At 41.2% G+C, this 72089-nt stretch overlaps 1 long non-coding RNA gene and 6 other non-coding genes across 9 annotated transcripts; 1 reads left to right on the top strand and 6 right to left on the bottom strand.

Moving 5' to 3' along the window:
• Positions 1 to 33967: 33967 nt before the first annotated feature.
• LOC133795797 (uncharacterized) lies at positions 33968 to 42571 on the top strand. 3 transcript variants are annotated; one of them, XR_009875395.1, is made up of 3 exons: positions 33968 to 34463; positions 35499 to 36831; positions 38063 to 42571. It is a non-coding gene; the product is annotated as an uncharacterized LOC133795797 (long non-coding RNA). The 3 variants fall into 3 exon arrangements; XR_009875393.1 differs by having other exon boundaries at positions 33987 to 34463; positions 35499 to 35636; positions 36769 to 42571; XR_009875392.1 differs by having other exon boundaries at positions 35499 to 42571.
• TRNAP-UGG (transfer RNA proline (anticodon UGG)) lies at positions 38062 to 38133 on the bottom strand. Its single transcript has one exon. It is a non-coding gene; the product is annotated as a tRNA-Pro (tRNA).
• Positions 39537 to 39608, bottom strand: TRNAP-UGG (transfer RNA proline (anticodon UGG)). Its single transcript has one exon. It is a non-coding gene; the product is annotated as a tRNA-Pro (tRNA).
• Positions 40244 to 40315, bottom strand: TRNAP-UGG (transfer RNA proline (anticodon UGG)). The gene has a single exon. It is a non-coding gene; the product is annotated as a tRNA-Pro (tRNA).
• TRNAP-UGG (transfer RNA proline (anticodon UGG)) lies at positions 40888 to 40959 on the bottom strand. The gene has a single exon. It is a non-coding gene; the product is annotated as a tRNA-Pro (tRNA).
• TRNAP-UGG (transfer RNA proline (anticodon UGG)) lies at positions 41503 to 41574 on the bottom strand. The gene has a single exon. It is a non-coding gene; the product is annotated as a tRNA-Pro (tRNA).
• A 1086-nt stretch (positions 42572 to 43657) lies between the features above and the next one.
• Positions 43658 to 43729, bottom strand: TRNAP-UGG (transfer RNA proline (anticodon UGG)). Its single transcript has one exon. It is a non-coding gene; the product is annotated as a tRNA-Pro (tRNA).
• Positions 43730 to 72089: the final 28360 nt, after the last annotated feature.

Genomic DNA, 72089 nt, shown 5'->3' with positions numbered 1-72089 from the left:
AGGAGGCCCATCATACCACTGTTTCAAACGAGCATGGCCCTGAAGTTCAGCAACGTCTGGGAAAGCAACCGGCAGGTCACGGTGATACTGGGAGTTTGACGTCATTGCCACCGAATCCAAACCCAAACTACTTAACTGCAGTTGAGTTGGAAAATATGCAGTTAAGAAGCCATCTTGCCAAGGAAAACAGGCAAATTGAGGAGGTTTTGGCTCGGTTACCCCCTCTTGCAACCGACGTTAATGTCGGAAAGAGGCAAAGTGGGTCTCATAAGTCCCACAGGAATAACCGATCCAAACAAATTCGGTCGGTCATAACTGCCACCCCAAGTTATGTGCCTACAGCGCGAGATCGCCAAAATGCTCAACCTAGTAGCCCTCATAGGGGTCATCAGCACGCCAGTCGATCGGTTAGAATAGCGACCCCAAGTTCGGTGCCTCCTTCACAAGCACCTGGGAATACCCATCCCAACCCATGAGGAGGGGCTGGGATAGGCTCACGGAGAATGTTCCAGCTAACCCTCCTGCATCACGATCGGATCGTCAGGCGCAGAGAGCTAGAAATAATGGGATAGAACAGAGGCGGGCTAATTTAGCTCGCCCTAATGGGACAAGGATTGAATCGCCAATAAGGTATCCCCCGTCACCTATTAGACACCCAACATCACCTCGACCTATGTGAGACATTCCTGCTTATGGGGACAATAGGAGAAACCCTCCTCCATCCGCCCATACCTATGTCCCACGGACACGTATTGAAAATCCAAATCCTCGGCCTCAACCGCGAGTTGTAAGTGTTGTAATAAATATAATATTTGATTTTAAATATGCAAGTGCACGTAATCACACAAGTAATATAATGATAAGTAGATCATCTCCACAAAGATTGCAAATTAGAAAAATAAGCAAAGCAATTACTAAACAACTTAAAAGTACTAAAAATCAAATGGGTTGTTTTTAGGCTAAACAAAATATTAAAAGAGATGGAAATACTGAATTAAAACTGAACTAAACAAGAAAATTGAAAGAAATATATGGATTGCAAAATGGGCTTGAATTATTGATTTCCCCTATATTAATCATCTTGAACAAATTGCGAATAGATTGCGGCAGCAATATTCTAGCAAAACTTCCAGGTTAACAAGAATTCATTAAACACTTATAAAATTTTCCCAAATTTTATGACATTAATTCTTTTACCTAATTAAACATATTCCTATGCAAAACCAGATTTAAGAATGCAAATTCAAAGTTTAATTCTCAAAAGTTACACAAGGCAAATAACACATCCCTATGTTACTTACTAACATAATCTAACCTAGATTATGACTTGTGTCATCCAATTTCTTCCCATTACATTTAATCTTTCCAACATTAAACATAACTGAATATCTTGCCATTGATGGCCAAACAACAAAAAGCAATTAATATAAGCACACTTGAATGAACAAGAGAGATTTTACTAAAATAAAGTGCAAGAAATTAATAGACTATAACATAGGGTTCATCAACAATTCAACCCACCTAAAAATTAGTTCATGGCTGGGTTAATAAAAATTAATCCTCAATCAAAATAGTCCATAATATTCATATTCATATTTCACTTAGAAAATATAAAAATGGAGTTTAGGAATAGAAGAAGGAACAAATCCAAAATGATGCTTGAGCTCTCTTTTTCGTCCTCCTTCTTCCTTACTGATTTATGGGTTTCTTTCTTTCTTCTTGTTGGTTTTCTTTTCCGAAAATGGTTTCCTCCTTCTATTTCGGCTGAAGCCTCTCTATGTGTATTCTAGGTTTCCCAAATTTGGTCTGCAAAGTACCATATTACCCCTCTTCTTGGTAAAAAACGTGGGCTCCTCTTTTAGGCATTTACTCTCAATTTTTTACTCATACTTTCTGTACTTGCCACCTCAGCCACTATTCCATCTCACCCCTTTGACTTTCCACATGTTCTAGGTGTCCAAAAGCTGCCTAATCAAAATGCTTCAGCAAAACCTGATAATTCAGCCATCAAAAATTCAATTTAGATAGTTTCATATGTTAGTTCATTCTTTGTACAATATTTATTCATGAAACTATTATCTTCAATCCATTAGCTGTTAAAAACTACAAAAATAACTAAACTTAGCTAAGATCATAAAAACACCAAAGTTAGCTACAAAAGCTAAAAATACACTAACATCACCCACGATTTTTCCACAATTACAAGCTCAAAAGTACATGAAATAACTCTTTATTCAAGAGTTATCAGTAAACTTTGCAAATGGAAGTTATTGGACTGAAAGTCATCAAAGCAGTAGGTTTGAGGGCAATCTAAGAAATCATCTAAGTTCGGCACAAAGCCCTCGATACGATCCACAACCTGATCGCCTGAATTTGCAGAGAAGAAATTCAGCTCAAGATGATGATGTTAGTCACACTCGTCAAGAAGGAGATCCTTCCATAGTTCTTGATAATGGGAATGCCCCACCAAACCAAGCTCAAGCTTGGAGGGACAACAACCCGTCAAACGTGTACGATAGGATGGGAGCTGTTGAACAGCCCCAAAATAACCTAGGGACTAGGGACCAAACCCTCAAGAGGTTAGCTCAAATGGAGGAGCAAATGAAGAAGCTTTTATCTGAAAAAGACAAAGACAATTGTGACTCAGAGGATGAGCTCGAGCTTTTCACTCCAAATATTGCAGCGACCACATATCCGGTGGGCTTCAAAATGCCACACTTGTCAAAGTTTGACGGAGATGGGGATCCCTCTGATCACCTTGGGATGTTTAACACCATGATGATGGCCCACAATGTTGGACCCGACCTAAGGTGCATTTATTCCCCTCAACTCTAATTGGGCCAGCCAGGCAGTGGTTTAAACAATACAAGAGGCATTCAATTAGCTCGTGGAAGAAGTTTTCTGCTGATTTCAAGAGAGTATTTAGGACTTCCCAGATAGCTCGGATTAAGGTTGATTCATTGGCTAATGTAAAGAAACAACCTGGAAAACCATTGAAGACATATCTAAGTAGGTTTGCCAATGTCGCTACACGAGCTAGAGATACTGACGATAGCTCTAAGCTCATGGAAATGAGGACAAGAATCCTTGTTGGAGGCAACTTGTGGCAAGAATTACAGAGAAAAGGAGTTAATAGTGTGGACGAGTTCTTGGGACGGGCTCAAAGATGGGTTAACCTAGAAGAGGTGTGAGCTTCTATCGCAGGAACTAGCCAGATCCCTGTCTAGCCCGTTGGAGCGGTAATGGATGTTGCAGATACAGCTCAAACCGTTGCCCAAAATAGCCAAGGGGGAAATAATAAGAGGAAGGGAAATGGTGAGGGCGACCAGAGCGAAACAAAGAAAAATAAGTCCGGGGAAAATTCAAGCTTGTTTATGCAACCTATACCGACCTCACGGATACTAGGGAGCACATCTTCCTAGCCAATTCTACTCACCTTCTTTGGAAGAAACCAGAACCACTGAAAAACCAAAGAGAAAAGAGAGATCCTTCGAAGTTCTGCCGATTTCACAACGATATCGGTCACAACACTGATGACTATAGACAGCTGAAGGATGAGATCGAGACCCTTATCAAGGTAGGACCTTTGGCTCAATAGGCCCAAAATCGAGTGGTCCCTAGTCAGCCCACTGGACAAAACCCTCCGTCAGCTCCTGAAGCTCCAATGAATCAAGCTGGAGTTCAAGTGAATCAGGACAATCCTCCTTCGATAATAGGGGGAGATATAGCTACTATTTCGGGAGGACCCCATCTGGCATGCACGAGCAGAGGTGCCCAGAAGAGGTACATTAACGAACTAAAATCCCATAACGAAGTGGAGTTCATCCTGGAACAGCAGTTATCAAAGCAACAGCGATTGGAAAAACAACCAATCATATTTACAAAAGAGGATGCTAGTCACGTCCAGTTCCCACATAATGACCATTTGGTCATAACCGTCCAGCTTGCCAATCAAAGAGTACGGAGGACACTAGTAGATAACAGGAGTTCTGTGAATCTGCTTTTTAGGTCTACCTTGGAAAATATGGGGTTGTTTGTAACAGAATTGAAGGTGACCTCAATGATTCTATACAGATTTTCTAGTGAAGGGTCGGCTGCCATCGAAACGATTGAATTAGTGGTAACATTGGGAGAAGGCTCGTGAACTGTCTCAAAGTTACTCGAGTTCATTGTGATCGACTGTCTAGCTGCATACAGTGCAATTTTGGGGTGACCTACGTTGATGGCATTTGAAGCCATAACCTCTATTGGCCACCTAGCAATCAAGTTCCCCTCAGCTGCAGGGATATGCACCGTCAAAGGTGATCAGCTCGCTGCCAAGGAATGCTATAGCATTTCTATGAAGGGAAAATCACAACTCGGGCAGCCAGGTATGTTCATAAGTGACAGAGGTGAAGAGTCCTGGGAAGTGGAAGACACTTGTGGGACGGGAGAACCTCAAGAAGCAAAGGATAGCGACATCATCCCACATGATGAAATTGACCCATGAATGGGCGAGGACAGGTCAGAGCTCCAGGCCATTGAGGACCTTGAAGAAGTAAGTATAGATCCCAAAGAGGTTCCAAGAGTTGTTAAGATTGGAAAAAATCTTGATGATAAAAGGAAGAGGGAGCTGATAAATTTCTTACAAAAGAATCTAGATGTCTTCGCTTGGTCACATGACAACATGGTGGGAATAAGCCCGAGTGTAATCATGCACACTCTAAACTTGGACAAGAACGTGCCCGCAAAATCCCAAAAATAGAGGCGTTTGGGAACAGTCCGAGCTGAAGCACTGGAAGAAAAAGTAGCTCGACTGTTAAAGTGCGGGTTTATTCGTGAAGCAAAATACCCGATCTGGGTTGCCAATCCCATGCTGTTCCCAAAGAAAAATGGGAAATGTAGGACCTGCATCGATTTCTCCGACCTGAACAAAGCTTGCCCCAAGGATTGCTTCCCACTGCCAAGGATTGATTAGTTGGTAGATGTCACGGCAGGTCACGAGCTCATGTCCTTCATGGATGCGTATTCTAGATATAACTAGATCGCGATGAATCCTGCAGACCAAGAACATACTAGCTTCATGACCCCTACTAATGTATACTATTATAAGGTCATGCCCTTCGGGCTGAAAAATGCCGAAGCTACATATCAGCGATTAGTCAACAAAATGTTTGTTAATCAGATCGGGAGGAATATGGAAGTGTATGTCGACGATATGCTTGTCAAATCCAAGACTGCTAAGAACCATGTATCCGATCTAAAAGAATGTTTTGAGATCTTAAGGAGGTATGGTGTGAGGCTAAATTCCCAGAAGTGTACTTTCGGGGTAGCATCGGGAAAATTTCTGGGGTTCATAGTCAATACGGGGGGGATAGAGGTGAATCCTGATAAAATCATATCACTATTATAAATGCCCTCGCCCAGGTCATGCAAAGAAGTTCAAAGCCTGGCTGGAAGGGTGGCAGCTTTGAATCATTTTATTTCAAAATCCACTGATAAGTGCTTGTCATTCTACAACTCGCTAAGGGGAAACAAGAAATTTGAATGGACTGAGGAGTGCGAGCATGCATTCCTCGACCTAAAAGCACACTTGGTCGAGCCCCCAATATTGTCTAAGCCTATGTTTGGAGAGCCTCTGTTCCTTTATTTGGTAGTGACATAAAATGCAATCAGTGCCATGTTAGTTCGAGAAGAAGACTGTGCTAAAAAACCGGTGTATTATATAAGCAAGAGACTTCTCGGAGCTGAATCCCGATATCCACTAATAGAAAAGATGGCATTCTGTTTGATATTGGCTTCCAGGAAGCTCTGACCATATTTCTAGTCCCATTCAATCAACGTCATGACCGACCAACCTTTAAGGCAGGTATTGCAGAAACCCGAAACGTCAGGACGTCTTTTAAAATGGGCAGTTGAACTCAGCCAGTTTGAGATATTGTACGTGCCACGGACCTCAATCAAAAGTCAGGCCCTTGCTGATTTTGTGGTTGAATGCACTGGGTTTCAAGAGGAGATTTTGAAGGAACCGGTGCAAGAGCTGGGATCATATTAATCTCCCCAGAAGGGCATCGATTCCATACAGCTTTGAGATTCGAATTTGAAGCATCTAACAACGAAGCCGAATATGAGGCCTTGCTAGTTGGACTGAGAATGGCGAAGGTGATCCAGTGTTATAACGATTCTTAGCTCGTGGTTAATCAAGTGTTGGGGGAATATCAAGCTCGAGGCACCAAGATGGCGGCTTACCTAGCTAAGGTGAAGGGGGACCTATCTGAATTTGAGTACAGTATTATTGAACAGATACCCCGCAAGCAGAACTCTAATGTTATCGCTTTGGCAAGGCTTGCCACCACCAAGGAAGCTAAGACTTTGAATGTAGTGCCAGTGGAGTTCTTGGAGAGTCCGAGCGTAACAGAAAAAATGGTAGAGGTCGAGATGATCGACACAAGACCGACTTGGATGACCCCCATAATGGAATACCTCACCATGGGAAAGCTACCTGAGGAAAGAAAGGATGCAAGAAAAATACTCTATCAAGCTCCGAGGTATGTGTTAGTGGATTGTACATTATACCGACGTGGTCATTCATTGCCTCTCCTACTGTGTGTTCTGCCCAAGGAAGCTAACAACATATTGCAAGAAGTGCACGAAGGATTTTGTGGAGATCATGCTGGGGGGCAAAACCTAGCATTAAAAATACTGAGGCAGGGCTATTTTTGGCCCACTTTAACAAAAGACTCGATCTCGTATGTTCAGAAATGCGACAAATGCAGCGTTTTTCCATAGTTTCCCGAGTTGCTCCAGTCGACCTAACGATGATCTCATCCCCGTGGCCATTTGCGATGTGGGGAATCGACCTAATAGGGTCCCTACCAATGGGCAAGGGAGGAGTCCAGTACGCGGTGGTGGCAATTGACTATTTCACGAAGTGGGTAGAGGCCGAACCTTCGGCAACCATCACTTCAAAGAGAATCCTGGACTTTGTGGTGAAGAACATTGTATGTCGATTTAGACTTCCTAAAAAGATCATGTCAAACAATGGGACCCAGTTCGATAGTGATCTCTTCACTAACTTCTGTGAAAAATATGGCGTTATTAAGAGTTTCTCCACAATAGCATATCCATGGGCCAATGGACAGGTCGAGGCTGTGAACAAAACCCTAAAGGTGAGCCTTAATAAAATGTTAGATGAGGCCAAAGGAGTATGGCCCGAACAACTCCCACAAGTACTTTGGGCATACCGAACTTCTCATAGAACCTCCACGGGACACACTCCTTTCTCCTTAACTTTTGGAAGCGAGGTCGTCCTTCCAGTCGAAGCTATGGTAACCACTCATAGGCAAAAGACGTTTAGCTAGGAACAAAATGATGAATTAGTTATCACATCTCTCGACCTAATTGACAAGAAACGAGAGGATTCGCAGTTACAGCTCGCCCATTATCAACAAAAAATCACTCATTACTTTAATTCTAAAGTCAAGGGAGGTAGTTTTGGATTGGGCGACCTGGTTCTCTGAAGGGTCTTTCTGGCAAATAAGGATCCCAAGGACGGCATTTTAGGCCCGAACTGGGAGGGTCCATATTAGATCGTGGAATTGTTGCGTGAAGGACCCTTCAAGATAACTCGACTGAATGGGGAGGTAGTCCCACGGACCTGGAATGCCATGCATTTAAAAAAGTATTATTAATAGTACAATCATCCATGTAAGGCTTAATTATAAAAGCCATTTAATTTAGGCTATTTAGGATTTTTACCCCCCGAACTATTACATGTGCATTATCGTGCCCCCCGATTTTTTTAGGCCGTTAAAAAATCCCCCCGATCTATTCACAGTCATGTAAATTAGGACTTCCATCCAATTCCGTTCATTTTTTGTAACAGGAGGATGATGTTCAAGATTGAAAACTTTGTTTGGGGCATGTGTAATGTTAACTAATCATGTAAACTTTGTTATAAGAGTGAAAATAAATAAATATATATAAATTTATATGTAGAGAGGGATTGTTAATTAATTATTTAATTATTTTTGTACACTTTAGAGTCCCACGTGTCATCCCAAATTATGTAAAAAACAGGCCACATCATCCTCCCGTTGCAAAAAATGAACGGAATTGGACGGAAGTCCTAATTTACATGACTGTGAATAGATCGGGGGGATTTTTTAACTACCTGAAAAATTCGGGGGGCACGATGTGCATATGTAATAGTTCGAGGGGTAAAAAACCTAAATAGCCTTTAATTAAATAACAGATGGATTATTAAATTATTTTTCTTGTTAAAGTGGTTTTAAATAACTTTTCTTGTTAAGGTTGTCTTAGCTCGTGTATTGATGTTTGTAAAAGAAACCAAGAAAGTCTCTACATTCTGGTTACTTGGGGGGCATATAACCCGAGGTGGATCAGAATAAGATCGCTGGATAAGTTTAAATTACTTAAAACCCTGGATATAACTAGGTATAGAACTACCTTGGATACAACCAAGTCAGAAACTTAGAAGCTTGGAAAATTGATTATTCGACGGCCTTTTAAGAGCTCGAGATGTCAATAAACCTAGCATAAACTCAGTTTTAATCATTTAAAACCCTGGATACAACCAGGTACAAAACTTGGAAAGTTTGGAAAATTGTTTAAAATCAAGGGCTTTTTAAGGCTCGAGTTGTCAATAAACCTAACACGAACTAAGTTTAAAATATTTAAAATCCTAGATATAACCGAGTCCAAGGCCTGATCCTTAACAGGTATGATATAAATCAACACATAAACTTTGGATATAACCGAGCTCAAAATATCTATCCCGATCTAAAAATCGATTCCTAAAATCTCGAATATACAAGTTTAAGGAGTCATAAACATGAGAGATAATAAAGGAAAGATAAATAGATAAAAAGTTAGATATATAAAGTGAAATTAAAATTGTTAGAGGAGAAAAACCTCAAACTGAGCCAAAAGGCAATTGTTTACAAACAAATATAAAAAAACAAAAACAAAAGGAAAAAGATTTCCACTGAGCTCCTCTAGGTTGCTCTGAGGATGTAACTTCCTCGCCTTCCTACTCGCCCGCAGCAGAAGCATCCCCAATTTCTGACGGTTCTAGAAAGATCCGAGCCTTGAATTTTTCAAGGTACGGATCCCACAGTGTGGGAGCCATGAAAGAAAAGTTCCCATCCTGGTTAGAGGCCCAGCAATGGTACAACATATCTTCCATGGACGACAATGAGGCCGCCTTCTCTTCTTTGAATGCAGCCTCGGCCTCGAGCAGTTTTGCTTTGGCTTCATCAACCTCGGCCTGGAGTTGTGCAGTTTGAGCCTGGAGAATAGCCAAGGCAATCTTTGCAGCCTGCTCGCTTTCCTGGGATGAGGTGAGGGCAAACTTGGCATCATACTCGCTCTTTTGGGCAGCCGCAAAGGCTGCTTTGGTGGGTTGCTCGCCCTCTTGAGCAGCTGTCAGGGAATTCTTGGCGGCATTTATTTTAGCCTGGAGCTCATCATTTCTAGCCCTAGCCCGGGCTATACTGCAATATTGAGCCAGGGCAGACTGCAAAATAATAAGGCAAGTCAGATATATCCTTAGACGCGATAAAAAGAAAGATGCCACCAAAGAACGATAACTTACTGTAAGGTTCATCCCCAAGGCTGACTCCAGGACGTTCTAGGGGCTCTGCTCCTCGGTAGTCCTCAAGTCCCTCAAGCTGGCCTTATAGGCATGCCCCACCATGTGGCTCGCCGTCTCGTAAAGGATTCCTCGAAAGGCTTCAGGGATTTTCTCTAAGTCCTGGGGATCTACTGGGATTCGAACTATCGCAGCTGGGGCAGGGGGAGCTGGAGGATCAGCTTGTATTGCTTGATCCCAAGAAGGTGCGAACCGAGGTGGAGGAGGAGGAGGAATCCTCCTCTCAGTAACAGAGGACACCCATGTTGTCAAGTTCGTGCCTTTCCCCTTAGCAGGGGATTTTGGGGCATTTCCCATTGCTGGAGGGGTCTTCTTCGTAAATCAGGCCTCTTCACGACAGGGCCCGAGCTGGTTTTCCCGACCTGGAAAGCGGTACAGAGGTTAGAAGCTCCGGCTTGTTCCATCTCTTCAACTAAAAAGAACAAGAGGGGATTAGTTCTTAAATAAAGTCAAACATACAGAAAGAAAATAAATAAAGATCCTACCCTCCGGGCTGGGGGAGGATTCTATTATCACGACCTCTGACCTTGGGGCTACTGGAGGAGAGGAGAGTCTACGACTAGTATTTCTTGGATCCTAGGAGCTTCAGGTTCTGGTTCTACCTCAGGGCTGGACTCATCTACGTACTGGCTAAATCCAGGGGCAAAGGCGCCCTGGAGCAGAGAAGGCCAGGTCCTATGGTTGGTCCCGTACTCCTCAAAGATGGCAGACCTAAAATTTAAGGTATTATCGACAACAATGGTGCCCTTAGGGTAGCTACTGTCATGACGCACCACCAAGTGGTCTACACACTGGAGCATGGTGATGTTACAGTATGGGTTGTTAGGATGACGATGGACGGGCAGATTTGGGTTAAATCTAACTAACATAAAATTGGCAACAACCCTATCTAGTTCCCTATAAGGATATGGGTTACCTTGGCTGGAGGGGTCGGCTGCTGCCCCTGACGCAGCTCACTCTAAATTGGATTCCCGAACAGCCTCGAGAACCCACCTCTTTCGCACAAGAGGCACCTCGTCCTCGCCGTCGATGACTGGCAAGGCCTCTTCTTGAGAGGGCGGGAGCTCGTGGATTACCGGGAGGGTAGCCTGGGTCCTTAAGGCCAACGTCTGGCCTTCGCCAATCAACTGGCACGCCAGCATCGTGACATCATTCACGATCTGGCGGTAGTCCTTCTCACTGGGGGTAGCCCAGATAATTTCTCATACTGACCCCCCTAGGGTCACGGACTTCGCCGTCCTCGCAAATATGGCTGCACGAATTATAAACTCAGTTAATACATGTATAAGGGTAATATCTTGGAAATAATAAAATTTCACGAGCTGAGGCCAAAAAATAAAGAACTTACGAGGACTGTTAAAGTATCTGTGTTCACAGTTTCGGAACCCGTTCGACATAAAGAACAAGTCTTTATAGTTGTTGGGGTGGCTTGGGAGCTCGATGACCGAAGCAGAATTGGGGAACCTGGTGAGGTAGTAGAACCTGTCACTTTGACCTCTTTGTTTCGGGCTGGCTTTAAGGCGGAAGAAATATAATATATCTGCCGGAGTGGGGACCTCCCACTCATGCTTCAAAAACAGGTATTTCAGCCCCGCCAAAAGCCTATAAGAATTTTGGGGGAGCTGAAACGGAGCCAACTTCATGAAATTCATAAAATCCACGAAGTATTGGTCCAAGGGAAGGACGGCACCTGCCTTCAAGTGTTCGTCCCTCCAGGCCGCAAAATTGTCCTGGAGAGGGGAGTAGCTCCTTTCCCCTTCGAAAGCAGGTCGGGCGATGAGAACTCTGGTCCTGACCTCGATATTGTGGCTCAGCATAATCTTGTTCGCCCTCCCTTGAGTGGTGATCTTGGATACAATTATTTCCACCTCGAAGAAGGCGTTGGGGTCTACCACCACCTCTTTCTCCACCACTAGACCAAAGTGGGGAATAGGAGACCCAGGGGCGACCTCCTTCCCTTTGTTCTTTTGTTGAGAAAACGAGCTAGGTGCGTTCTTCTTAGGAGCCATTAGACTGCCTAACGAACAAAACGACCTAATTAGTGGGCGACCTAAGAGTTTTTAAAGGTTATAGCACGGAAGTACGGAGGGGAATGTTTATTTTTTGATGAACGAGCTGAGTTAGCCTCAGCCCCGTCGCATGATGTCACGCACTAACCTAAGATTCGCGCCTCGGTTTCCTAACAGACCCCTGATATTTAGGGATCCATGTGTCAGAATATCAGGCCACTACTTTCCTTGGGAGGCGGTTTAGTGCAAAACCACCCAAGAAGCGTGACCCCTAAGCAACCTGGTTTGGACCCTAAAAACTTTTCATCTTCTATATCCCGAATGGGTATTTTCTAAATTCACCATAGATTACCAAACTTTACCCAGAAATTACCTAGTTTTATGAATGTCGAAGTTCCAAAGGTATTTTAGGACTTACTCATTAAGTCTAAGTTTAATCCTATTTGCTTAAAACATCGAGGGAATAACCTAATATTGACTACGGTGAAGTGCTGGTGAGCATGGTGAAGAACAAAAAAAAAAGAACAGTAAAAGAAAATTTTCTTCAAAACCAAAAGATGAGGCACTTACAGTATGTTCTTCGATAAAAAGATGTAGACTTTGCAGGGGAAAGTTCCTGGAAAACTCCTGAGTAACTGGGTGCAACGAACGGTTTTTGGGTTTTTCTGAGAAAGAAGAAGGATTCGAAAATACATAATAGAGGGAATATAGAAAATTTTCAAATGGAAGGTGATGAAACCTGAAAATTGCCTACCCTATTTATGTTATATTATTTTATAATATAATGTAATATTATATTATAATATAATGTTTTAGATTAAATAAATATGACAAAGAGTGTCACATATTGTAACATATAATAGAGAGTTACAATATTTAGATATATGAGATATATCCAAATAATGTAACATATTTGGTGTTACAAATTTGTAACTTCCAAATATTACCCTTTGTTGTGTAAATTTGTTGTTACACAATATTGAGATGAATTTCATAAAGCCATATGTGAAATGGCTGTTAGAGATATGATTTTAACCCCAATAATGTGTTTTGGGAGTTACAAAATCATTTGGGAGGGTTTGGAACTGTTTGGAAAAACAACACATTTTTAAGTGCTGAAATTGGTCGGTGGTCGCGGCCTGTGGGACAGAGACCAGTGGCCGCGGCCACAGGCCAAAAACTGACCAATTTTTCAATTTTTTCAATCTTTGTTGAACGGCTCAAAAAACCCAAATAACTCCCAAAATCTCCTTTTTAATTCCATATTAATCCAATTAAACATTGGTAACAACCATGGGAGTTGATGGAATTTGAAATTCAAAAGGTGTCTCTAAACTCTATAAATAGGAGCCTATAGCTCACTGTAAGACACAACTTTTCTATCCATTAGAGCACTTGGCTAGAAACACCTTGAGGCTTGATAATTCCAGAAAGCTTTTCCAATATCTGAGAGAGATCCCTTAGTGCTTGAGTTAGGGGAAATAAGCTTTTGGACAAAGGTTTTAAACCTTGTTCAAGTTGGTGATCCCCAACCCTCTTCACTTAGGTTGTGTAAGTGAGAGTTTTTCTTGTATTTATGTTCTCTATTTTATTGTATTGTTTTCTTCTTATTCTCTTGTTCTTTTTACGTGTATATTTTGTTTAAGAGTTGTAATCCTTTCTTTTGTTTCAACCACCTTTATTTTACTTGTAATCTTTTGCTTAGAGTTGTATTCTCACCATTCTCTTCTTCTTCATCATCTTCTTCATTTTCTTTGTTTATTTGTAATTTTCAGTTATAGAGTTGTAACTCCTTTTTAATCAATCATTATTTATTTGTAATATATTGCATAGAGTTGTAATTTCCTACCATTTCCATTGAGGCAGATACATTTTTTCCTAACAATTTATACGTAAATGGCATAAATTAATTTGAGCCATTCGATTTGGTTAGTACAAGATCCAAAGGCCATGGTTAAAAAGACAAAACGGTGGCAAAAAGGTGACAAGACAATTATTGTAGGCCTCAAAACCTGAACAGACGCCAATTGTGGTATACCACGTGTCCAGTACTCGAGTAGTGGGCATGCATGGTTTAATGCAACATAAGTCTAAAAGTCCCTACTGTGTAGGTCAGAAGGTGACGACGTGAACCACGAGCAGGGACTTGGGGGGAAAATGTTGTACCCTAATTTTAGCTCAAGTCATCCACTCAGTTCAGGTACAGCTGACAAATAAATATACAGAGAAATAACCAAGGAAATGATATCTGAATATTACCCACGTAAGCAGCTCCGATTTCACGTGGGTACGTGTGGTGTAAATATACGGAGAAATAACCAAGGAAATGATATCTGAATATTACCCACGTAAGCAGCTCCGATTTCACGTGGGTACGTGTGGTGTTAGGCGTCCTGGGTTTAACCCGAGCTACAGACATGAAGGTTGTGAAGCACGAGCTCATGATATTCAAATGGCTGCCGAAGTACGAGTCGGAGAGATATCCAGCTCGTGATAATTCAAATATATTGCGTACCCGCGGATCCCCAAAGACTCGGGTACTTTTATACGATTATTTATGACCAGTTTGTTATATTTAATGTCCCAGTTATTAGGAGACCATTTATTTTATGATCAAATCATATCCCAGTATAAATGGGAATTGCTTGTATTAAATGTAATAAATATGTAAATCCGTGATTGACTCATCCAGTTACCCAAACCTGTCCATGGAATTTCTCTATAAATACTGAAAATATTGGACAGAAAAATGGACGATTATTCTGTAATACTGAAACTCTGCCAAAATAAAGAGAGAAACAACAATAATATAGACTCGTGGACTAGGTGGATTTTAACCACTAAACCACGTAAAAAGATTTGTGTTCTTGTGAATGCATTTCATATTTCGGTTTATTCTTAAGCACTAATCAACCTTATTATTTCTTAAATATACTGTTGGTGAAAAACCGCGTCAACAAGTTATATGTAATTAAGTAATTAAATTTGAATTCGGAACTCATATAATTGAGACTAGCTGATTAAATTGCTAAAATTTTATAAATTAAATTTGAGTTTAGGGTATTTAATATGTACGATTTTAAAATATAGGGTATCAAATATGTACGATTTCAAAATACAGGTTACCAAATTAGTATTATTATAAACACAGGGTACCAAAATGATACTTTACAAAAACACAGGGTACCAAATGGTTACCTACCCTATTATTAATTGCTTGAATGATTGTTTAGTGGCGGAAAATGATCTCTTAGCTTCTTTAAATATTATATCTTTTATTAATTATTTTCATTATTGCTATGTTTTTAATTTTAATAATCTATAAAACTCCATTTGTTAACTTTTTGTTAAATTGAATAATAAATTAAAATTAGTAGTCCTCGTGGGTTCGACTCGTACTACCCCTATGCTAAAATAGTTGGTAGATTTTAAATAAATAATTGTTAAGTTTGATATGGTAAACGACATGCATCAGTGACTTTATAGGGCGAGGAGCTACCTAGACTTAAATACTCTATTCCAATTGAGATAAACTAGGAAAACCCCACCTTGAAATAATTGCCAACAAGCATATACAAGGACATTGTAGGATGGAGGAGATGGGGAGATGGAAGAGAGAAAGGGTTTTGATTTGTTTTTATTATTATTAAGTTTCTATTTTATTTTATGTTTTCAATTAAATTAATAAAATTTGAGTTTATTTTGTTCTTATTATAAAATATGTTGAGTAAAAGGTTGGTTTTTAAGTGTTGAAAATGGAGTGTAAGAATTAGTATAAAAACACTAATCCAACCAAAATAGGATTGTTATTAGGGAACTTTACAATACTATACCTAAAACAAATTTTAATTACAATAGTCAATTGACTAAAAATAATGGTAAAAATAATTTCAAAACAAAAAATAATTAAAAAAAATTACCTACATTAATTGAAAATAATATACTATATTTAAAAATAATTATCCCACAAAAAGAAGGAATATTGTAAGTTTAGCATGAAAAAAATGGGAGCAATCTCGCTGCCCAAATTTTTTCCGTTTTCCTGGGACTTTCAAAAGCAACATTTTGATTGCTTACGATATCAAAAAGATACCAATTGGTTATCTTTCTACAGAAAACTTCATTTTAGTCACCTCCAAGCATATTTGTGGAAATTGGTTATCTTAAGATACCGATTAGTTACATTTAAAAACATGACTTCATTTTTAGATTATATTATTGTGCTTATTATTTAAGATACTTTTTGGTTACCATCAAGTTTATTTAAGAAACTAATAAGTTGTCAGATAGTATAACAAGTTACCCTATAGCTTTCTAGCAAAACTTACTTTAATATACTACATAGTAACTTTTAAACACTTGTTGGTCACTCATACAGTTTACATGTAAGTAATAGTGGTTTTTGATAAACCAAACAGAAACGAAACTTAGAAGTTACTTTTGAACTAGGAAAAATACCAAGTTGGCCCCTGTGTTTTGCCCAAATACTCAATCAACCTCTATGTTTTGTTAAATGACAAAACAAACCATGTATGTTTGCAAAATTGAACAAAATGATATCTTGAACCCGATTTTTGTCAAACAAATTTTTAATATGACTAAAATACCCTTAGATTTATGAATTAATGAATTTATTAAATAATGGAAAATATATTTTAAAATAAAAAATGAAAAAACATATATTTAATTTTATTTTTCTTTTCTCTCTCCTCTCTCTTCTCCTTTTATTATCTTCTATTCTTCTTCTCCTTCTCATCCACAAACCTAGACCCAGCCCCAAGCCCCATCAGCGAACCTAGGCGCTTCGCCCCATCTGACTCCATTAAGCATTTGGCTTGTGGATAAACTAATAAATCTGGATTTTTTATGGCAAGCAAACTACCACAAAACTGAAAAATTGAAAAAGAAAAAATAATCAAACGTTGAAGACAGCAAGAACGAGTCCCTGTTTACTATCACATAACCAATCACAGTAAAAAAAAAATTCTTTAAGTTGACGTGCGCAAGAGAAATTTAGATCCAACGAGCAATCCATAAAATATACTACATGTGATTTGATGCATCCCTAGATATAGGCATAGGATAAAACATGGGACTGGCAGAAGGAGGCCAAAAAAGCACTGCAAAGAACATAAGTTTCTCAATGGTAAGAAAATAATGGTTTATTATTTTCTAGAAAATAGCATAAAAGAACTTTCATAAAAATGACAAAAATAGAGTTTTCTCTTACAGATTCAGATTATGCTATCCTATGGCTTTCCAATTCAAAATTACTACTAGCACCCTCAACATAAATTTTCAAACGTTGCTTACAGAAACCAATAAATGGTAAGGGAACCTATAGAAATGCAGGTGCAGGGAAAGTAAGTTGTGAGGCTAACAAGATCCCAGAAAAGGAGTTTCCAAAGATTATAATGTCATCAACGGAAGGAACATGAAATCACCCTCCCGTGGCTTCTAATATCATTGTAGATGGACACATATTTATATAGCATACCCCTCCACAACAAAAGGTCCTACCTGAGCGAGCCAGATGGGGCGAAGCACCTGGGTTCGCTGATGGGGGCTTGGGACTGGGTCTAGTGGTTCGCAATTAGGGAGCTGGGCTCACTGATGGGGCTTGGGGTTAGGTCTAGGTTCGTGGATGAGAAGGAGAAGAAGAACAGAAGATAAGAAAATGAGAAGAGAGAGGAGAGAGAAGAGAGAAGAAAAAGAAAATTAAATACATGTTTTTTTTTAAATCTATTTTTCATTATTTAATAAAGTCATTAATTCATAAATCTAAGGGTATTTTAGTCATATTGAAAAATTGTTTGACCAAAATCGGGTTCAGGGTATCATTTTGTTCAATTTTGCAAAACACAAGATCTGTTTTGTCATTTAAAAAAATATAGGGGTCGATCGAGTATTCGTGCAAAACACAAGAGCCAAATTGATATTTTTCCTTTGAACTATAATAAAAAAATACACATGTTGGTCTCTTAAAATGATTTTTTGTTTAAACAAATTAAAAAGCAACTACGAAGTTACTTTCAAACATAACACAAAAATGACTCATCGATTATTCAAGATATCTTTTGGCTTTTTGTTTAACAAAATAGAAAAGAAACTTAGAAGTTACTGTTATCCTTGTTTTCCCCCGGGACACGTGGCATGACATAATGGGTCCATGGGCTCCCTCAAAGAGATCCAAGCCCATCCCAAGCCCGATGAACAGGGAAGAAAAATGTCTTGATAGCCCAATCATCAATGAGCCCAATAACGTTTTATGGGCGCGACCATAGCCAGGGAACGGAGACCAAGATGCAGGCCCAACTCATCTTCCTAGTCCCAACCTACCCATATCCTCCAGGATGCCAATAGAGGTAGCATGCTCACTAGTCTGGGAATAGACCTTGCCAAGAATGAACCCAAGTCTTGGTGAACGAACCAGGACTTCGGTAAATAAACCGGGACATTAGTGAAGAAACTCGGACCAAACGTCCGGGTAGAGCAAGTTTGATCTTCCCTGGTGCTGACATGTCCCCAAGAAACACGGAAGTTGGTCTCCTCAACTAACCTGCAGAAGAGGTTACGCACGGAATGTATGCTACTCCTAGGAAACAGTGCTACCACTACTCTGACAAATCCTGTCCCCAGGATCCCCTTAGAAGCCCACGCAGACCAGTCTGAGAGTATGTACTACTGGAAGCTGTAGGGCTTGGCCACGCCTAAGCCGGGCCAATGGGCCTGGATTACTATGTTTTATTAGCAACATCCTTGTATTATGCCTCCATTAGCGAGCAAACCATGATTACTACCATATTGGGCTTGGATTAGTCCGACCCAAGCCCATTGCACTTGACTGCCTATAAATAGGACCAATTGTGCACTGTAGCGGGAATCCCATATTTTCTCTTGTAAGCAATTACTCTGCTCAAACTTGCAGAAAACTCCATTGTCAAAAGCTCTCTAAAACCTAATACAATAGACTCGTGGACTAAGGCTCATTAATGCCCCAACCACGTAAAAACTTTGCTTGTTTATCTTTGATCCTGTATTTCTAGCTCTTATTTCTCATTATATTTATAGTTTCCGAAAAACTCGATAAATAGTTACATTTGAAACACAACACAAAAACAATCCATCACAATCATCTTCTATGGCGATGACAAGAAACCTATGCTTGCTAAATATCAAAATGACCCCCCCCCCGAATACTAGGTCGTGATAGGACTACTCTTGAGCCCAAATGACTGGCGGTGTCGCCGAAAAAAACTTCTAAAGCCATAGATATACCTAGGAACTTGCCAGAAAAAGCCAATGATATAGGCATAGTGGGTGGCTGGATTTTGTTCCTCTCGAAAAGTTCGATCCAATGGTGCCACTCCAGAGGTCCATGGTGGCCGGAGATCGTCGGAAAAGCTGATTAAAATGACGCTAGAGCTGCCTTTGACTGGCTCGTGTGGTGGCATCTGGCGAAATTTGAATTGAAGCATCGTTGGCGGGCCAACTTTCCACTCGTCCGATGCATGTACGAAATGAAGCTCCAGTGTCAGCGCAACAAGCTTCAGCATGAAGAGAAAGGAGAGAGATAACTGATGTTATCCCCATTTCCTGTCGTGGGCCCGGGACGATGGTCCAGGCCCATGGTCTAGGCGTTCAGATATCCTAAGCCCGCTTGGTACAGGAGTAACCAAGGGCTACGACCCAAGTGTGACTCTGGACCTGGATGGTGTCCGGGATGGTGATCCAGGACAGTCGTCTAGGAGACGTATGGACAGTTGGGATTACAGTTGAAGTATACGTAAAACCGATCCCAGAGCCTGGTAAACGGTCCGGGCCTATGGTAAACAAAGAGGGATAGAGGTAAACGAACCCAGATCAGGTCCTCCCGGTTTGGCAAGGAAAAGCATCCGTGACCCTGAAGTCGTCCCACGACGCGTGGGGGTTGTCCCTACTTTTCACCTGCGGAAAAGGGCACCTCAGGATTGCACACCGTTGTTTCAGACCTGCGCTGCCAAGTACTCTGACTGGCTTTGTCCCCTGAATCTGCCTCGTAACTCGAAGTGCCCAGATCAAAAGCACCATTTTGTCGAGCGAAATATAGTTCTTGGGCCGCCCTATTGGGCCTTAATTATTCATGGACCTATGTATTTTTATCTTTCATATTGGGCTTCCGCCAGAGAAGCCAAGAGTATCCACATCTTTGATGGGCCCGGGTTATACCCAGCCCAGATCCAGTGTTCCTATGAGCCTATAAATACAGGCATTAGAGCACTGAGAAAAGGATCTCTCTTCGACTTGTATACAGTTACTCTGTCAAAATGTAGAGAAAAACTCCATTGTAAAAGACTTTCTAAGCTCTAATACAACTGACTCATGGACTAAGGCTCATTAACGCCCCAACCACGTAAAAATCCGGTTTTTACCTTCTAAAGTCCATATCATTAGTCTTATCTAATATTCATTAGTATAGTTTCCGAAAATCTCGGTATATATTTTGGTGCTTTCATTGAGAGCGTGAGAAAGCTAGTGCTAACACCAAGCCTTTACTACAATGGTGAACACACGACACACCACTTTCGACCCTAGTAACCCAGAGCAGGGCAATGGAGATCCGTTGCCTTCCCAGCATCTTCCTCAGAATCCGCCTGAGAACGCTCCCCCCCAAACATCTCACCATGACGAGTCACAAGACTATGAGGGTGGGACAGAGTACGAAGAGGAGAATGAGGAGGAATATTATGAAGAGGAAAATGAGGGGGAGTACCACGATGAAGTTGTGGATCCTGAGATCCCAGAAGGAGAGCCCAGCCAGCAGGACCTGGAGGTGACTAGACTGAGGTAGCAAGTCCTGGACCAGGAGACCAGGATTGCTGAGCAAGCGGAGGCGCATCGGCGGATGCAAGGGTCTCTCCAAGCCCTGTAGGCATTCATAGCCGCGCAGGGTCTAGCGGCCAATCCTCCAGCTGGCCCACTTCCCGGAGCGCAATAGCCTGCTCCGCAAGCCCAAGCTAGGGTCCCTGAAGAAGCGAGGCCGGCCCCTCCCCCGGAGCAGTTTCCTGAGCCAGCCCCAGGAAACCCGGACAGGGAGAAAAAGAAGGCCAGTGGAAAGACCCGAGAAAGGAGCACCCCCGTCACGAAAATTGGAACCCGTTCCCGGCCGCTCCCTAGGAAAGAAAAGGTGCGCCCCGTCCCAGGATGGGGCCACCCGATCGATCCCCAGGGGACGCGGCCGCGGAACGCACGGCCCCGGCACGCCCTAGGGCAAGACGAATGGGAAAGGTATTTGCACCCAAGTGCCTCGGTAAACAAAAACCATCGGGAACGGCCGTGCAGCAAGGAGCGTCATGCCCCTAGTTCAGGGGACGACACTTCCCGGATAGACCTACGCGACGGACTGAACACTCGGAAAGAGCGGGCCCGTAAGGAAAAGATCCTCCCCCGAGGTGGAGACCTTAGGAACAACATCAATGACATGAGGAATGAAAGGATCCCCCTGGAGGATGGCACGGCCAGGCAGCTCATGGAGCAGCTGGCCGCTTTGTAAAAGGTCACGGACCGTTTGGTCCGCAAGCAGGAAGGTGCGGACACCGACTCCGATGAAGAGGATAAAAAGCCCTGCGCGAGGCACATCCTGGACACTGTACTCCCCAAGGGGTTCAGGATCCCAAGCCTCACCGCCTATACCAGAAACACCGACCCCAGGGACCATCTGTCCCGATACAACTGGCTTATGACGGTGGCCCACGTCAGTGACGACGCCAAGTGCCTCTGCTTCTCGATCACTCTAGGTGGTCCCACCGAGGAGTGGTGGAAAAGACTTAAGCCGGGGTCCATCCAGTCCTGGTCTAGATTGCAGTCAGCATTTCGCAAGCAGTTCATGCCCCCCATGAGGATGGACATGCAGATCAACGCCCTCGCAAATATCAAACAGCTCCCCACGGAGACGCTGAGGGCCTACATCCAACGCTTCACTGAAGAAGCCTCCAAAACAAAGGTGGATGACGGACAGCGCCTGGTGGCTTTGCTGTTCGGAATCCGGGCTGGGTCCCCTCTCTGGGATGACATGCAGCGTAACAAGGCGGCTACCCTGGAAGAGTTCATCAGGAGGGCCCAAGGATTTATCAATTGGGAAGAGGCCCAGATCCAGGCTTTCGGATGGCCTCCGGCACCACAGCCCAGCACCCAAGCGTTCCCGGGGTACGGGGTGCAGTTCCCAGCGCAATCCTATGTCGCGCCCCCGATTGGCCCGGGACCGGGCATTACTCCTGGATCACCTACACCCCTACGGTGTACGTTCCTGCCTCTTCGGGATATGCCTCGGCCCAATCCGCCCACTTCTCCGGATATGGGGCCGCACCTGCGGGTCATAGTGTTGCCCCCATCGGGGCCCAGCAGTCACAGGTGGGAGCGACAGAAGTGAGCGTGAACCCCTCTTGAGGGAAGCGAACTGGCAAAGGCCAAAACCGGCCTGAGCCGGCCAAGAAGGGAAAAAGGGGCTACGAGCCCCAATATTCAGAATACACCAATTTGGTGGACACCAGGGAGAACATCTACCTGGCCACAGAAAGGGCGGTTCACTATCGGAAGCCTAGCCCCATGTTCAAGGGGGGAAGAAGTCCGAGGGATACCAGCAAGAGGTGCGCCTATCATAAGGATGTATGCCACACTACTGAAGAATGCCGGCAGCTCAAGGACGAGATTGAAAATCTCATCAAGCTGGGGCATCTCCACCAGTGGGTTAGGATGCCTGTGGGAGTCCCGGGCCTGTCAGAAGGCCCCGGACAACCTGCGGTCCCGGGAGCACCCAGGGCATACCCGCCTCAGGGAGGGTATGCACAGGGACCGATGGCACAAACCCCTCAGGGGGCCCCCGTCACGCAAGCTCCCGGCCCTGGAATGCCTTACCCATCCGAGGCCGCACCCCCTCAAGTGGACGGGCATGTGGCCACCATCTCGGGCGGACCTCACCTAGGAGGATCGTCCAGGAACGACCAAAAGCACTACCTGAACGAACTGGACCATGATCAGGAGGTATGCACCCGAAGCTGATGAACCTCCCCATCACCTTCACGGAGGACGACGCCCGCAACGTCCATTTCCCGCACCATGACCCGCTGGTCATAGACGCGCAAATCACCAACAAGTTGGTGTCCCGCGTGTTGGTGGATTACGGGAGCTCCGTCAACCACTTGTTCAAGCCTGCCTTCACCGCCATTGGCTTGACTGAAGTGGATCTGGCGTCGTTCCCGACCCAGATTTACGGCTTCAACGGAGACGCACTACTCCCCATGGGGAAGATTCAATTGCCCGTAACGTTGGGAAGTGAGTTGCAGCACTCATTCAAGTTTTGCACCTTCGTAGTGGTGGACTGCCCCACCGCTTACAACGTCATTTTCGGCGGGTCCACATTAGTCAAATTTGGGGCCATCACCTCTATCCGTCATCTTTGCATGAAGTTCCCCTGCGACAACGGAGGGGTGGGGACTGTCCGGGGAGATCAGAAGAGCACTCGGAAGTGCTACCATGTGTCCGCCCGGCCAATATATATGGTCCGGGACGAGCCCATTGGGGACTTCATTGACCTGATCCCTCCCCCACCTGCTGAGAGAGTGATCCAGGAAGAAGATGACCTAGACTTGAGGATAGGGGACGACCAGATCCTGGAGCCAATGGACGAGATTGAGGAGGTGTGCATCAGCAACACCGATCCGGCCAGGATCATCCAAGTCGGGAAGAACCTGCCGGTGGATGTCCGGGCCGCCATCATCGCCCAAGTCAAAGAGAACCAGGACATTCTGGCCTGGTCTCACTCAGATATGACGGGGATCGACCACAACATCATCTGCCACGCGTTGAGTATCGACCCGAACGCGACCCCGGTCCACCAGAAATGCAGGCCTTTGGGGACGGAGAGGGCCGAGGCCCTTAAGCTGGAAGTAGAGAAGCTGTCTTCGATCAACTTCATACGCGAGCCTGTATACCCCGTGTGGCTGGCCAATCCCGTTCTGGTGCCGAAACCAAACGGAACATGGAGAACGTGCATCAATTTCACGGATCTCAATAAAGCTTGTCCGAAGGATTGTTTCCCGTTGCCCAGGATCGACCAAATGGTGGATGCTACATCCGGGTACGAGATCTTAAGCTTCATGGATGCTTACTCCGGCTACAACCAGATCTCCATGCATGTGGCAGATCAGGAGCACACCAGTTTCCAAACCGACAAGGGGATCTACTGCTACATAGTCATGCCCTTCGACTGAAAAAAGCCGGGGAAACCTATCAAAGGCTTGTCAAACGAATGTTCCGGGCCCAGCTAGGGCGAAACATGGAAGTCTATATCGATGACATGTTGGTCAAGTCCAAGACGTCCGGGAAGCATTCAGACGACCTGGCTGAAGCTTTCGCAGTCATTCAGAAGTACGTGATGAAGCTGAATCCCAAGAAGTGCACTTTTAGCGTGGCCTCCGAGAAGTTCCTGGGCATAGTGAGCTTCTGGGGAATAGAGGCCAATCCGGACAAGATCAAGGCACTGATTGATATGCCCTCTCCCTGTAAGCATAAGGACGTGCAAAGCCTGACCAAGTGGATAGCCGCCTTAAGCCGTTTCGTTTCCAAAGCCACGGACAAGTGCATCCCGTTCTTTAACGTCCTTCGGGGAAGCCAGCGGTTCAAATGGTCAGTCGAGTGCGAAGAAGCCTTTCGGAAATTGAAAGAACACCTGGCCCAAGCTCCGATCCTGGCGAAACCGGTGGACGGGGAGCCTCTGTACCTCTATCTGGCAATGACCGAGCACGCGATCAGCGCCGCGCTGGTACGGGAGGAGGAAAGGACGCAGTTCCCGGTGTACTACGTGAGTAAGAAATTATTGGACGCTGAGTCTCGGTATCCCTTAATCGAGAAGCTGACCTTTTGCTTGCTGATGGCATCCTAGAAGCTCCGGCCTTACTTCCAGGCCCACGCCATAAAGGTCCTGACCAACCACCCCCTGCGGTAAGTGTTACAGAAGCCCGAGTCATCGGGAAGACTCCTAAAGTGGGCCATGGAACTAAGTCAGTTCGATATATCCTACGTCCCTAGAGTGTCCATCAAGGGGCAAGCCTTGGATAATTTCATCGTTGAGTGTTCCGGGATATCTTAGGATGACGATCCCGAGGTCCTTGTGACGCCCGTGTGGAAGGTCTTCATGGATGGGGCCTCGAATGAGAACGGGGCCGGGATCATCTTGGTATCCCCACAGGGGCACCAGCTACAAAATGCCCTTCGTTTCCAGTTCAAGGCATCGAACAACGAAGCTGAGCACGAAGCTGTCTTAGCCGGGCTGCGTTTGGCCCGGGAAGTAGGAGCCGCGAACCTGGAAATCTACAATGATTCCCAGTTGGTTGTCAGGAAAATCTCAGGGGAATATCAAACTAAAGGAGAGAGAATGGCGGCTTATGTGCCCCAGATGAGGGAGATGATGCAGGCGTTTGCAAAGCACTCCATCCGCCAGATCCCCAGAGAGCAAAATGTCTTCGCGGACACACTAGCAAAGCTGGCCACTGACGCTGAAGCAGAATTGGCCGGGCTAGTCCCCGTTAATCATCTCCCCGTCCCAGGCACCAGAGCCCCCGTGGTCCACTCCGTCAACCACTCTGCGTCTTGGATGGGACCGCTTATCCGCTATCTGACAGCCAGGGAAGTGCCAGCAGACAGGGCCACAGCAGGAAGCTTCAGTACCAGGTCCACCGATATGTCATGATGGACAGAAAACTCTATCGCCGGGGGTTGTCCATGCCTTACCTCAGGTGTGTGTCCGGGACAGAGCTAAGCGCCATCATGCATGAAGTGCACGAAGGCTTTTGCGGAGATCATACAGCGGGGCCCAGTCTATCAAAAAAGATCCTGCGCCAAGGATACTTTTGGTCGACCATGAAAAAAGATTGTATCGATTACGTCCGCAAGTGCGAACAGTGCCAGAGATACGCGAAGGTACCACGGGCCCCCCCGACAGAAATAACTTTGATGACTAGCCCCTGGCCCTTCGCGGTGTGGGGGATCGATCTAGTAGGATCGCTCCCAACCGGGAAAGGAGGAGTGAAGTATGACATCGTCGTCGTGGACTACTACACCAAGTGGGTTGAGGCGGAGCCCATGAACACAATCACTTCAAAGAAGGCCTTGGATTTCGTCATCAACAACATAATGTGTCGGTACGGCCTCCCCTACAAAATTGTATCTGATAACGGGAAGCAGTTCGACAGCGCCCACTTCACAGATTTTTGTGAGAGGCATGGCATCGTCAAAAGCTTCTCCACGGTCGCCAAGCCCCAAGCAAATGGACAGGTAGAAGCCGTGAACAAAATCTTAAAAGGGACGCTGAAGAAAAAGCTCCAAGCCTGCAAGAGCAAATGGCCCGAAGAGCTGCCTCGCGTGGTGTGGGCTTACCGGACGACCGAGAGGACATCAACCGGCCACACTCCTTACTCCATGGTCTATGGATGCGAAGCCGTCATCCCCATCGAAACGACCATCCCATCTCATCGAAGAGACACGTATGATCCCGCCCAGAACCACGCCTTACTCCAGGAATCACTAGATCTCATCGAGGAGATCCGGGAAGAGTCGCAGGTGCAGCTGAAGATGTACCAAGGCAAGATCACACGACATTTCAACTCAAAAGTCAAAAGCCGAAAGTTCAGAACCGGCGACTTAGTCTTGCGAAGAGTCTTCCCTGCTACTCAAGTTCCGGGAGTGAGGGTTCTGGGCCCGAATTGGGAAGGGCCATACGAGATCCAACATGAAGTGTGCCCCGGGACATACCGCTTAAAGCGGCTCGATGGCTCGGAAGTCCCGCGAGCCTGGAATGCGGAACATCTCCGTAAATACTATCAGTAGTCAGGAGAACGTGTTCCAATTTTGCATTTTCATTGTAAATAATGTACGCCTCAGGGCGACCCCCTTGAATAATAAAAATGGCGTGTACAAAACGTCATAAAGAAATGTTATCACCCAATGAAAATCTTACTCAAGTGACCCCAGACTAGTCTCCGCTCACTTGCAGGGGGTATCCCGGGTATGAGCAAATACCCGGCGGGGCGCAAGCTCAGGCTAGTCCCGGCCCGGACCAGCAATGTCCGGGTGACACAAACCTTGCGGGACCGAGCCTAAGGCCGGTCCCACCCCGGACGAACGATGTCTGGGGGTATAACATTAAAAAGGACCGAGCCTAAGGCCGGTCCACCCCGGACGAGCTATGTCCGGGGGTATAAATCAATGCGGACCGAGCCTAATGTCGGTCCCACCTCGGACGAGCGAGTTTCAGGGGTATAAAGTAAAGAGGACCGAGCCCAAGGCTGGTCCCACCCCGGACGAACGATGTCCGGGGGTATAAAGTTAAAAGGACCAAGCCCAAGGCTGGTCCCACCCCGGACGAGCGATGTCCGGGGGTATAAAATAAAGAAGACCAAGCCCAAGGCTGGTCCCACCCTGGACGAACGATGTCTGGGGGTATAAAGTTAAAAGGACCAAGCCCAAGGCTGGTCCCACCCCGGACGAGCAATGTCCGGGGGTATAAAATAAAGAGGACCGAGCCCAAGGCTAGTCCCACCCCGGACGAACAATGTCCGGGGGTATAATGTTAAAAGGACCGAGCCTAAGGTCGGTCCCACCCCGGACAAGCGAGGTTCGGGGGTATACATTATAGAGGACCGGGCCCAAGGCCGGTCCACCCCGGACGAGCGATGTCCGGGGGTATAAATCAATACGGACCGAGCCTAATGCCAGTCCCACCCTAGACGAACGAGTTCCGGGGGTATAAATTAAAGAGGACCAAGCCCAAGGCCGGTCCCACCCCGGACGAACGATGTCCGGGGGTATAAAGTCAAAAGGACCAAGCCCAAGGCTAGTCCTACCCCGGACGAGCGATGTCCGAGGGTATACATTAAAGAGGACTGAGCCCTAGGCTGGTCCCACCCCGGACGAACGATGTCCGGGGGTGTAAAGTGAAAAGGACCAAGCCCAAGGCTGGTCCCACCCCGAACGAGCGATGTCCGGGGGTATAAAGTAAAAGGACCGAGCCCAAGGCTGGTCCCACTCTGGACGAGCGATGTCCGGAAGAGAGAAGCATCTGGTATGCCCCAGGGCAAAGTCGTGGCCTACAACTGGTAAAGGGAGAACAAGGTTCCAAAATAAACTATTTAAGCCACGTTGGCCCGGGCCATTGGAGCCGGGAATGGAAAATAGGCGGTTAGGTCTGAAAACTCAACAAGCTAGTCAGTTGGTCTAGTCCAGGCCGTTGGAACTGGGACCAAATCCTCTGAATCAGTCAGACACAGTAATAAAATGAAGTTTTTACTCAAGGAATAACAAAAGAAAAATATTTATACCGGAGAAAGCAATATAAAGTGTCTTGGACGCGTAATCGTCCAAAAGAGTATTACAAAATTACAACAAAAAGATAGAAAAAAGGCAAGGTGAGGGTCCGGGCCTAGGCTTCATCCCCGAGGAGCTCCGCGTCTTCCTTCTCCTTGGCCTCGAATTCGGCCCTCTTCGATTCCGAGTCGGGGAAGACCAGGAGGTTCATGCTCTTGTCCTTGCGCCAAGCCATGTAAATGGCCTCCTCGAAAGTGACTTCCAGCATGCCGTCCGCCTCCTCCTTCTCGCGGCGGGCCTCCTCGTGCGCCATCTTCTCCTCGCGGAGAGAGCTGTCCAATTCGCGGACCTGAGCCGTCAAGGTCAAGATCTCCTCCTTGTCCCGGGCAGACTGAGCCGCGGCCGCCTCCAGAAGGGTTGCCCTCTTGTTGGCCTCGTTTCCCTTTCGGGATAAAGCCTCTTCTAGCCCGGCCTTGACGCGGTCGAACTCCTCACGGTCTGCTTGAGCCTAGGCCGTATCCCTGGCAAGGGCCTCCTTGGCGGCCTCCCTCTGGTTCACGGCTGCCTCCAGCTCCAACTGGACTGTCTCCATCTTCATGGCCAACTCGGCCACCAGATCGGCACTCCGATGAGACAGCAGATCAACCTAGAACAAAGTAAAGTTAGGAGGAATCCTTATAAATAAATAAGAAGAGGGAAAGAAAAGATACGAAATGAACTTACCGCGGTGGCCTGATGGCGGAGTGCCTGATGGCTATTGTGGCGTACCGTTTGAGTTGGAGGTTGGACATGGTGTTCCCCACCTGGTCCAACAGGTCCGCCGCCAGGGGGGCCGTGTCCTGCCCAAGCTTAGGGCGGAAGCCCGTCTCGGCGGCTGGCCGATCCACAATCGGCTAAGGGGCCCTGAACGTCGCTGGACGCTCCGCGAACTCAACCTGACGGCGGATCGTCAGGGCCTTGTATGTTTCGTCTCTCTAGCCCCAACCATTCTCCCAGGTCCGGTTAATCAGTCGGGACTGTTCATCCCGCACAATGGCTTCCCCCTCCTCGAGTAGTGTTGGAAGTATGGGGAGAACCGGCGGTGCAAGAATCTCTTTCGCGGCGAGCCGACTCTCGCAGTGCGACTCGTCAGCCGAGCCATCCCGCCTCATCCGGGGCCTTCTTCACGGTGTTGGCCTCCTAGGCGCCAGCGTCCAGGCCCTTTTTCCCAAAACTTTGGCTGGCTGCTGCACCCGTCTCCAAGTCAATCACCAGGTGTGGGGCAGAGCCGGAGACTGCAGTCGGGTCCACGGCCTGAATGGGGACCATGGCAAGGGCTCCCCCGCCGGGTCGAAGTTCCACCCCGGGCGCCTCCTTGTTGAGGTTTGGGTCCAAGCCCGCCACCTCGTTTGCCTTTCTGGCAGCTTTCCTGGCCGCCCTGTCCTTGAGGAGCTGCCTCAGTTCGCTTGCGGGGGTAGACATGCCATAGTCTCCTGCAAGAACACCAAAAAGAGTCAGTACGACTAACCAAAAGAATCAACATCAAAGCTAATAGTGACCTAGGACGAACCCTCATCTATGCCCCGGGCGTGACTCAACTCATCTAAAGCGAAGGAGTGGACTCGGTCCCCCATGTCGTCTGGGTTCAAGAAATTCCCATACTGAAGGAAACCGGACAAGAACACAAGAACCTCCGAGCCTACGGGGACGGGAGACGAAGGTCTCGTCTCCCTGTTAGCCCCGAATGCGGGGCCTCAGAGGGCTAGCCTATCCCTAGCTAAGTCCTTGACTTGGGGAGCATAAGTTAAGATTAAAGGGGAGTTACCTCGCCCTGATACGCTAGCCCCGAGGGTCCCCGTGTTCGGTAGGGCATCCTCGAAGAGCTCTTCCAGATCCTTCGAAGTGGCCGCCTCCGTTTGGGCCTGGTCCCTTTTTTGATTGGCCGCGTCGGCTCGCACCACCTTCTCCACCTCCGCGATGTGGTCCAGGGCCAGCTGTTCCCTGATGGCGACATTCTTCTCGCACTGGATCCCCCGAAGGTTCGGGATGATAATAGTTTGGTGGGCCGCGAGCATCCCGACCAGTCAAAGGTTGTTCGTGGTGACGTAGCCTCCTACATCTAGGCCATCCGCGCTCAGCCCGGAATAGTACCTCCTCCGTTCCAGGATGAACTGGGTGAGGGGAGTCTGGGCGAAGGGTCCTGCCACCCGGAGGAACATGATGAGGAACGGACAAAAAGAAAGAAAAAATAAAAGAAAAAAGAGGAAAAGGATCAGGGAAGCACTTACCCATTCGCTGGAAGTCCAGCAGCAGCGTGGGGTTCTTCTCCACGAGGAACCCAGACGTCATGAACCAGTAGTGACGGACGTCCGGGGGATGCTTCCAAGAGCTGGTGGGAGCGAGGTAGTTACCTCGCGGCTTCAGTCTGTAGAAGACGTCCAAGGTTTTGTCCTTGGCGTTGACCTGCGGCTCCATCTTGTAGAAATACAAGATTTCGGCAGGGGTCGGCTCCGCGATCTCCTTCGCGGCGCAGAACACTCGCCATCCCGCGAGCAGCCGGTATGCTTGTGGCAGAAGCTGGAACGGTGCGATCCCCACGTACGTCAGGAACCGCACGAAGTAATCGTGAAACGGGAGTGTGGCTCCCGCATTGATATGGCCAATGCTCCATGCCCCGAACCCTTCTACGGACGTGTGCGCCCGTTCCTCGATCCTGGCCAAGCGGTTGTGGAAGAGTCCGGGGGTGGACTCTATGCCCAGGCGCTTCTCCAGGATGTACATCATCCGGTAGTTCCAGAATAGGTTGGTGAGTACATCCATCTCCCATCGGTTGCCCTTGGGGGTCTGGGACCCGGAGAGAACGACGGGGGCCCTGTTGACTTCTTCCTCTGAGTGAAGGGTGATGCCCGTTGCCATAGTTGATGATTTGGGAACAAAGAAAAGAAGCCAAGTAGTCAGTACCTAAACCCAAGAAAGTTAGTTAAGGTACGGGGGGTCTCCTAATGACTGCTTGGAGTCCCCTCCGGATCGGGTCCGGGATCACCAGGGAACCGCGAGACCCAGATCGGGAAAGGAAAAAGGGCTACTGAGTAAGGCTCCACCATCTGTCCGGGAAGCATCCAGACCCAGAGCAACCCGAACCAGGCGGCCTTCCTAACAGTTCCTAAGTGTAATCAGATTCTAGCAGCGTAAGCATACGAATTAAAAGAATAGCCTAAGTTCGTATATTCATCAAGAAGGTCATAAGGACTTGCTGTGAGTTGTTGGCCGTAGAGGATGGTGGTTGTCCGACGGTAAGAGCGGCAGAACTTCGTTCTTGAACTGGTGAAGCCGGTTCAGCAACTCGTCGATAGGGCAGACCCAGGACGTGCTCTCAGGCGGATGGGCAGACGCTGGGACTGTCGGAAACAGTAGACGACGTAGTGTAAGCAAGCGATGAAGGATGTCGTCGGCGATATCGGACATGCAAAGCTTCAGTTCTTGAAATGACTCGAGAGTGTAAAAATGTCAAATGAATGTCTGAGGAGTATTTATAAAGGCCCGAATCTTGGCCTCTGATCCAACGGATAGAAATCTCCCCATCGAACGGTCCAAGATCGTGCAGGGGCATTTATGAGCACTCTAAAGCTGGATCCTCGCCATCTCAGATCTAACGGCCCAGGAGAGGCGAATGTCGAAGGTCGCCCCATCCGACGGTCCGCATCAGCACAGGAGCATTAATGAAGGACCCCCGTGCGGATGGGACGCTTCGGAATCTGTGCTGACGCACTAGCCTAGACCTAGCGACCCTTGAGGTGGTTAGGTGACCTTTCGAGGTCAAGATCCATCCATGCAGCAGTCGCCTGGCGACATGTGTACCCCTACCACGAAGCAGGACTTAGGTAAACGTACCTAGACGCTGGTAAATGGTCCGGGCCCAGTATGCAGCAAGCATCACTGCCCTTTGTCACGGACCCACAATTCCAAGCAGGAACTGAGAAGGCAACCATGGATTGTCCGGGAACAAGGCAAGCCTTCACCTGGCGGCCCCAGGCAAAGGCTTGGGGGGTAAATGTTATCCCCATTTCCTGTCTTGGGCCCGGGACGATGGTCCAGGCCCATGGTCTGGGTGTTCGGATATGGGCCCGGCCAAAGCCCGCTTGGTATAGGAGTAACCAAGGGCTACGACCCAAGTGTGACTCTGGACCCGGATGGTGTCCGGGATGGTGATCTAGGGCAGTCGTCCAGGAGACGTATGGACAGTTGGGATTACAGTTGAAGTATACGTAAAAACGATCCCAGAGCCTGGTAAACGGTCCGGGCCTATGGTAAACGAAGAGGGAAAGAGGTAAACAAACCTGGATCAAGTCCTCCCGGTTTGGTAAGGAAAAGCATCCGTGACCTTGAAGCCGTCCCACGACGCGTGGGGGTTGTCCCTACTTTTCACCTGCGGAAAAGGCCACCTCGGGATTGCACGCCGCTGTTTCAGACTTGCGCTGCCAACTACTCTGACTGGCTTTGTCCCTTGAATCTGCCTCGTAACTCGAAGTGCCCAGACCAAAAGCACCATTTTTTCGGGCGAAATATAGTTCTTGGGCCGCCCTATTAGGCCTTAATTATTCTTGGACCTATGTATTTTTATCTTTCATATTGGGCTTCCGCCAGAGAAGCCAAGAGTATCCACATCTTTGATGGGCTCGGGTCATACCCAGCCCAGATCCAGTGTTCCTACGAGCCTATAAATACAGGCGTTAGAACACTGAGAAAATGATCTCTCTTCGACTTGTATACAGTTACTCTGTCAAAACGTAGATAAAAACTCCATTGTAAAAGACTTTCTAAGCTCTAATACAACTGACTCGTGGACTAAGGCTCATTAACGCCCCAACCACATAAAAATCCCGTTTTTACCTTCTAAAGTCCATATCATTAGTCTTATCTAATATTCATTAGTATAGTTTCCGAAAATCTCGGTAAACAACTGACTAGGGGTATTATTTTTTTTATTTCGGTATTCAAATATGATATTTTAATAAATAAAAAATTGTTGGTGATTTTTAAAATTAAAATGCAAAAATTCATTTGAGATGTAAATTCTCTTATTATTATTATTATTATTATTATTTAAGAATTTGATTTGGGATGGAAATTTTTACCACGGAGAGGGGCCCTGCAGGGACCCGCCCCTAATGGGGTGGGGAATTCCGCCTGAATGAGGAACGAGGGCCATTTTCAAACTCGAATATTAAACGGGGCGGAGACGGGGATAACACTCCCTGCCCCGACAGGACTTCGTTTAATTTTTTTTTATATAATATTTTTTTAATTTATTTTATATGTTTCTTTATATGATTTTGTAGCATATTAGTAACTTTTTAAAGATTTTTAATTTTATTTTAGACATATTTAATACGTTGAGTGATTAATATAGTGTCATATATATTAATTTTAAGTAATTTAACATTGTTTATTTTAATTTTAAATAAATAGGTACCCAAGATTCTTTGCACCACTCCCAATGATAAATACCACTCTCAGGGAAAAATACGAGGAAATAGGGACATGGATGATGATTAAAATGGTTAATGGGACGGGGGAAGGAAGAGCATCCCTAATTAGTCGCTCGTTTCCATCCCTAATTTTGATTTGTAAGCAATGTACACTAAGGCGGGAATATAAAAGAAGGAAATTCCCGCCTGAATGAGGAACGAGGGCCATTTTCAAACCCGAATATTAAATGAGGCAAGGACGGGGATAACATTCCCTGCCCCGACAGGACTGTTTATTTTTTTAATTTATTTTATATGTTTCTTTATATGATTTTATAACGTATTAGTAAATTTTTAAAGATTTTTAATTTTATTTTAGATATTTAATATGATGAGTGATTAATATATTGTAATATATATAAATTTTAAGTAATTCAACATTGTTTATTTTAATTTTAAATAAATAGGTACCCAAATTATCTGCACCACTCTCAAGGATAAATACCATTCTCAGGAAAAAATACTAAGAAATAGGGATATAGATGATGATTAAAATGATTAATGGGATGGGGGAAGGGAGAGCATCCCCAATTAGCCGCCCGTTTCCATCCATAATTTTGATTCGTAAGCAATGTACGCTGAGGCGGGAATATAAAAGAAAGAAAATACAAGAGACTAAAAATGATTTAAGAATAATAAAAGTGCCGAGGAGCCACGCGGCGCGAATACGAAAGAAGGAAGGCGGAATGTTTTTGTTTTGAGACATTTGGCATGAAGCCCGCCGGAATCTGAACCACAATATAAAGCACTTTTTTATCTTTCTTTTAATATATTATCATCACTAGCACTAGTACTACTCATTCTAACTCCTCAACTCCACGCCGCACCTTTAGAAATTTCTCTTATATTTTCCCAACACCCAACCAAACACACTACTAACTAAACTAGCTTTGCAGATTGCAGTAGTTCATTTTCTAATTTCTTCCATTGATGAATATTGAAGACCGACGTTTTGTGGTAATAAAGCTCAGTCATTAAACGCCTTGCATGTCTTATTGTTCTGTCTTTGTGTTTGTCAGCTTTATTTATTTATTTTATTTTCTCTAATATATTGATGAATTTGAAGTGCCATTAGGAAAGGTGAAATAAAATTTTGGGTTTATTTTGCTACATATTTTGTTGGTATTGTTGTTTTGATAGGTTTATTTATGGTTAAAAGAATGATTGTGGATACGAATTGCACACTTTGCAGTCTCTATAAGCCAGTTTAGGCTGCTAATGATAGCATATTTGATTTAGGGATTCAGAAATGAAATTACGTGCTCCCAAGCACGATACTAGACAAATACCACTGTATCAGGTGTTTGATGTTTTGAATGCGTAGCCTTTATAAATTTGATTTTTTCTCACTTGATTGGCCATGCTCAGTATTTTTTTTTGTTTTTTATTTTTGTGTGTTTTGTTGGGTTTAGCTAAACGAGTAATGGGATCATCAAGCTTCATGTATTGGTTGACTTTCGACACTGTAAATTGGATTACTTAGGGTTTGAGGTTAATGGATAGATGCCAGTAGTTGCAAGGTTTTTAATAGTAGTTAATGAATGGCAACTTGTGGTTTTGAGATGTTTGGTTTGGTCTTTTGTTAATTATTTTGCTCAGCCTTAGCAACATAGTATATGGTTAAGTCTATAATTTAGTTTGATCATCACCCATATTGATGTACTTAATCTAAAATTTTGCTCTATGCTCTATTACTTTTGTTTGAGTTTGGGTTTAGCTTCGTCGGTTGACAAAGTTAAGAAGACGGTGTGAGTATTCTGGGCAACAAAATATTTTCTATAACAATAGTTGCTACAACTTTAACCATGATGGAATAAGACAGACATTAGAATTTAGATTTCGGAATAAGTTGGACATTATATTCTAGGTTTTGTATCCATATTTTAACATATTTAAAGCATTATATTAAGTGACCTGTATTTATCAGTTTTACATGTAGTTTTCCTGTACTTTTAAAGATATTAAAGTTACTGACAATTTGTATCTTGTCAGGTTTCTGATAGTTCATCTATTGATGTGGTGGGCCGGATTTCATAGTTGGAAAGTAAGAAGACTGACAATCCCTTGTTGATGGTGCAGCACTTCTTACATATTGCAGTTGGAAACTTTGACCTAAAGTTCTCTTATCGGGTAAGGAAGGATTTTACATTATGTTTCTAATATATCATAGTTGTATGTGCCTTTGCAATGCTGTTACTTATTGAGTGAGTTTGTATGTTAGTGTGATGTCTGCAACATGTGAATGGAAAGTATATTGCTCTTTTAGACTGTAATGTCAGTCTGGAGTGCATTTTCTGCTACCTATAGGATTGAAGTTGATTTAACTTCTTTTAGCATGACCTTATTATCAGTGACTGCATCTGTTTTTTTTTTTTTATTTATTTTTTAAAATTTTGTACAAGACAGTTTGTCCAATATTGCAGGTCCTTAACTGCACTTTTTAGATCACCTTGCCCATAGCATTATGACATTAGTTGAAAGTGATATGGGTTGGTGGACTCCTTGAAATTAAAATAAATATGAATGTTTTTGACTAAAAAGTGGGCAGTTCAAGGATGAAACTGGTAGAGTTATGGTGCTTACTTTGTAATCATGCTAGAATTATTTTCTCATCCTGTCCAGTTTCTCCAGTTGTGAACTCTTGTTTCTTCCACAACCCCACCCTTTTGTTTGTCATAGGGTTGATCTTAAAATCTATTCAATATTCTTATAAATATGGGCCTTGCCAAGAACGTTGCTTATTAAGTGAGTTTGTTTGTTAATGTGGACATCTAGAACACGTGAATGAAAATTATATTGCTCAGGCCGGGGAGCATTTTCTGGTACCATTAAGATTCTGAGTGTTCTTTTAGCATGACCTTATTGTCAGTGTAATTTTCAGCTCTTCATTTTCGAAATGTTGTGTGAAGGTAGTCTCGTTAGTGTTGTTCAGTATTACAGGCTCTCAAATGACACATCTACATTGTCCAGAGCCATATGAAATTGGTTGAAAATTATATGGGTTGGTAGTTTCCTGGAAAATTATATTAAAATTAAAGTTTTTGGTTAAATAGAGGCATTTCGAGAATTGAACTCAGGACCTTTTCCACCTAAAGTGAGAATCATACCACTAGACCAAATGCCCACTGATGTTTATCTTGCAATCTATATGTTTTAAACAGGATATTGGTTTTTTTTTTCGCTCCATAATTTCTCTTGTTGTTCTGCTTAATTGACTTCTTCTATGTTCCATTTTTCTTCTGTACTTTGTTTATAAACTCAGGGTACATTTTTCCTTGGTGTTGTGACACTCATACATAATAGAAGATTGTCTTTACTTGAAAAGGTAAAAAAATCACTCTTATAAATGAATTAGCTGGCCTCTAATATATAACAAAGAATTGTATGTTTTATTTGTATAATTATTTTAGTTGCAATTCTAAGATACTGATGTATGTACAATTACCAATAAATAGGCAAACACCCTTTGCCGAGTCAGGACCAGGTTACACTTAACTTTAAAATATCAAAGTGAAAGCTGATTGTGGTCTTCGTCTTCCTGTTAATTTATTGGATAGGTATTAATTATATTAGAACAAAACTGAATACTGTACTAGTTAGCAAATTTTTTGCAATAACAGATCAAATAAAAGTAACACTATGTTAAGTCATTCCAAGAATTGAACTAGAGACTTTTCACACCCTAAGCGAGAATCATACCACTTGACCAAATGCCCACTAATGTTCTTTTCATATTTATGTTGCAGAGGATTGATTTCTTTTGTTGTATAATGTTTTTAGTTGCCATTCCTAATGTATAGTGTCAACTTACTACTGTTTTTTTTTTTTTTTCATTTATAAACTTTGTGTTGTTTGCCTTGGTGTTCTTTGATACATAACAGGAGTACATTCAATAAATATATACCACATAATATAGGTTTGTCCATTTAAATATTTTAATTTATGATGGACATCAAGAAAAGCACATGCTTTTGAGTAATGATCATCTAGCGCTTTATACATGGCTTTTCAACTTCAATTTTGTGAGTTTTTCAGTGGCCTAAATATGTCCTTGTGTCTGAGAACATGGTCTATTTGGGGATTCTTTGTAAGATGTGTATGGACATATGTTTAGCTATTCTATGCTTTCAGTTATGAATTTATTATCAAACTGGATTTTGCAATATTTAAGATGAGAGGTTTAAATCTTCAGGTGGTAATGGTATACAAATATAATTGACAGGATTTCTTTTCTTTTATTCTTCTTTTTTTTTTGGGGACAAATGTGTTTGCAAGTTTTACTGTGGTCACAAAATTATTAGCATTCAACATCTTTAGCTAGTGTTATTCATATTTATTAAAATCTTGTTGGAATAAACTTTACTTGAATTCCTCTCATGTAAGAGTACAGGTGCTCATCTTGCTAGGAACCAAGTAACATGACCAACAATTAAAAATTAAAGAGGAAACTTATGACAGCTGTATTTAATAATTAGACTGAAAACTATTTATGTACTATCTATTAGATTCCTTCACCAATATATATAAAATAATAACAAAAATCTTTGCAAAAACAGGGGCATTCCGAGAATCGAACTCGGGACCTCTCGCACCCAAAGCGAGAATCATACCACTAGACCAAATGCCCGCTGATATGTATCTTGCTACCAATATATAGAAGTACTTAGAACTGGATTGATTTATTTTCTTTTATAATTTCTCCTGTTTCTTTTGCTTAATTAACTTCGTTTATGTTTATCTTTACTTTGCCTTTACCTTAGAGCACATTTTTCTTTGGTGTTGTAAAACTTATATATGATAGAATACAGTATTTACTTGAATGGGAAAAAATAAAACTGCACTCTTATAAATGAATCAGGTGGTCTCAGAATTTAGTTGTGTGTCATACTTGCTTTGGGATGACTGATCATATGATGGTGTTCTCAAGGATTCAATGTTTATCATATCCTTCATGACTAGTGATTGCTCATGTATGGGTTTTCAAATCTGGTCTGGATGAAAACATGGTCTCTTTTCATTTGTAGAGATCTTAATAAAAAATTGAGATGTGTGAAGCTGTTTTTAGTCTTCTTAAAAACTTGCTGGAGTAGTATTTTAGATTGAAAATGGAATAGTTACCAGATTCATATGCAAGGCGTGATAATAAAAAATATGTAAAACATGTTCCAAAAAAATTGGGGTATTACGAGAATCAAACTCGGGACTCTCGCATCCAAAGCGAGAATCATACCTCTAGACCAAATGCCCCCTGATGTTTATCTTGCAGCCAATATGCTTAACACAGATTAATTTCTTTTGTTCTATAATTTCTCTTGTTTCTATGCATAATTAACATCTTTCATGTTCCATTTCTCTTCTCTAATTTGTTTGTTTTGAAAGTCAGTGCAGCTTTCACCTGTGTTATAAAACTCCAATATAATAGAAGATCTTATTTACTGAGAAGGAAAAAAAATAAAAATTGTCTTTTTGTTCTGTTATTAATGATCAAGTCGGTTTAGGAATTTTGTAGTGTATCATACTTGCTTTGTGATCACCTGTCAAATGATGATGTTGTCAAGGATTCATTGATTATTGTATCTTTCATCGGTAAGGTTTATTTTTATGACTTTTCAAATCTGGTCTGGATGAAAGCATGGTCTCTTTTCCATATCAGATCTTAAAAAAATTGAGTTGTGTGAATTATTACTGTGTACTAATGCAATTGTTTGTAAGTCAGGACAAGAAACTATATTTTTGGCTTAGGAATTTTGATGTTTTGTTTTAATCTCTATCTTACCACGGTTTTCCTCCGCCATAAGTGAGGCTCCCTACTAAATTTGGGAGGAGGTCAGTCTAAGACATCTGACCTCTGTCTCTTTTTCAAAAAAAAAAAAAGGAAAGTATGTAAAATATTAAAATTGGAAGCTCTTTGCAGTATTTGTACTAACTTGATGGAGTAGTATTTTAGATCCAAAACTGAATATTGTACTAGTTATTAGATTCCCTTTTCAAGGGCTGATAAAATAAATATAAAACATGTTTGAAAAAAATGGGGCATTCCGAGAATCGAACTCGGGACCTCTCGCACCCAAAGCGAGAATCATACCACTAGACCAAATGCCCACTGATGTTTATCTTGCAGCCAATATGCTTAACACAGATTAATTTCTTTTGTTCTATAATTTCTCTTGTTTCTATGCATAATTAACATCTTTCATGTTCCATTTCTCTTCTCTAATTTGTTTGTTTTGAAACTCAGTGCAGCTTCCACCTATGTGTTATAAAACTCCAATATAATAGATCTTATTTACTGAAAAGGAAAAAAAAATTGTCTTTTTGTTCTGTTATTAATGATCAAGCCGGTTTAGGAATTTTGTAGTGTATCATACTTGCTTTGTGATCACCTGTCAAATGATGATGTTGTCAAGGATCAATTGATTATTGTATCTTTCATTGGTAAGGTTTATTTTTATGACTTTTCAAATCTGGTCTGGATGAAAGCATGGTCTCTTTTCCATATCAGATCCTAAAAAAAATTGAGGTGTGTGAATTATTACTGTGTACTAATGCAATTGTCTGTAAGTCAGGACAAGGTTATGCTGAAAGTATGTTAAATATTAAAAGTGGAAGCTCTTTGCAGTATTTGTACTAACTTGATGGAGTAGTATTTTAGATCCAAAACTGAATATTGTACTAGTTATTAGATTCCTTTTTCAAGGGCTGATAAAATAAATATAAAACATGTTTGAAAAAAAATTGGGGCATTCCGAGAATCGAACTCGGGACCTCTCGCACCCAAAGCGAGAATCATACCACTAGACCAAATGCCCGCTGATATTTTTCTTGCTACCAATATATGTAAGTAATTAAAACTGGTTTGATTTTTTTTCTTTCATATTTTCTCCTGTTTCTTTTGCTTAATTAACTTCTTTTATGTTTTTTTTTCTACTTTGTTCACATTTTTCTTTGGTGTTGTAAATCTTGTATATGATAGAATACAGTCTTACCTGAAGGGAAAAAGAAAATTGTACTCTTATAAATGAATCAGGTGGTCTCAGAATTTAGTAGCGTGTCGTACTTGCTTTGCTATGTGATGACTGATCATATGATGGTATTCTTAAATTAGGTTTTTCTTGTTTGACCTTTTTAAATCTGGTCTAGATGAAAAATGGTCTCTTTTCATTTCCAGATCCTAATAAAATATTAAGATGTGATCGAACAATTCAGTCTTTTGCTAAAGCAGGGGAAGGTTTATGCTTAAAGTATGTATTAAATATGGAAGCTGTTGGTTGCCTTCCTAGTAACTTGATGGAGTAGTGAGTCAACGGAATACTGTAGTAATTACTAGATTCCTTTACAAGATTGATAAAATAAATGTAAGAAAAAATATTTTTATGAAATGGGGGCATTCCGAGAATCGAACTCGGGACCTCTCGCACCCAAAGCGAGAATCATACCACTAGACCAAATGCCCACTGATTTTTATTTGCAGCTAATATTTTTAATGCAGGATTGATTTCTTTTGTTTATTTATTTATCCTATTGCCTTGCTTAGTTAATTAACTTTTATGTTTCTTCTCTACTTTGTTTGTTATTAACCTTACTGCAGATTTTGCCTTGTTATTGTAACACTTATACATATAAGAAGATCGTATTAACTTGAAAGGAAAAATAATAATCTGCACTCTTATAAATGAATCAGATGGTCTCAGAATTTTGTAGTGTATTATTGTTGCCTTGTGAGGTCCGATCATATTATGGTGTTATCAAGGATTCAATGTTTTTAGTATCCTTCATAGGTTAGGTTTCTCTTGTATGACTTTTCAAATCTGATTTCATTTTCAGATTCTAATAAAAAAAAATATGTGAATGAATTACAGTTCAATATTGCAGTGTGTTATGCTTAAAGTGCTTAAAATTAAAATTCAAAGCTGCTGCAGTCTTTATTATTTTAGATCCAAAACTTAATATTTTTCTAGTTAGCAGAAGTAAATGAAAAACATTTTTAACAGAAATGGGGGCATTCCGAGAATCGAACTCGGGACCTCTCGCACCCAAAGCGAGAATCATACCACTAGACCAAATGCCCATGAATGGTTATCTTGCAACCAATGTGTTTAAAACATGCTTAGTTTCTTTTGTTTTGTAATTTCTTATGTTGTTCTTCTTAATTAAGTTATTTTATGATGTATTTTTTTTTATACATTTTCGGATTTTGTGTTTTGTCTTATTATATGTTTGGACCAATGTTTTGTAAAATGATTCAAATAGAACTCTAAACCTGATTTTGGCCAGATTTTTTTCAACTGAAATCACAAATAATTCATCAAAGTAATAATTCAGAACAAAAATAAAATCATTCTGCTTAAAAATTGTGTTTTTATATTCAATTTTTTCTTCATTAAAATTGAGTTTAGGGATCTATTTGAACTATTTTACAAAATATAGTATCTGAAAATAAATTTTTTAAAACAGTCCAAACAAATAATAAATCTTTTTTTTTCTTTGTTTGTTTTAAACTTATAGCAACTTTTGCCTTGGTGTAGTATCACTCATGCATAATAGAAGATTATTTTTTTGTTCTCTTTTTTTTTTACTTGCAAGAAAAACAAAATTGCACTCTTATAAATGAATCAAGAAGTCTTGAAAATTTGCAGTGCATCATATTGTTAGGTGATGACTGGTCCTATGATGGTGTTATCAAGGATTCAATGATAGTGAAATTATGGAACTCATGGGCTGGTTTCTCTGGTATGACCTTTTCAAATATTGTCTGAATGAAAGAGTGATCTTTTGGGTGTTTTTCTTTTGCAAGACCTTTTGTGAACTATGTTTGTCCTTTGTTGCTTTTTAATTTTTTATTTTACCAGAGTGGATCTTACAGTATGTAAGTTGAAAAAGTTTATTTCCTCTTGCTAAAAAGTTTCTGAGATGAATGAGATTACAGGTAAGTTTTAGCATTGTCAACTATTCATTAAAGCTTTATTGGATTAAAATATGTCTGCATGTAAGATCGCAGGTGTGCATTTGACTGTAAACCAATAGATCTGCATTGAATATTAAAATAAAAAATAATTTCACATGCAGATTTCTGTCAGCAATTAAAAATTGAGAAAATTTATGACAGATTTATTTAATAACAAAACTGAAAGTTGAATCTGTTCTACTTAATAGCCTTCTTACAACAACATATAAGGTATACGTAAATCTACATCTGCAAAAATAGGGGCATTCCGAGAATAAAACTCGGGACCTCTTGCACCCAACGCGAGAATCATACCACTTGACCAAATGCAAAATGCTGAAGTATGATGTATACAAATGATAGTCTAATTTCGCCTGTGCACCTTTGACAGTCATTGTGTATATTTGACTTTGAATTTGTCATCAAATGCATATGAGCAATATAAGAGTTGAAAATTTCTGCTTTATTGATTGGTTTCTATTTTAAAAACTATAATTATAAAACATTAGTTTGAAGTTTTATGATTTGAAAATATTGTTTGAAAGCCAAAATTATGTGTTTTAAAAATGTTGATTGGTTAATTGTTATTTGGAGAAAACAAAGAGAAAATAGAGAAGATAAACCACTGTTTCATTAAAATTTTGTTTAGTGGGTCTCACTTGTTAGGTACTACAATGTCATATATCTCTAAGTTTGGCTGTTATTTCCTATTCATTAAGTCTGTAAAATAAATGCACATTAAAGTTAAGTTTTAGCTTGGCCACATAATTATCAGCATCTCTAGTTTTATCTTGTTTGTCTGCTTGTCTGACCATTCATTAAAGCTTTTCTGGAATAATATATGTTTTCATTATCATTCAAGAGTACAGATGCTTAGTTAGTTGACTGGGAAGCATTGCGACTGTTTTCATTTAAAGATTACTAATTGAAACTTATAAATATATAATGGCTGCTTTATTATGGCTACGTACTACCATGGCATTTATATGTTGGTGTTATTTGCTATTTATCAAGTGTCTAAAATAGATGTACATTACCATCTAACAGTGTTAACTGCTCAAATGAGTCAGGACCAGTTCACACTTGCTTAAGTATACTAAAGAAAATGAAAGATCTGTTTTGACTCTTCCTAAAAAAAAACAATTAAAAAGTTATATAGAAACTTATTGGAGTAATTACAACCAAAAAGAAACAACTGCACATGTTAGGGGCATTCTGAGAATCGAACTCGGGACCTCTCGCACCCAAAGCGAGAATCATACCACTAGACCAAATGCCCGCTGGCAATTCTTATTAAGTTTATCTTGCACAAGTCTAAAAGATGAAAGTTTTACAAAGATAAAGAACTCTGCTGTGGACTGAATATTTCACTGTATATTATGAAATCTGCTCAAAGAATGATGAGAGCCAAGAATACAATATATACAAGAGAAATGAATATCTAAATTAAGAATATTCGAATATCATGTAACGGCCTGACCTTGCAAGGACAGCCACAATCATTACACAATTCTACAAGAGGCAAAATAGAGTAACTGAATACAAAAGGAGAGCTCCCTCAATGTTATGTTGTGCTGTTGAATTCCACTGCTTACTCACTGGCAGCTGACTCATTTTCCATATCAGCAATCTCTTCAACAGCACTTAATATGTTTAACATAGAATTGGTTTATTTTCCTGTTGCAGTTTTTTTATTTGACCGAACTCTTGAAAAGTTTCTTCTTCTTGTATTGTGGAAATATTAGTAAGATTTCATCTGTTACTGGCAAGTTCTAGCATGATTTCATAACTTCAGCATCTGTTGTTTGTTTATGTCTTGTTTACCCATGTCTTGTTGGAATAAAATGTGTAAATTCACCATTACATAAGATTGCAGGTGGTTAGCTGACAAAGTACCAAGAGCCATATAAATATCAAAACTTAAAATATCTTCATTTGCAGATTTCTAATAAAAATTATAACTACATAAGATAGACATTCCTCCTTTGCTGAGTCATGATCAGGTTAATTTTAATTATTTAAACATTAAACTGAATGCTGTTTGTGGTCTTCCTAATAACTTATTCAGACTGTACTTTAGAACAATGCTGAAAACTGTACTAGTTGGTAGATTTCTTGCAATTTAAAATAAATAAATAAATAACCATATTAATATAAAAGGGACATTCTAAGGATTAAACTTGGGATCTCTTGCACCCTAAGCGAGAATCATACCACTAGACCAAATGCCCGTTACTATTTTTTTATTTATTTATTTATATGTTTATGTTGCAGTTAATATATTACAAAGAATTGTGTCTTCTGTTGAATAAATATTCTAGTTGCTATTCTAAAACACTGGTGTATGTACAATAACCATTAGATAGACATACATCATTTGCTGATTCAGGACCAAGTTACACTTAATATTAACGTATCAAAGTGAAAGCTGTGTGGTCTTCCTATTAGCTTACTAGATAAGCATTTTAGAGCAAACCTGAATACTGTACTAGTTAGCAAATTTATTCAACAACAAATAATATTAATGTAGGATGAAATTCCATTTTTAGTAATTACTAGATTAATTAAGATGCGGAATGGTAATTAAATGTCGAAACAGATTTCAGATTTGTCGAGACAAAATATGAACTTGTCACGACAGAAACTAAACACAATAAAAAGATAGTGCAAAAACAATAAAGAACACAACGAATTTTTAAAGGTTCAGAAACTCTTTCGGATAACCTACTCTTTGGGGTCACGCCCAGATAATAAAACCAATTAATAAAGAATTACAAGTACAAAATATTGACTTAAACAAAACAAGACTCCCTCTTGAGATTTTCCGCGACTTTTTTGTACTTCTCTTCACTAATTTGATTCTGATTGAAATGCTCAACTACTTGAACTCTCTTCAATGGTCAGCGAGTGCTTACATACTCCCGACACAAGGCTTGTAAAAATCCTCTCCCGAAGACTATAAGAATTGTGTTCAAATTACAACATGTATTCACTCATGAAAGTTGTATAAACTCACCACAAAACTAAACTCTTATTTTATTACAAGATCACATTAATACAATGTTCTTGAATACAAACAATGAACTCTCACAAATATTACAATTCACTCACAAACTATGCACCAAAGAGTTCACTTTTTCTCAAGGCCCTAGAAGCCTATTTATAGAGACATTTTCGTGCTTAGAAAAGCTGAGAAAAAATCTCCTAATTAAAGCAAGAATATTTGAAGATATTCTTTAATAATGAAGATTTATCTTTTTTAGATAATTCTAATTCGACAGAAACACATTTGGCGGGGACAGCTAATACTTGTGTCAGATCAAATTTCTCAAAATAGAAATAACAATTAATTACTTCAAAGATTGTGTTTCCTAAAATTTATAACCTTGAGCAACATGAAGAATAAAAGACAAATATTCCAGAAATGATTTTGAGTAAGCACATAATATTTTCTTTATAAAACCAAGATACAAATTCTCTTTATAAATATATTGTGATAAAATCAAGCTAAATAAGGAATTATATGTAAACATTACAAATTAAAACAAGAGATTCATTTAGAAAATCACAACAATAAGAATTTAAAATTATCTTTTAAATAAAAATATATTTTTATAAAATTTGCCAATTTTAGGATTTACAATCTCCCCCTTTGGCAATTTTATAGATAAGCCATATCTATTTTTTAAAAGATCCTGCATAAAACAAGTGAGTGCTTAAATTCACAGTAGTGACAAGAGTCTCGAAATGACTTCCCCTGCCAAAAATAACCAAAGCACATGACTAAAACAATTAACAAAAACAATGAACAATTGCAGGTCAAAAACCAAAAAATAGAGTACTTTCTCTCCCCCTCATTGTCTAAGAAAATACCAAAGAACAAAGGAAAAGAAACCAAAACAAAGACACATTTAGTGTTCTTTTACATTTATTGAAAGCAAATAAAAATAGATGGAGAGGAACAGTTACCGTCATGGAGCTGGAGTGGTAGATGCATTGATGATTGCCAAAGAAGCCAGATTTTGGCGTTGAGTATCCTCCATGGCAGTGAACCGCTCGGAGAGACTTGCAATTCCTGTCTGGACAGAAGCGAGAGCAGTCGGAATAGTAGGGGAGTCAGGCTTGGCATCTCCAGACCCAGAACCAACCAAATTAATGCCCTTAACCTTTTCGAGCTGTGGTAGGAGCATTGTCATATTTGATCTCTTTGACAGTGTATGTAGGTCCAACCAAAGGAGAAATCAAGGTCTCATGTGACTTCTTCAAAGGACGTTGAGAGTCCAACAGTTTGTAAATGACTTGCGAAAACATCAAGTGTTGACCCTTGCGTTTGTCACCACTCAAGGACACTATTTGATCAAAAATAGCAGCAGCAAGATCGACAGTGACACCAGTCCCAATTTTGAACAATAGAAAAGGCATATCTTGAGTGATGGTCGAAGAGTGAGTGGTGGGGAGCCAATTTAACATGGCAAACTTAAAAAGTGCACCATAGAAGTGAGTAAGATTCGAGACACGAAGAGATACACTCGGTTCCCACACCATAGCTTGGCCAACTAATTTAGACAAAACTTGATCCTTTGCAAACTCAATAGAATCATCAATCTCCACAGGAACTAGATTTAGTACCTTAGCAATTTCGGTAGGACTAAACTTATACCAATGACCCCTAACACAAACCTTATGGAACATAAAGGAATTCTAATCTAACAACTCATCATTCAGATTTGCATAAAATTCATTAATTACCCGAGGCACAAACCCATCAAAGCCAGACAAAGAACGTAACCAACTCCTTTATTCTAAAGTAAGCAAAACCCCAAAAACACGACGAGGAGAAAAAAGGAAATTTCGTTCACTAATGAAGTGAGGATGCTCATAAAATTGCATATTTATCTCATTACCATTAAAACAGAAAGTAAAAGAATGGGCTTTGAAAGATGAACTTGAAGAACGGACGGGGCACCTTTGTGTTTAGTGCTTTTGGCAGATAATTCAGGAAATGCCAATTATGTTGTGCCCTTTGGGTCAGATGCAACAGGAGTGGTTTCTGATGGGTCTGCTTCTGATCCAGTCTCCTCTGAATCTTCACGTGGTTCTTCAGGAATTGGCTCGGTCAAGGAGGGGTCTAACTCAGGCAGTGAGTCTTCCGTTTCAGGAGAGACATCCTCCGAGGAGGTGCAGGGAGGAGGATTGATTTTTGCCTTCGATTTGAATTTGGATAAAGGAGTGGAATCAGAGATGGAGCTAGTACCTTTTGCTGGAGCCACTTTGGTCTTCTTGGTTTTCTTTGACCCAGTGGCTTTGGATTTGCGTTTGCCCTTTGCCTTGGGTGTCATCGCATCAGGGGATAATGACGACTCAAAGTCATAGTAGACGGATTGGACTCGACTTCGGTGGAGACAGACTGTGTAGGGCTTGAGGTCAAGGCGGGCTAGTTTTTTACTGGACCTTCGGGTGAGGCGAGTGGAACCATCAAGGCTTGGTTTTGTTGCTCATCGAGGTTGGGAAAGGTCACTCCTTTACTAGTAGCCCCAACCAAAATAGATCGCTCAAGACCTGGAAGAGCAAGGACCTTCCTTGCAATGGTTTTAAGTCGACGACCTGTAGGAGCCGAGGCAGCTGGGATTGACGCTGGAGCAGGAGGAGTGGCAGAGGGAGTCATCTCAAGAACTATCTCTTTCTGAGACTTCACAAGTTTGGAGGTAGAACCACGATCTCGGGTCTTCATGGCTGCTAGAAGAAAAAGGAAAGGAGACAACAAAGAAGAAAAACCTAAAAAACTTGGGCACAAGTAAGGGAGAAAGAAAACAGGAAACACTTAGAATCAAAAATCCAAAGGGAATCCGAATATATAGAGAATTCAGTGAACAAATGAGGCAAGTTCGAAAATGGGTAACAAAAAAAAATGGGTAACCGAATTTAGTGTGATAAATGTCAAAATATCTCATTTTTAAAAAAAAAAATTCTTTCGCACGTCAAAATTGGAAACTTTTACAAGATTTTGAATATAATGAGATAAAACAAATAAATTGCATTTTTTTTCTCAAATTTGATTTGTCTTTAGTACTCGGTCAAAATTTTATTTTTATTTTTATTTTATAAAAAAAAATTGTCGAAAAATGAAAAGATAAATTGTCATACCATATGTGTCCATGTAAATGCCAAATCTTGTTCAAGAGAAACAAGATAACAATTTTCTTCAAAAATGAATTATAATTAAAATACTAAGTGATAATGATAACCATAATTCGAAAAAGAATATCCCAAACACAAAAAATATTTTAATCAATTCATTATGTGTATGAGTCTTACAACATTCTTACACAGTCTAGTCAACAGACATATGTGTGTGCATGTGTAATCAATTTAGCGTTTCTTTTTGTCTTTTAAAGCTAGGGTCATTGCCCATGTTCGGCAATTGCTAATTACCTAGTACCAACTTACTTAGTGTCAGCTTTCACACATCAATATAGGTAGCTCATTTCTAGAATAGAGCCTGAAAAAGAAAATGGATTAAGGAATACTCATACTGAAATGGACATAATGATTTGATCAAATATAAATTGGAGGGTCTATAATTTTTCAAATATGGTTTTTATTCCTCATAAAGTATAAGAATTATAACGTTCATTTTCCAAAAATTGAAAAAATATGGTCAACAAATTTCTTCCAAACAGGACAAGAGATTTACACAATCACATATGCAAGGCAAGCCAATCAATTTTTTGGAAATTTCAAATAAAACAAACCCCTAAGGATTTCCTGAGGGGATCAAATCTGACTATGTCTAAAGCTTTAGTAAAAATATATGCAATTTGTTTGTTAGTCTCAACATATTCTAAAATCATAATTTTGTTTTCAATAAGTTCCCTGATAAAATGATGACGAATGTTAATATGTTTGGTGGGAGAGTGCTGAACAGGATTTTTGGAGATATTAATAGCACTTGTTTTATCACAAAAATGGTTAAAATTTTAAGATCAAACCCATAGTCAGCCAACATTTATTTCATCCACAAAAGTTGAGTACAACAACTTCCTGCAACTATGTACTTAGCCTCAGTTGTTGATTAGGAAATGGAGTTTTGTTTTCTACTATGCAAGGAAACCAAATTGTTTCCTGAGTTAAAACAGCCACCACTTGTACTTTTGCGGTCATCAATGTTTCCTGCCCAATCTGCATCACTATAACACAAGATTAGAGTTTGTTTCTTTGGAGTACCAAATGCCTAAATTAAGAGTATTATTGATATAACAAATAATTATTTTTACAGCAGTCACATGAGACTCCATGGGGTTCCCTTGGAAGCGAGCACATACTCCAACATTGTAACTGATGTCTGGACGACTAGCAGTTAAGTATAGAAGACTCCCAAACATACTCCTGTAAAGAGTTGGATCGACTTTTGTCCCATTCTCATCTTTAGATAGTTTGACAATGGTTCCCATGGGAGTTTTAGCAGGTTTAGATGCATTGAACCCAAATATTTTCACCAAATTTTTGGCATACTTGCTTTGTGAAATGAAAATTCCCTCATCTGACCGCTTAACTTGGAGCCCTAAGAAAAAATTGAGCTCTCCCACCATGCTCATCTCAAACTCTTCCTGCATTTGTTTCACAAACTCCTATACTAGAGAGTCATTAGTAGAACCAAGCACTATATCATCAACATATATTTGAGCTATCATAATATTTGTATCAACATTTTTGATAAAAACTATCTTGTCTACTCCTCCTCTCTTGTACCCCTTTGAGACCAAAAAATGACTTAGTCTCTCATACCAAGCCTGAGGGACTTGTTTCAACCCATACAAAGCTTTTTGCAACTTAAAAACATGATTAGGAAAGTGAGGATCCTCAAACCCTTTGGGTTGCTCAACATAAGCCTCTTCATTCAAGAATCCATTTAAAAAAGCGGATTTAACATCCATTTGGTATAATTTAAAGCCAAGAACACATGAAATAGCTAGCAATAGTCTTATGGATTCAAGTCTTGCAACAGGGGAAAATGTCTCATCAAAATCAATTCCTTCAACTTGAGTGTACCCTTGTGCAACTAGTCTAGCTTTATTTCTTATTATGGTGCCAAATTCATCAATTTTGTTTTTAAATAACCATTTTGTACCTATAACATTAGTATAGCTTGGTCTAGGGACAAAGATCCATACCTCATTCCTTGTGAATTGATCTAGCTCTTCTTGCATAGAATTAATCCATGATTCATCACTTAAGGCTTCCTTCACGTTTTTTAGTTCAAATATAGAAGTAAAATAAACAAATTGAACCAAGTTTACATACCTCTTTCGAGTAACCATACTCTCTTCAAGATTTTCCAAAATGAGATCATTAAGGGTGATTCTTTTTTACTCTGGTTGAGGGTTCTTTTTGAATGGAGTCAGAAGAATTAACTGGACTTTCCTTCTCTATTAGTTCAGTTGTTGTCGCGATAGAACATGTGTCTGATACATCATTAGCCGTTGTTGTCGCCTCTGAATGATCTTCTATCAGAACTGGTATCCCTTTATGTTGTTGAACATCATGTCAATTTCTTCCTCATGGGAGTACTTAGAAAAATCTTTTAAATCATCAACAACCACATTAGCAGATTCTATAACAGTTTGGGTTCTCATGTTATAAACACGATAGACCCTACTATTATTGTAATACCTAAGAAAAACACTCAAATCGCTTTTGGAATCAAATTTGGCCAGATTCTCATGATTTTTAAGAATATAACAAAGGCACCCAAAGACATGAAAATAATTGGCATTGAGTTTTCTACCTTTCCAAATCTCATAAGGTGTTTTATTTGTACCTGGACGTAGAAAAACATGATTAATTGTGTAGCAAGCAGTGTTAATTGCTTCAGCCCATAGTTTCTTTGTGACTTTTTTTCTATTTAGCATAACTCTGGCCATTTCCTGCAAGGTACGATTTTTCTGTTCCACTACCCCATTTTGTTCTGGAGTTTTGGGTGTAGAAAATTCATGCAAAATTCCAAAAGATTTATAATATTCATCATAAATTGAATTTTCAAACTCCTTATCATGATCACTTCGTATTCTTACAACTTATCCAATGTTGCAATTTTTTTCAACTCTTAGTCTTGTACATAGAGTTTTAAAAGCTTCAAATGTGTCTGATTTTTCTCTTAAGAAATCTACCCAAGTAAATCTAGAATAATCATCCACACAGACAAAAATGTATCTCTTACCATTAATATTTTCAGCTTGTATAGGACCCATGAGATCCATATGTTAGGAAAACTTATACATGATCTTTATTTATTTTCATGTAGATCTAATATTAAACAAGTTAATATGAGACAACCTAGAACATGTTTCTAAAATTGAATTCAAAGAGAAATAATGATAAGAATACTGACATTATACGCAGCGGAATGATAGAGTCATTTCTTCAGTTTCTCTAACCCTTGTATCCTTTCTATCACATAGTATTACTAAGAAACTGAACCGTTCTTCAATTTTCTTCACAGCCTTCCAAAGTATCCTTAGAATCACCTAGACTAGGGTGGGCATTTCTCAACACATGAAATAGATACAGAGAGAAGAAAAGAAAAGAAAAATGAGGCTTAGAAAATGACTTAAGCAGTAGAGAGAATATAAAACCTATCTGAAACTTGTGATTCAACTTATGTTTTCAACTCTCTCTTAGCATTCCTTTTATAGGCTCAATTAGGTCATTTATGTAATTAAAAAATCAATAAAATAATAGCCAATAATCAGCCCTAGGTCAAAATTATCATGGGCTTTAGGCCCGTGAAATTTCTCATTTGATTATAAGCCATTTGGACTTAAAATCAAGGTCTGTATTATTTTCTATTGATTTAATTAATTAAATAATTATTCAAATCCCTTATAAAATTAATTATTGATAATTTGAACATTAATTTAAACTTATTTATTAATTTAGATACCAATTTATCTTAATTAATAAATCTGTCTTAATTTCTCTTTTCTTCTTTAAATTATATAACTCTGTGAAACTATATAAAATTATCTTGGTCAACTTTGATAATTCTAATTGATAATTAAATCAATTAATTGAGACTATCTAGATGATTTTATCCAAGGTGCAGTGGGGACCATGGGCCTATGAAATCAAGCTCCAATAAGTTATCATAAACCTAACAAATAAATTTACTAACTTATTAATTCCTCGTGACTCCACTAAAGACTTGGAATTGCACTCTTAAATTCATAGAACGCACTACAAGCAATATATATACATTATTAATTATCCATTGTTACAACCATAACTGTCACTCAATCCTCTATGGACGGTCTATAATGAGATGAGACTAAAATACCGTTTTACCCCTCATTGTATTTTATCCTTAAAACACTTAGTTCCTTGTAAATGATATTTCAGTAAACTAATATTAATTACTGAAATGAGATCTATATTATTTAGCACCTTGAACCAAACTAAAAGGAAACCATCATTTCACTTCTTCATCAGAAGCTATAGATGTTCATATCTATGATTAACACTCCCACTCAATTATACTACCGAGTTCCCAAGATGTAAGTATGGGCTAGTTCGTAGGGTAAGCTGGTAACGAACAAGTCAAAGAACTCACATAATATAATCAGTTAGAATACTAACCATTCATAATTGAAATTGAATTGACTTATGGTCAACTATATGATATGACTAGAATAGATAATAACTATATGTTTACTTATCTTGTCTACACTCAATATCGGTCCAGTCCGATGTAAAAAATACATCCAATCTTATCTACTTTGCTAATGTTCTGAAAAGAGCATAACACCACAATGTGTAAGTAGATCATATCGTAGATTGGCAAGTCAGTGTAAATCTTGTGCATTGACTAATCTTAGGACTAACTTATTTTGAACATATAATCATATTTATATTCTACTGTGATTACGTCACTATAAATACGATTAGTTATATGCTCGGGATTTAATAGAAGTTTATATTAAATAAATAATCATGAAAATAAAACTTGTGAGCAAAGTGATTGACCAAGTCAAAAAATGATTTCTATTCTTTTATTGATAATAAATGAGATTACAAAGAAATTGGGTTTTAATTAGGGCATAAAACCCCAACAAACTTCCACTTGCATTAATTGAAACTAATGCCTTAATTCTACTAATCTCATTTCCTTGATATTCTTATCAAATGTAGCTTCTGGTAGTGTCTTTGTAAACAGATCCGCAAGATTATCTTCAGATGCAATCTTCATTACCTTCACATCTCCCCTGCCCAATATTCTCGAATAATGTGATACTTATTTTCTATATGCTTACTCCTCTTGTGACTAAGAGGTTCTTTTGAGTTGGCTATTGCTCATGTGTTGTCACAAAACAACACAAGCGGTTTATCCATTTCTGGAATAACTCTAAGAACTGAATAGAACTTCTTTAGCCAGACTGTTTCCTTAGCTGCTTCTGACGCAATTATGTACTAAGCCTCCATGGTGGAATCTAAGATTGCAGACTGTTTTGCGCTTCTCCATATTACAACTCCACCCCCAAGAGTAAACACCATTCCAAAGTAGTAGACTTCTTGTCATCGACATCAGTCTGAAAATCTGAATCGGTGTAGCCTACAGGGTTCAGAACACCACCGTTGTAGACTAACATATAATCCCTAGTCCGCCTTAAATACTTCAAGATATGCGTAACTGTTATCAAATGTTCCGATCCTGGGTTTAACTGATACCTGCTCACCATTCGCACTGCATAGCAGATATTTCGTCTAGTACACAACATAGCATATATCAGACTTGCAACTGCAGATGTGTAAGGAACTTTTCTCATTGCATCTTCCTCTTCAGGAATCTGGGGAGACTGCTTCTTTGAAAGATGAATTCCATGGTGGGACGGTAAACGTCCTTTCTTGGAATTTGTCATTGAGAAACATTCAAGCACTTTATCTATGTAAGCTCCTTGAGATAGAGCTAAGAATCTGTTCTTTCTATCACTGATGATCTGAATACCTAGAGCATAACTTGCTTCACCCAAATCCTCCGTATGGAATTGAGTGCTCAACCAATTCTTCACATTTGATAATTTCTTAACATTGTTTTCAATGAGTAAGATATCATCTACATAAAGAACTAGGAATACTACTATTTGATTTGTCTTCAGTTCGTAAACACAAGCCATAGGTTTTGATTATTTCATCAAACCTAAGGTTCTAGGAACGAGAAGCTTGCTTAAGTCCATAAATAGACCTATTCAACTTGCAAACTTTTCTTTCTTGTCCAGCTACTTTAAAACTTTTTGGTTGATCCATATAAATGACTTCGTTAAGCTTTCCTTTAAGAAAATCTGTCTTGACGTCCATTTGCCAGATCTCATAGTTGAGAGCGGCTGCTATGGATAGGAGGATGCGAATGAACTTGTGCATGGCTACCAGACTAAAAGTTTCCTCATAGTCCACATCTTTTCTTTGGGTATAACCCTTTGCCACTAATCGAGCTTTATGAGTCTCGATATTTCTATGAACATCTCGTTTCTTCTTGTAGATCCACTTGCACCCAATGGCCCTAAAGTCACTAGGTGCTTCCACAAGATCCCAAACGGAATTTGAGTACATGGATTCCATTTCCTGTTTCATGGCTTCGAGTCATAGTTCCTTTTCAAGGCTAGCCATTGCCTTTTTGAAAGACAATGGATCATCATCACTAGTGTCACTAACAACCATATTGGTTTCACCATCCAAACCATATCGAGCTGGGTTCCTAGAAACCATCCCACTACGACGAGGCTCCGTGACTATTTGCTGAGGAATAGTGGTACTTTCTTCATTTAAATCGACTTGCGTCGATTGGACATGAAGAGTGGGAATTTCATCATCAACTCACGTTGATGACGATGGAACATTGATTGGAGTCAATTCTTCAACCATCTCCTCTAAAACTACTTTGCTATGTGGTTTGAAGTTTTGGACATAGTCATTTTCCAGAAAAATAGCATTTGTAGAAGTAAACACTTTCTTTTCTGAATGATTATGGAAAATTCCACCCCGAGTACCTTTAGGATATCCAACAAACATGCAAACTTCAGTTCACAGTTCTAGCTTTCCTTCTTTTTTCCTCAGGACGTGGGCGGGACACCCTCATATTCTATAATGGCGTAAACTAGGTTCACAACCATTCCAGCATTCTAAAGGTGTTTTGGGGATTGATTTGGATGACACGACATTGAGAATGTCGTTCACGATTTCAATTGCATGTCCCCAGAACGAAGTTGGTAGAGTTGAGTAACTAAGCATGCATCTAACCATTTCAAATAAAGTTCTGTTTCGGCGTTCCGCTACACCATTTTGTTGCAGAGTACTCGGGGCAGTAAGTTGTGATAAAATCCCAAGTTTAGTTAAATGATCTTGGAACTGCATATCCAAATATTCTCCACCCCTATCAGATCGCAAGATCTTTAACATTTTACCTAATTGGTTCTAAGCCATTGCTAGGAATTCCTAAAACTTTGAAAATATTTCTGATTTCCTATGCATTAGGTAAAGACATGAGTATCTAGAGTAATTGTCAATGAAAGTGACGAAATACTCAAAACCACCCATGGCTTGTACATTCAAAGGTCCACAAACATCTGAATGCACAAGTCCAAGTGGTTCTTTGGCCTTATCACCCTTTGCAGAGAATGGATGCTTGATCAGTTTGCCTTCTAGACAAGATTCACATATAGGTAATTCACCTAAGTTGAGTTCCCTCAAAGCCTCGTCCTTTATAAGTCTTTGAATTCTATCATAGCCAATGTGACCTAGTCTCAAATGCCATAAATACGTCATGTTGTCGTTATCGGTATTTTGACGTTTATTGGTCCTAGGTTTAGCTACTTTGAATAAATCATTGTTAAGAGCGAGGGGGTTCGTTAGAACGCAGAATATAAAGCTCGTTTTCCAAACATGCAATACACAATTGTGATCCATTGGAAGAAATAGATATATTAAAACTTGTGAAAGTCATAACAAATTATTCTAATTGCAACATGGAAACTGAAATTAAATTTCTAATTACCAAGCTTGGTTATACCATGAATGAGACTTGCAGTAGCATTCTTTTTCAAATTTTTGAAATTTATATGTCCAAGTTTTCATGCCACAAATCAGTATTATTAAAACAAGATGATGATGCATGACATGTGATTTTTTGTGTGAGTGTGTAACAACTATCCAAAGAGCGAGAACCTTTAAGAACAATGTCACCACTTTTATTTACAACATTACACTCATCATGCAAAAAATTAACAAGAAAACCTTGGTCACAAATTTGGCTTATGCTAATCAAGTTAGCTTTCTGCCCATCAACAAGAAGAACATTTTCAGTTTTGGTAACCTTTCAATGTTTAGAGCACATTTTCCTAAAATATTTCTTGTCATTCCATCCCCGAAAATTACTACTCCACACTTCAAAGATTTGAAGTTGGTGAGTATGCTGGCATTACCTGTCATATGTCTTGAATACCCACTATCAATGTACCATGAACTAGATGCATGTATTTTATGACATGTAAAGGTAGCCAAACAAACTGAGTTATTTTTCTTGGCCCACATTGTTTTTATTTTTGAATTTCTTTTGGTCAATAATTGATTTATGCTACCAAAATGTTTAACATAATTCTTTTTAAACAAATTCAACAGAGAAAAACACTTAGGTCTTATATGTCCTTTCATACCACAAAAATGACAAAATGGAACAAATTGTCCAATGTTTTTCTTCGGAGAAATTCTCTTTAGTTGTAGATATGTTGGAATAGATGAGAATTGTGTGTTCTCCGAAGAGTCACTTGTTCCTGCAAAATGGTTAGTTGTCACAACAGACGGATAATTCACAAATTTTACAGAAATCATTTTCTTAGAAGATTCAGATCCATTAGATCCTAATCCACTAAAATCACCAATATTTTTTCCTGCAGAGAGAACATCATCCAAAATTCTAGATTTTGGATTAAGCATTTTGACACCTTTTTACATAAGATCAATTTCTTTACTCAAAGAAATAATTTCATTATTTTTGGAAGCAATAATCAACTCATGTTCTTTAATTTTTCAACTAATTTCTTATTATTGCTAGCCATTAATCGATTCTCAGAGCAAACTTTCAGCCATTGATCATACATTTTCTTGTAAGAATCTTTCAATGACTCCTCATCTAAGTCAGATTCTTCATCATTTTGAAAAAAATTATTAAGGCATACCAAATCACTTGAATCAACTGAGGGGAAAAACATACCTTTGTGAACAGAGGTTAAGGAAACACTATTATAACAACACAAAAATGCTAATAAGGTTTAGTGCCATGGTTAGCATGCCGGGAAGGCATAATTGGATATATGTGTGATTTATTGATTAAATGCGTGACTATGTGGCATGCATGATATATATGATGATATGAATATATTTAGATGCATGTTTATGAGTATTAAATATGCATGTGGCCCGTTCTTGTTTATAAGGGCATATATGTAATTTGGCTCGTTAAGGGCATAAATGTGATTATATGTGTTTAATGACTGAGACCACATTATTATGTTGATGTATTTGCAGTATGCGGCTCGAGACGATCCTAGTGAGCAGATTAGTGAAATAGTCACAGCAGGGAATAATATCCGGCTCGGGGTGAGCTTAGGGGTATTTTGGTAAGTTTAATGTATATTTGGGGTTTATTGAGTAACAAGTAGGTATTTGGTAATTAGTTTGACATGTAGGGATTAATTAGAAATTGGTAGGATGATGAGGAATTAGCGGGAATATAGATGTAATTGAAAGGCTGGGTGAGTAATAAGGGGAAATTTGGTCCTTTTTAATTAAGTTATATACTCAGTAAGCTTCTAAGGAACAACCAGAATGTAGCGGAACCTCTCAGCACACTCTCTCACCCTCTCACTCACGTACACTCTCTCTCCCTCTCTATACTAAGGAAAACCTTGAAGCTTGAAGGAGGAAAAGTCAGGGACTAAGCTTGGATTTGAGTTGGAAACCAGGGGAAATTAAGCTAGGAACAACTAAGTGATTGCTGAGGATCTAAGCTGCAAGCTGAGGTAAGATTCTAAGTTTTAATTCCTGAATTATGGTTGGGTTTAGATAGGTTCAGAAATTTTTTGATTAGCTTCAGGTTTTGGGATTTTAGGTAGTTTAAGTTGGTATGATAAGTTACATATGTTGTTTGTGTTGAGTTACTAAGAGTTTTGGGTTCAATTATGGCGTTAGTAAATATTTGAGGGGAAATATGCTAAATTGGTTCAGAGGAATCGCTGGAAAACCCAGGGAATTATAGGTTCATGGGGGTGCGCTGCAACCTAGTTCATGGGCGCCGCGACCCACGTGCCCCATATGGCCTTGGGAGGGTTGTTGACTGTAGGGCGCGCTGGGACCCTAAGGGGCAAGTCGCGACCCGCCTCCCCCCAGAAGCAAGAGGCTGCACCTCTGACTTGAGGTGTGCTACGACCCCCAAGGCCAGGTCGCAGCCCACCTAGACAGTTTTGGCCTAGGGTTGTTTTTAGGCTCGGGGATTGAAACCTAAGCGCTCAGGACGAATTCTACTATCTGGTTTAGTAGAATTAGAGGAACCGGAGGCTAGTATTTATTTCCAAAATATTTAATTGGATTAGAATTTGATAGTTATCCATTGTTGATTGTGACTAGGATTATCGTTAAGGCTCAGGATTGAGGATTGTGCTCGGGACCGGTCTTTATCTATCGCTTAGGATTTGAGGTAAGAAAACTGCACCCATGTGGTTGTGATCGGGACTGAGATTCCCTGTAAATGAATATATGTATTCTGTGAGTTATATATATGTTATGTGGGATATGAAAGTACGACCTAAGGGTGTCGGGGATGATGGTAAGCGTACTGAACGCAACTCGGCCTAAGCAAGCTGGGGTCAGCTAAATAAGCAAATGACTTGGCCTAAGTTAGCCAGGGTCAGCTAATAACCAGAGGTCGCGGCCTAAAAGCGCTGACCCTAAGTATTTGTATTATGGTTTGAGTTATGTGTGAAAGTATATGCTAATCGTTGCCTAGCTTGATTCTTGAATTCTGCTGATTAATTGGTTTGAAGTTTATTAATTGCTCTTGTACTATATATGCTTGTTGTTTATGGTTTTCTTGCTGGGCCTTGGCTCACGGGTGCTACATGGTGCAGGTAAAGGCAAAGAAAAGCTGGACCAACCATGTGTTGGAGAGCTCTGGGGGTGGAGTGTACATCGACAGCTGCTTGACCGCCACAACCGAGGGAATTACAAAAACTAGAAGTCTAAACTGTATTTTGTCATTTAGATTAGCTTTTATTGTATCAACTTTTGAGACTTGTTTTTTCTGCCATGTAAATACTATTTTTGGGATCCCATGTATCAAACATTTGTTTTAATGAAAATTAACTGTTTACGATCAAAATCTTTTAACCTTAACCTGTCGTTTGGGAATGGCCCAGGGTTGGGGGCCGCGGCCCTGTTCTTGAGCGCCGCGGCCCTAGTTCGATGAAGCAGGTGTCAGGAATTTGTGCTTGCTGGGCGCTGCGGCCCTTGATGGAGGGCGCCGCAGCCCTTGCCTCAGAGAACACTAGGGGCCGCGACCCAAGGTGCTAGGGCCGCAGCCCTTGCCCTGTTTTCGCCCCGTTTGCTCGTTTTGACCCCGGGAACCTAGTTTTAGGCCTCGGGAGTGTCCTTGCTATTTGGATTAGTTTGGATTGATCTCTTAGAGGCTAGATAATGGTTTGAGAGCCCTTGATTATCTTGATTATTAATGGTATCCCATATGTGTTGTGATTAGGTAACCGCTAAAGGACTAAAAGCTAAACCGTTCTCAAGGGTCGTTCTTTTGTTCATTCTAGCTCGAATCAAAGGTAAGAAAACTGCACCCCAAGTGTGACATGCATGGATGTTCATGAGGCATGTTGATTGTGAGAATATGGACATGGATTGAATATAGAATGCTTAGCATATGTTGCTCACTTGTGCACGGTACTGACTCATTAGTCAGGTTTGGCAAAGGTGCTAGTATCAACTGTGAAGCTGTGACTTATTAGTCAGGTTCGGCAGTGGTACTGGGCACTGATCACGTTGAGCTGACTCATTAGTCAGGACGGCCTTAGCGTGTATTACGCAAGCCAATAAGATTTGATCTAATCGATTATCAGCATTGAATGACTCAAAGAGCATTAATGCCAGACCGACCCCGAGGGTCGATGATTGAAATAAGTGCTTGGAGGCTAGTGGCTTACTTAGCAGCCACTCTCCCATTTGAAACAGTGACGTGCTTGTCAGTCACTCAGTATGGTTTCCCAGAACCTGTTGAAGGCTAGTGGCTTACCTAACAGCCACTCTTCCATTTGAATTAGTGATTTGCCTGTCAGTCACTCAGTGTGGTTTATCAGGACCTCATGTGATGTTCACTCATTTGTTTAAAGCTTATTGCTCAGTGTGATTATAATGATAATCATTTGATAATGTTTATGAAAAGTGTTATGTTTTCTTGCTGGGCTTTGGCTCATGGGTGCTATGTGGTGCAGGTAAAGGGAAAGAAAAGCTCACCTAGCCTTGAGTGGAGAGCTGATGTGGTGTTGTGTACATATGCGGCCGCATGACCACCACGGCCAAGGAGTTCTCAGAGGAACTAGGGGGTTTACCCTATTTTTGCCGCTTAGGTCGGCGGGATTGTGACTTTACAACTATAGTGACCTTTTTGTACTGAGAACCACTTGTAAATGTTTTGTTTAGCTCTGCAGAGCATTTTGTAATAAAATCTCCATTTCCTTTCTAATGGTTTTATACCTTAACCCGTTAATTACACTTAGAGCACGTTTTTGACCAAAGGACTCAGGCAACAAGTCAAATTTCCGGTCCACCGTTCACCGTAACTGTTCTGGGGTAGCCAGGGCGTCACATAATGGTATCAGAGCCTTGACCCAGCCGGAAGTGTGGCCGACGGGGACGTCGGGCCCGTAAGGGGGGGTGATTGTGACAGTCAAAATCCCGTGATCCGTAAGGGGAAAGACCGGGTAAGCTGTGCAATCCCACACCGCCTGGGGAAGGTCAAGTGTAATGATTCTAAGACTGTGTAGGTATGGGACTACACAGTTGAAGAGGGCTTAAATGGATTGATGGGTACTGCCTATATCAGGAAGATGCATCTTCTTTTCGGTAGCCCATCACTTGAGAACTCCATGGTTAAGCGTGCTTGGCCTTGAGTAATCTAGGGATGGGTGACCTCCTGGGAAGTTTTCCTAGGAAGTGTGCGAGTGAGGACAAAGCACGCTGGAAAGACTTGTCTTGGTTTGTAGGGCCAGTCGTCATTCCAGAAAGCAGCCATAGTGATGTGGGGCGTCACATAATGGTATCAGAGCAATGCCAAGGTTAAGGTTCCTGTAGACTGGCTGGGCATGTACACACATCACTGAAGTCAAGCTCGACTCATGGTTTGGTAACTCTTTATGTAGTTATGTGCATAACTGCCTAAATGTGGTGCAAATGCTTTATCTGTATGCATGATATATTATGAATTGTTATGTGATACATGCTGAGTGCTGAGTGCCATAAACATGTATCTGTTTGTGAATATTGAATGACTGTGGAATATGATAATTGTCTGCTTGTTCTTGGACCGTGAGGCGGCAAGAGGTTTAGTTATTACTACCTGACTGGCCGTATTGATTATTGTTTCAGTAAGGTATCAGTGATAGAATGAACCCAGAACAGACAGACACTACAGCTGGCCAGAGTGGTCAGGGTCAGAATAATGACAACAATCAGGGTCAAGAGAATGACCATTCCCAGATTCCACAGCCAGCACCTGCAAACTGGCAGCAGTTGTTTAATGATTTGCAGGCTATAGTGTTGAAACAGGGAGAGGAGCTTTGTCTCCTGAGACAGCAACAAGTGCCTGGAGTGGTTAATGTATCAGAGGCACCTTCTGTGTCAGTGCCAGTAACAGGGCAACTGCCTGGGGTTGAAAACAGATTGGAACCTCTTTATGAGCGGTTCAGGAAGCAACAACCTCCAGTTTTTGAAGGCAGCGCTGATCCTATCAAAGCTGAACAATGGATGAGCATGCTTACCACTATGCTTGACTTTATGAGGGTAGTTGGTAGTGAGAGGGTTGCCTGTGCTGCCTATAGGTTTCAGGAAGATGCCCGGATTTGGTGGGAGGTGGTTGGCCAGACCAAGGATGTTAATCTCCTGAGCTGGGAGGAGTTTCAGACCTTGTTTAATGAGAAGTACTATAATGATGCTATAAGAGCGGCGAAGGCCGATGAGTTTATGAGGCTATTTCAGGGAAGCTTATCAGTAACTGAATATGCCTTAAAGTTTGACCGTTTGGCAAAGTTTGCCAAAGAGCTGGTGCCCACTGATGGGACCAGGAGAGAGAGATTCCTCCAGGGGCTACAGCCCAGGTTAGCCCGTGACGTTCGCATCACCACTGTGGCAGGAGTCACTACTTATGCACAGGTGGTGGAGAAGGCACTTACAGCTGAAATTGCAGAGACTAAGATCTGGCGTGACAGTGCAGCCAGAAAGGATTTCAGGAGGACAGTTCCTCCATTTGTTGGTTCTGGTATGGGTGTTGGCCCCAGTGATCAGAAGAGGAAGGTTCTTGATACCTTCCCAGTTCCAGGTCCTGACAGGAGACCTCGTGGTATTACAATAGGTCGTCCTGGGGGCAGTGAAGCCTGGAAGACTCGTCCTGAATGCCCTAGGTGCAAAAGGCGCCATTTGGGGGAGTGTAAGGCAAAGGCTTGCTTTTTGTGTGGAGTAGTGGGTCACTTTAAGAAGGATTGCCCTCAGATAGGGAAAGAAGAAGCCAGAAAGGTGGACAGCTCGGCCCCAGCTCGAGTGTTCACGTTGACTCAAGCAGAAGCTGAGGCTTCCCCCTCAGTTGTTACAGGTCAGCTTCTTAGTGCAGGAACCCCTTATCATGTGTTAATTGATTCTGGTGCTACGCATTCCTTTGTTGCTAGTAGTGTTATTGATAGGTTGTGTAGACCTTGTGATTTCTATGCTGTGGGGTTTGGTACTTTGTTACCCACTGGAGAGATAGTGGTATCCAGAAGGTGGGTCAGATCTTTGCCAGTGACAGTGGAGGGCAGAGAGTTGTCAGTGGACTTGATAGAGTTAGTTATGACTGACTTTGATATGATACTGGGTATGGATTGGTTGGCAAAGTATGGGGCAACTATTGACTGCAGAAGGAAGATGGTCACCTTTGAGCCTGAAGGTGAGGATCCTTTTGTGTTTGTTGGAACTGTGCATGGACCCCGCATTCCTATGATTTCTGTGTTGAGGGACAGGGATCTACTGCAGAGAGGTTGTATTGGATTCTTAGCCAGTGTGGTTGATACCACCCAGGTCATGCCAGTGAGACCAGAGGACACTAGACTTGTATGTGAGTTTCTGGACGTGTTTCCAGAAGACTTGCCAGGATTGCCACCACACAGGGAGATTGAGTTCGTTATAGAACTGGCACCAGGGACGGAGCCAGTGTCTAGGGCACCATACAGAATGGTCCCAGCTGAGTTGAAAGAATTGAAAGTGCAGTTACAAGAGCTGCTAGATATGGGTTTCATTAGACCTAGTTTCTCACCCTGGGGTGCGCCAGTTCTGTTTGTAAAAAAAGAAAGATGGTTCTCTGAGGATGTGTATAGATTACAGGGAACTGAATAAGTTGACAATTAAGAATAAGTATCCTTTGCCAATGATAGATGATTTGTTTGATCAGTTGCAAGGTATGAAGGTATTCTCTAAGATCGACCTTCGTTCTGGTTATCATCAGTTGAGGGTCAAGGAGGGAGATATACCGAAGACTGCCTTCCGTACCAGGTATGGGCATTATGAGTTTCTAGTTATGTCATTTGGATTAACTAATGCCCCTGCTGCTTTCATGGATATGATGAATAGAGTGTTCAAGGATTATTTAGACCAGTTTGTGATCGTCTTCATCGATGATATTCTGGTATATTCTCAGACTGAGTTAGAGCATGAACAACATCTGAGGTTGGTTCTACAGAGACTGAGAGAACACAGATTGTTTGCAAAATTCAAGAAGTGTGAATTCTGGTTGTCTCAGGTATCCTTTCTTGGACACATTGTCAGTAAGGAGGGGATTAAGGTAGATCCAGCAAAGATCGAAGCGGTCAGAGATTGGCCAAGGCCAAAGAATTCTTCTGAGGTTAGAAGTTTCCTTGGATTGGCAGGTTATTACAGGCGGTTCGTGGAAGGGTTCTCGAATATTTCTAGTGCTTTGACTGAGCTGACACGCAAGAGCCAAAAATTTGCGTGGTCAGATAAGTGTGAGAACAGCTTCCAGGAACTGAAACAGAGACTGATTACAGCTCCGATTCTGAGTCTTCCGACAGATCAGGAGAAGTTTGTGATTTACTGTGATGCTTCTCATCAGGGTTTGGGCTGTGTTTTGATGCAATCAGAGAGGGTTATTGCCTATGCTTCTCGTCAGTTGAAGGAGTATGAAAAGAGGTATCCTACTCATGATCTGGAGTTGGCGGCTGTGGTTTTTGCTTTGAAGATATGGAGGCATTATCTCTATGGAGAGAAATGTGAGATTTATACAGATCACAAAAGCTTGAAGTATTTCTTCACCCAGAAAGACCTGAACATGAGGCAAAGGCGTTGGCTAGAGTTGGCAAAAGATTATGATTGTGAGATTTTGTATCATCCAGGGAAAGCCAACGTGGTAGCTGATGCTTTGAGCCGGAAAGGTCCGGGGCAGATTCATGGTATGAGGCTGATAGCCAGAGAGATAGCAGATGATATGACCAGAGCTGGTATAGAGTTACTGGTGGGTCAATTGGCTAACATTACGCTACAGTCTACATTGTTAGAGAGGATCAAAGAAGGTCAGTTGAGTGATCCACAGCTAATCAAGATTAGAGAGGATGTTCTGGCTGGAGCATCCAGGGATTACACAGTGTCTGAGGTAGGTTTGTTGAGATACAAGGGGCGGATATGTATTCCGTTAGACACTGCATTGAGGCGAGAGATTCTGGATGAATCTCATACTACACCTTACTCTTTGCATCCAGGCACCACGAAGATGTACCAGGATGTAAGATCATTATATTGGGGCCAGGGATGAAGAGAGATGTAGTAGAATATGTGGCTAAGTGCTTGACATGTCAACAGGTCAAGGCTGAGCATCAGAGGCCAGCGGGGACACTGCAGCCTCTGGATATCCCAGAGTGGAAGTGGGAAGACATCACAATGGACTTTGTGGTGGGCTTACCCAGGACTACTGGTCAGCATGATTCCATTTGGGTGATAGTGGATCGCTACACCAAGTCGGCTCACTTTCTGCCAGTGAGGACTACATATATAGTTGATCAGTATGCAGATCTCTATGTGAGGGAGATCGTGCGGCTCCATGGTGCACCTAGGTCGATCGTGTCAGATCGGGACCCCACTTTTACTTCCAAGTTTTGGAAGAGTTTACAGACAGCCATGGGGACACAGTTGAAATTCAGTACAGCTTATCATCCTCAGACAGATGGCCAATCTGAGAGGACGATCCAGATTCTGGAGGACATGCTAAGAGCATGTGTACTGGATTTCGGTGGATCTTGGAGTAAGTATCTGCCTTTGATAGAGTTCTCCTACAACAACAGTTACCAATCTACCATTGGAGTAGCACCTTATGAGATGCTATATGGTAGGAAGTGCAGATCTCCCATCCATTGGGATGAGACAGGAGAAAGGAGATACTTAGGTCCTGATGCAGTTCAGAGGACCAGTGAGGCTATAGAGAAGATTAGAGCTAGAATGCTTGCTTCTCAGAGTAGACAGAAGAGCTATGCAGATCCCAAGCGCAGGAACGTGGAGTTCCAGGTAGGAGACTATGTTTTCCTCAGAGTCTCACCATGGAAAGGGGTGAGAAGGTTTGGGAAGAAAGGCAAGCTGAGTCCTAGATTTGTAGGTCCATTTGAGATCCTGGAGAGGATTGGTCAGGTGGCTTACAGATTGGCTTTGCCTCCGTCGTTGTCTGCCGTGCATAATGTGTTCCATGTATCAGCTCTTCGGAGGTATGTATCTGATGTGGGCCATATTCTAAGTTATGAAGATCTGGAGCTTGAGCCGGATCTCTCCTTTGAGGAGCAGCCAGTTCAGATACTTGATAGAAAGGACAAGGTCCTCAGGAATAAGACAATACCTTTGGTTAAGGTATTGTGGAGGAACAGCAAGGTCGAGGAGGCGACCTGGGAGCTGGAGTCAGACATGCATAGTCAGTATCCCGAGCTGTTCAGGTAAATTTCGGGGACGAAATTTCAGTAAGGAGGGGATAGTTGTAATGCCCCGAATTCTCCGATGAGTTTAACGGCATGAATAGTAGGCCGGGAGGGCCATATTTGTTTAATTATGTGATTAATTGATAAATGCATGTATATGTTGATTATATTATGATATGATGTGAAATGCATGCATGTGAGTCCATATCTCCTATTACAGGGGTGTGATGGTAATTTGGCCCGTTGAGGGTAATTTGTGTATTTGGGTGCATAACTTGATTTGTGAATGATATTCCATTATTATGGAGATATATTCGAGCTATTGAACATGAGACGGTTATTTTTAGTGGATTAGAGGTTTTACCATAATGGGGTCAATTTTGGGGTAATAGAAATGTTCATTTGATGATAAATTGGGAATATTTGAGATCAGGGTGAAATTTTGGAGGTTTTGACTATAATGTCCCCGGGGGTGTTTTCGGGACCCCGAGCATTAGGTTTTATTTGAGGTTACTTAAGTTTGAAGTAGCTTATCAGATAGAACATACGATAAGAAAACCTTCCGTTCTCCCTTTTCAAAGTCCGTTTTACCGTTTAAGCCTTTTTGACGAAATCTTGAGTTCTAGGAGTCGGAATCGAGTGAGGATCGAGGCATAGCGATCCTAGGGAAGATTAGAAGCTTCTTAACCGAAGGATTCGACGGAAAACAACCCAATTGAAGGTAATCGAAGTTTAAGTTTTGAGTTTTTCCGAGTTTCTAAGCTTTGAATTGATTTTGTGAATTGTTGAGTTTTCGGTTCATTCGAGCCTTGGGTTTTGATGTATGGGGAAGCTTGGGAAATTTGCTTTGATGATTGGGGTATGTTTAGGTGTGTTTTTGGAGGCTTTGGAGTGTTAGAAACGCGTTTGGGAATGGCCCAGGGTTGGGGGCCGCGGCCCTGTTCTTGAGCGCCGCGGCCCTAGTTCGATGAAGCAGGTGTCAGGAATTTGTGCTTGCTGGGCGCTGCGGCCCTTGATGGAGGGCGCCGCAGCCCTTGCCTCAGAGAACACTAGGGGCCGCGGCCCAAGGTGCTAGGGCCGCAGCCCTTGCCCTGTTTTCGCCCCGTTTGCTCGTTTTGACCCCGGGAACCTAGTTTTAGGCCTCGGGAGTGTCCTTGCTATTTGGATTAGTTTGGATTGATCTCTTAGAGGCTAGATAATGGTTTGAGAGCCCTTGATTATCTTGATTATTAATGGTATCCCATATGTGTTGTGATTAGGTAACCGCTAAAGGACTAAAAGCTAAACCGTTCTCAAGGGTCGTTCTTTTGTTCATTCTAGCTCGAATCAAAGGTAAGAAAACTGCACCCCAAGTGTGACATGCATGGATGTTCATGAGGCATGTTGATTGTGAGAATATGGACATGGATTGAATATAGAATGCTTAGCATATGTTTCTCACTTGTGCACGGTACTGACTCATTAGTCAGGTTTGGCAAAGGTGCTAGTATCAACTGTGAAGCTGTGACTTATTAGTCAGGTTCGGCAGTGGTATTGGGCACTGATCACGTTGAGCTGACTCATTAGTCAGGACGGCCTTAGCGTGTATTACGCAAGCCAATAAGATTTGATCTAATCGATTATCAGCATTGAATGACTCAAAGAGCATTAATGCTAGACCGACCCCGAGGGTCGATGATTGAAATAAGCGCTTGGAGGCTAGTGGCTTACTTAGCAGCCACTCTCCCATTTGAAACAGTGACGTGCTTGTCAGTCACTCAGTATGGTTTCCCAGAACCTGTTGAAGGCTAGTGGCTTACCTAACAGCCACTCTTCCATTTGAATTAGTGATTTTCCTGTCAGTCACTCAGTGTGGTTTATCAGGACCTCATGTGATGTTCACTCATTTGTTTAAAGCTTATTGCTTAGTGTGATTATAATGATAATCATTTGATAATGTTTATGAAAAGTGTTATGTTTTCTTGGCTCATGGGTGCTATGTGGTGCAGGTAAAGGGAAAAAAAAGCTCACCTAGCCTTGAGTGGAGAGCTGATGTGGTGTTGTGTACATATGCGGCCGCTTGACCACCACGGCCAAGGAGTTCTCAAAGGAACTAGGGGGTTTACCCTATTTTTGCCGCTTAGGTCAGCGGGATTGTGACTTTACAACTATAGTGACCTTTTTGTACTGAGAACCACTTGTAAATGTTTTTTTTAGCTCTGCAGAGCATTTTGTAATAAAATCTCCATTTCCTTTCTAATGGTTTTATACCTTAACCCGTTAATTACACTTAGAACACGTTTTTGACCAAAGGACTCAGGCAACAAGTCAAATTTCCGGTCCACCGTTCACCGTAACTGTTCTGGGGTAGCCAGGGCGTTACAATGATTATATGGATATGTGAAATGCATGTTTATGAGTATTAATATGCATGTAGGCCCTTTTTAGCTTATAAGGGCATATTTGTAATTTTTGGCCCATTGAGGGTATAAATATGATTATTTGTGGTAAATTGTTGAGACCACATTATTATGTGGATATATTTACAGCATATGGCTCGAGACGATCCTAGTGAGCGGTTTGGAGAAATAGGCACGGTGGGGATTTATACCCAGCTCGGGGGAGCCTGGGGGGGGGGGGGTATTTTCAGAAATCTAGGAAATATATTGGAGATTATTAGACTTTGGGTAAATAATTTGGTGATGGGATTTAAGTGGTAAGTATTAGGAACATTTGAGGAATTAGTGGGAATTGGAAATAAATGACTTTTATACCCCTATATTAAATTAAAAGGTTAGTTTTGTTGGGAGGGGCAAAATGGTCATTTTTTTTAGTAAAGGGATATAATCAGATTTTATGTTAGATTATTACAGAAGGTAGTGGAATATTGAAGTAAGAACAGCAAGTCCTTTTCTCTCTCTCTCTCCTTAAACGATTTCTCTCTTGCTTCCATTTGGGTTTGAAGCTAAAGATTCAAGACAAGCTTAGGCTAAGTTTCGGGGGCTCTGATCCTTGAAGAAACTGAAGGAAATTCAGCTAAGACTTGAGGGAATTGAGCTAGGAAATTGAGGTAAGAGTTTGGTTTCAATTTCTGTGTTATGTTGATGAGTATTTTAGATTGATTTTAAGCTTTGAGTATAGATTTAATGATGAATATGGCTGAAGGTTTGAGTAGGAAATTTCAGTGGTTATTACTAGAATTCTTGTGGCTGGATTTAGGGGCTGGTTTCTGTTTTATTGCTGGGAATTATAAGATGAAAATATGTGTGATTATGGGTCTAAATTTGTGGCTGGTTTAGTGTGGAATTGAGCTGAGTGCTTTGAAGCTTAGAGTAGGTTTAAATCTCGGTTTTTGAATGTTGATTCCTAGTTGAAGTGAGTTAATAATTGAGGGATATTACTGAGGTTTTTGAGTGGTTAAAATGTGTAATTTAGTTCTTAGTTTGTTGCTTAATGGTATTGAATTGGTGAACTTTTTGAGGAAAACTCTGGGCAAACTTAGGTATTCTTGGCTGGGAGAAGGAGGAGAAAACCCAAGTTTTCTCTGGGTTTGCAGGGCGCGCCGCAACCCAGCTTGGGGGCGCCGTGGCCCGTGTGACCCTTCTGGCCTAGGGAGCTCTCTGACTTGGGGGCGCGCTGCGACTTGCTTGGCCAAGTCGCAACTCGCCTCCCCTTTGGTGTGAGAGCTTGCTCTCTGACATGGGGCAAGTCGCGACTTGCTGAGCCAAGTCGCGACCCGCCTGGGAGTTATGAGCTTAGAAGTGTTCTTAGGGTTTTTAGGGCTCGGGGGTTCGAACCTAGGGGCTTGGGACAATTTCTACTACCCAATTTAGTAGAAACTGAGGCCCCGAAGCTAGTTTTGTTCCCTAGGTATTTTATTTCTAATTGGAAGTTGATAGATACCCATGGCCTTTGTGACTAGGTTTATCGTCGAGGCTCGAGGCTAAGGACCGTGCTCGGCATCAGTTCACCTTCTCCGCTTGGAATCAAAGGTAAGAAAACTACACCCGGCTATATGGCTATGTTGGGACTAAGAGTTCCCTATACTTGTATGCAATGTTGTATGATGGTATTATGCCATGTGAACATGAGATAAACGACCTAAGAGTGCTGGAATTAATATTGGCGCACAGGACGCGGCTCGACCACTTGTAGCTGAGGTTAATTATATAATCATTGAGCTTGGCCTAAGCGAGCCGGAGTCAGTGGGATAAACAGAGGGTGCGGCCTAAAGGCACCAACCCTGGATATTGTATGATACGTTTACTGTTGCTAATTCGATGGTTGTGGCATGTTAATTATCTGGATGATAGATTGTTGGTTTGTTGATTGATATCACTGATTATGTGAACGATGTGGTCTGCTGAGTATTTGATTAATGAATTATGCATTGTTTGATTATTGTTATTGGTTATGTTATGTATATGGTTTTCTTGTTGGGCATTGGCTCACGGGTGCTACGTGGTGTAGGTAAAGGCAAGGGTAAGCTGGACCAACCCTAATTTGGAGAGCTCTGGGGGCAGAATATACATAATCAGCTGCTCGGCCGCCACGGCCGATGGATGATACAGGGACAAGAGACCCTAAAATGCCTATTTTGCCATTAGAGCGGCTTGTGGTTATACATACCCTTTGGAAATTTTGTAAACTGTTATTTAACCCTATTTTTGGGATCTCGTGTATCAAATGCTTATTTAAATGAAATTTATCTTTTATGACCAAAATCTTTTAACTCTAGTTCAATAATGGTTTAGTGACACATTTTCAACTAAACGACTTGATTAGCAGGTCTTGCACCTTTATGAACACACAGTGTAACAGTCTTGGTGTTTAACGCCCAAACGTGACTTCTACTTAGCGGTAGTCGTAGTATAGATGGGCGGTCGATTCCACAAGGAGGTAAAGAAACAAGTTAATCAATAAATAAATGTTAGAGATAAATAATATGAAGAAAATAGAACAAGTGATATTTTTGTTGTTTTTGAGATTTAAAGATTAGAAATAAAGATAGATTAAAGTGTGATGTAACAATAGGTAACAAGTAGGAAGGATCCAGAATCACCAATATGCATACTTATTTATTTGGATATTTGATTCACAAAATTTACACAAATGGATAGTTCACATCCTAACTATTCATTTGGAAGATTTAACATTGAAGCACAAATATATTTAACACAAATGTATTCAAGTGATTATTATTCTTTACCATGAAAAGATGAGATAAATCTTATGAGAAATCTAAAAATGACATTATTCCATTGGCAATAATGCAATAGAAGATTGGACATAAAACCTAACACAAATATTACTTTTATCATTTACAAAATACATAGAAAGAACATTACTAATTCTATATAGATTTTAGCAAAAGTAAATATATATGAATGAGATGGAAAAAATGAT

Source organism: Humulus lupulus, chromosome 1 (genome assembly GCF_963169125.1).
Source record: "Humulus lupulus chromosome 1, drHumLupu1.1, whole genome shotgun sequence".
NCBI lineage: Eukaryota > Viridiplantae > Streptophyta > Magnoliopsida > Rosales > Cannabaceae > Humulus > Humulus lupulus.
Note: the sequence above shows the minus strand (reverse complement) of the source record. Positions and strands in the feature narration are given on the sequence as shown.